Source organism: Mustelus asterias, chromosome 8 (assembly GCF_964213995.1).
Source record: "Mustelus asterias chromosome 8, sMusAst1.hap1.1, whole genome shotgun sequence".
Taxonomy (NCBI): Eukaryota; Metazoa; Chordata; class Chondrichthyes; order Carcharhiniformes; family Triakidae; genus Mustelus; species Mustelus asterias.
The window spans coordinates 66,750,521-66,822,609 of record NC_135808.1 but is presented as its reverse complement, the minus strand read 5'-3'; the positions used below and the strand labels follow the sequence as shown (position 1 = coordinate 66,822,609).

General features: G+C 42.2%; 1 protein-coding gene across 2 annotated transcripts; it reads left to right on the top strand.

Annotated features, from left to right (window-relative positions):
• Nucleotides 1–32,381: 32,381 nt before the first annotated feature.
• Nucleotides 32,382–71,609, top strand: uap1 (UDP-N-acetylglucosamine pyrophosphorylase 1). Of its 2 annotated transcripts, XM_078218110.1 has the most exons (10): nucleotides 32,450–33,168; nucleotides 49,306–49,510; nucleotides 51,101–51,276; nucleotides 53,554–53,726; nucleotides 59,185–59,378; nucleotides 59,489–59,629; nucleotides 61,317–61,505; nucleotides 64,432–64,479; nucleotides 66,117–66,183; nucleotides 70,338–71,608. In XM_078218110.1, the coding sequence occupies exons 1-10, from the start codon at nucleotides 32,895–32,897 to the stop codon at nucleotides 70,428–70,430; spliced, it is 1,560 nt and encodes a 519-aa protein (XP_078074236.1). In that variant the 5' UTR covers nucleotides 32,450–32,894; the 3' UTR covers nucleotides 70,431–71,608. The 2 variants fall into 2 exon arrangements, with proteins under 2 accessions (XP_078074237.1, XP_078074236.1); XM_078218111.1 differs by lacking the exon at nucleotides 64,432–64,479 and having other exon boundaries at nucleotides 32,382–33,168; nucleotides 70,338–71,609.
• The last annotated feature ends 480 nt before the right edge of the window (nucleotides 71,610–72,089 follow it).

The following is a 72,089-nucleotide window of genomic DNA, read 5'->3' as shown; positions in this document are numbered from 1 at the left end:
CAGGCAAGGGGACGTCTGATAAGTGGGAGGTTTTCAAAAGTGTGTTAACCAGGGTTCAGGGTAAGCACATTCCTTTTAGGGTGAAGGGTAAGGCTGGTAGAAGTAGGTAACACTGGATGACTCGTGATATTGAGGCCCTGGCGAAGAAGAAGAAGGTGGCATATGACATGCATAGGCAGCTGGGATCAAGTAGATCCCTTGAAGAGTATAGAGGGTGTCGGAGTAGAGTTAAGAGAGAAATCAGGAGGACAGAAAGGGGACACGAGATTGTTTTGGCAGATAAGGCAAAGGAGAATCCAAAGAGCTTCCACAAATACATAAAGGGGAAAAGAGTAGGGAGAGAATAAGGCCTCTTAAGGATCAACAAGGTCATGTATGTGCAGATCCACAAGAGATGGGTGAGATCCTAAATGAATATTTCTCATCAGTATTTACTGTTGAGAAAGGCATGGATGCTAGGGAATTTGGGGAAATAAATAGTGATGTCTTGAGAAGGATACAGAAAAGGAGGTGCTGAAAGTTAAAAGCACATCAAGGTAGATAAACCCCCGGGACCTGATGAAGTGTATCCCAGGATGTTGAGAGGCTAGGGAGGAAATTGTGGGTCCCCTAGCAGAGATATTTGAATCATCGACAGCTATAGGTGAGGTGCCTGAAGATTGGAGGGCGGCAAATATTGTGTCTTTGTTTAAGAAGGGCTGCAGCGAAAAACCTGAGAACTACAGGCCGGAGAGCCTAACGTCTATAGTGGGTATCTACAGGCATTTGGAGAGGCGAGGACTGATTAGGGACAGTCAGCATAGATTTGTGAGTAGGAAATCATGTCTCACAAATTTGATTGAGTTTTTTGAAGGAGTATCCAAGAAAGTAGATAAGGGCAATGCAGTCACGTTGTCCACATGGACTTTAGCAAGGCCTTTGACAGGGTACTGCGTGGTAGGTTGTTGCATAAGGTTAAATCTCACGGGATCCAGGGTGAGGTAGCCAATTGGATACAAAATTGGCTTGATGACTGAAGACAGAGGGTGGTTGTAGAGGATTGTTTTTCAAACTGGAGGCCTGTGCCTCAAGGATCGGTGCTGGGTCCACTGTTATTTGTCATTTATATTAATGATTTGGATGAGAATTTAGGAGGCATGGTTAGTAAGTTTGTAGCTGACACCAAGATTGGTGGCATAGTGGACAGTGAAGAAGGTTATCTAGGATAGCAATGGGATCTTGATCAATTAGGCTAGAGGGCTGATGAATGGCGGATAGAGTTTAATTTAGATAAATGCGAGGTGATGCATTTTGGTAGATTGAACTAGGACAGGACTTACTCAGTTAATGAGTCATTGGGGAGAGTTTTAGAGCAAAGAGATCTAAGGGTATAGGTTCATAGCTCCTTGAAAGTGGAGTCACAGGTGGACAGGGTGATTAAGAAGGCATTTGGCATGCTTGGTTTCATTGGTCAGAACATTGAATACAGGAGTTGGGAAGTCTTGTTGAAGTTGTACAAGACATTGGTAAGGCCACACTTGGAATACTGTGTACATTTTTGGTCACCCTATTATAGAAAGGATATTATTAAACTAGAAAGAGTGCAGAAAAGATTTACTAGAATGATACCAGGACTTGATGGTTTGAGTTATGAGAGTCTGGATAGACTGGAACTTTTTTCCCTGGAGCGTGGGAGGCTTAGGGGTGATCTTTTAGAGGTCTATAAAATAAAGAGGGGCATAGATAAGGTCGATAGTCATCATTTTTTCCCAAAGGTAGGGGAGTCTAAAACCAGAGGACATAGTTTTAAGGTGAGAGGGAAGAGATACAAAAGTGTCCAGAGGGTCATTTTTTTCACACAGAGGGTGGTGGGTGGTTGGAACGAGCTGCCCGAGATAGTTGTAGAGACGGGTACAATTTTGTCTTTTAAAAAGCATTTAGACATGATGCGCTATCAATAAGGTGAAAGACTACCGGTGTGCCAATACAAGTGTAGGCTTTTATTCACAACAGAATCAGGAGCAGATCCCAACAAATAACCAACCTGGACTGAACAAGGGGGAGGAGACAGCCATTGGTGACACCAAAGGGGACTCGGAGGAACTGGTAGAGGCGGCTATCCGCCTCAAAGGCAGTATATGGGCGATCCTCCGAGCGGATAGGGAGCTGGTGGTAAGCCAATTTCAAATCGATCATCGGGAAAACCCTATAGTGCGTGATGCGGTTGACTATGTCCGCGATACGGGGAAGAGGATACGCATCTAGTTGGGTATACCTGTTTATGGTCTGGCTGTAGTCAATCACCATGCGGTGTTTCTCCCCCGATTTAACTACGACCACTTGCGCCCTCCAGGGGCTGGTGCTGGCCTGGATAATCCCTTCCCGGAGCAAACGTTGTACCTCGGACCGAATGAAGGCCCGGTCATCCGCACAATAGTGCCTACTCTTGGTGGCTATAGGCCTACAATCCAGGGTGAGGTTATCAAATAAGGGGGGGGGTGATCTTGAGGGTCGAGAGACTGCAGGTGGTGCGCGAGGGGCGCTGCAGTGACGGCGCCTTGCAGACGGAGAGCGGGGGATAAGGGCCATCATACTGCAGGGTGACGCTCCTATGATGGCTGAGGAAATCTAACCCCAGCAGTACAGCTGCGCAGAGTCGCGGCAGCACAAGGAGCCGAAAACGCTCGTAGACTGTGCCCTGTACCATCAGCGTCACCAAACAGCACCCGAGGACCTCCACTGAGTGGGAATTCGAGGCCATGGAGATAGTCTGGCTCCAGGGTCGCACGGGAAGGGCATATTGACGCACTGTGCGAGGGTGTATAAAACTTTCTGTGTTCCCACAGTCGAACAGGCAGTTTTCTGCATGACCATTTACCTTGATCTCCATTATTGACTTGGAGAGTTGATGAGGCTGCGACTGGTCCAGGCAAATCGATGCCACCGTCGAATCCAAGAAGAATCCGTCTTTGTCCCCGTCTGATGACATCACGGATAAAGCTTCCTGCTCAGAGCGTCTTGATGCCAGTCTCAAAGATGGCGATTCCCACGCTTCCAGTGACTGCATTAAAGATGGCGATTCGCGCGCAGCCGCCGCCTGCCTTAAAGTTGGCTGCGCCCGCGGAACACACGTGGTGCCACGAGGCTTCGGAAGCGGCTTTGCCCGGCAGACTTTAGCGAAGTGGCCTCGCTTACCACATCCAGAGCAAATCGCGTCCTTCGCCGGGCAGCGACGCCGAGGGTGCTTGGATAGGCCGCAAAAGTAACATTTGGGCCCCGCCGGAACAGCCGTCGCGGTGGAGCCGTCGATAGAATGGGATGCAGGGTAAGACCCGAGATTGTGAGAGGCCGCCTCTAGCGTTTCAGCTATCGTGGCTGTTCTTCGGAGATCTAGGTCATCTTGTTCAAGCAGGCGCTGCTGGATGTATGTAGACTCAATGCCCGCAAAGTAGGCGTCGCGGATCAGGTCCTCCGTGTTCTGAGCTGCTGTAACAGCCTTACAGTCACAAGCTCGAGCTAGGACCCGCAGAGCGCGCAGAAATTGGGCGCACGATTCTCCTGGCTGCTGCTTGCGGGTAGTTAGGAGATGTCTTGCGTAAACCACATTAGGGCTCTTTCGGAACTGCCCTTTTAGGAGTTCGATAGCGTCCACGTATGTAGCAGCGTCCCAGAAGATACCATAGACAGCTTCGCTTACCCGCGCGCGGAGCACGTGGAGGTTAGCGTCGTCGATGTCGATGGCCGTAGCGGTGTCGACGAATGCTTCGAAGCATTCCAGCCAATGATCAAATTTATCAGAGGCTCCAACCTCTTGAGGGTCTAATACTAACTTGTCGGGTTTTAGAAACTGCTCCATGCTGGTCAACTGTTGTGAATAAAATTGATGCCCTATCAGTAAGGCGAAAGACTACCGGTGTGCCAATACAAGTGTAGGCTTTTATTCACAACAGAATCAGGAGCAGATCCCAACAAGTAACCGACCTGGACTGAACAAGGGGGAGGAGACAGCCACCTTTATACTAGGTGCCGAGGGGAGGAACCAAACCGGAAGGGGATGTGTCCAGGTATGATAAACACACACCACGGTGGTCCAAATAGGACAAAGGCACAACTGAGGTCCACCACAAGACAGTTACATGGGCATGATTGGTATCGAGGGATATGGGTCAATCGTGGGCAATTGGGTGGCATGGACAAGTTGTGCCAAAGGTCCTTTTTCCATGCTGCAAACCTCTATGACTCTAAGTATAACAAACTGTGAAGAGAAAAGTGGTAGATTTCAAAAGAATATGGTGGTGTTGGTGGGTCTCCTTTGTGCTGGGAGCTGAGGCTGTTGGTGCATAATGGGCTCAGTATTGGTTTGCCAATGGCTGCTTTGTCTTAGATTTACTAAACTGCAGCTGATTCAGGTTGTCACGGACATCCCTCGCAGCTGAGTGTACAGCTGTAGGAAATAGGAGGGCATGTAGCAGATGAAATTTAACACAGGAAACTGTGAAATGATGCATTTTGTAGGAAGAATGAGGAGAGATAATATAAATTAATGGATACAAATCTAAAGATGATACAGTAACAGAGACACCTAGGGGTGTATATGCACAAATAATTGAAGGGAGCAGTGTAGTTCTTTTGTTGGGGGGAGGGGTGGGTGGGTGTCTAACTTCTAAATCCACTCACTCAATATTAGTTTGCTATTTTGAGACTATAATCATTCAGACAATAGGAGACAATTCAGTGTTGTAACTCAAGAAAAATGTATTCAACAACAAAAGTTATAGTTAACAAGCTAAGCAGCGACTTTACTGGCTCAGTGTGTTTCTTGCTTCCAAATTCAGTCTGGGGCACAAGGTGACATGGTGTCTCTTTTCCGTCTCTCTCAGAAGGTTGACGGTGATCTATTGATATCATCTTCTGTTGTCTCCTGAATGGCCCTTATTCTTGGGACCTACCTTTTTATTATAGCTTTTTCTGTTATTTCATTAAGGCCGGGATTCTCCCAGCCCACTGTGCTGCTTGAACAGTGGAGTAAGCTGGGAAACAACAGCAGGGGGCCTTTCGCAAGGTTCACACTGGCATCCGGATGCTGATCGCGAGTCCCTAAGTGCTTTTTTTTTAGCACAATCAGCTCAGCACCAGAAGTCGGCACGGAGATGATTATCATATGCAAATTTAAATTTCCATATGATTAGCAAGCCTGGGACGGTATTCTCCAGGCCCGCTAACATCAACCCCCCCCCTCCCCCAACCTCTGAGCACGAGTGGTTCTCACCAGTTGGGTTTACAACCGTTCCCCACTATTGAGGAAACAGGCATCCTTATCCCACTGGTGGGGACAGAGGCCATTGAGCCCCCCCCCCCACCTCCCCAGGAGGTTGGCAGCAAAGGGGCTTTCCCTTGGGCAGTGCCAGCCTGGCACCTTGGCACTGCCCAAAGGGCACACCAGCACTGCCCACTGGGCATGGGGAAGTGCCAAGGGGTACGGTCAGAGGGGGCGGGGCATATTTGGGGCAGGGCCTATTAGGGGGAACCTGCTGCCACTTTGCAAGTGGGATCAGTGGGGGAGGGAGGGAGTGAGGGGAGGGCCTGGTCTCCAGGGCGGCTGGGGAGGGTTTGGGGGGGGAGATCAGGGCTGGCCCCGGGGGTGGGGAGAGCAGGGTCGGAAAGGCCTGCAATCGAGGGGTTCTGGGGGAGGCCAGTGATTGGCGGGGGGCGCATGCACAGTGGCCTGCTCAGCACTATGCTGCCGGCCTCTTGGGCTGGATGAGACCCGCCCCCCACTTGCGTGAATCAGTCTAAGGCACTCAGCATTGCACCGAGTGTTGGAGATTCATTCAGGTAAGTACGCCCAAAAAAAGGAGGGGACATTTTCCTGTTTTCCCACCTGTTGGGCATTTACTTTTGTTTTGGGAGAATCCCAGCTTAAATGTTTCGACTTTCTATCGAGATAACAGAGGCCTTAAGATAGTTTGAAATAAGACAGCATGTGATTTCTAGTTCTAATGATAAATATTGGACTCATCACTACAGGTTTAATTGATCTGTAGGTATCAGTAGCGCATTGCTTGTCGAGCTCTCATTAAGACAGGGCTTACCAGTGTGTTTGTTCAAGGCAACTGATTTGCAATTATATGTTTTATCTGCCAATGCTTGGTATAAATTCATTGAAAATACAGAAAGGTGTATAGCCTTGTAAAAATTACAAAGTTACAGAAATTATAGTCTATATAAAATACTGTTTAAAAGTGATTGGTGTGCCAAGTTAAGGCAACAAGATTCACTTAAAATATAACATGACAAATTCAACTAATACACATTCCTAAGTAACAAAGTCAAGAGAACTACATAGCTAATAACAGATCATAATTCTAAACTTACAAAATCAAAGATGGTTACTAACTTAGAAGGAAAGTGACTGCTTCTTCATTTAAAACATCACAAGTTAAACTACACTAATTTAAGGCACAGGCTGAAATGTTTTAACACCTATTTTTCTTTGCAAAATAGGGTTTTGAATCTTAAGGGAATACAGCTGATACACTTTAATGGCTAGGGCAGTTGATGGTCCACAGACCAGAATTTTCAACCATGGCATCTTGCATCACTGTTTGGGGCCATGTGGTTTTTCTCACTTTTTTAGTTAGTGAGATTGCTTACAAAAGACCAAGGCATATGATGTACTAGTGTTCTACAATTCAGCATAATACCATGTTGGCTTAATCTACTTCAGTTACTCGATTACTACACATGACAACTGCAAATAATTATTAAACCTAAACTTTTCTACAGCAGGAATGGTTGAGAAAGTGGTTAAAGAGGCATATGGGATCGTGGGGCATCATAAATTGATGCATAGGTCGGAATTTTACCGCCACGCAGAACGGGCAATGTCCATTGGTCTCGGGCGGGATCTTACGAGCCTTGGACAGCCGAGGCAGTAAAATCCGGGCAATAGTGAAAAGCAAGAAACCTGAGGAACCTTTGAAAAACACTGGTTCAGTCTCACCTGAAGTATTGTGCCTAATTCTCAACACTGCACCTTAGAAAAGATGTGAAGGCTTCAGAAAGTGTGCAGAAAAGATTTACAAGAATGGTTCCAAAAATAAGGGGCCGCAGTTATGTTGATAGATTGGAGAAGCTGGGATCTCCTTAGAGAAGAGAAGATTGATACAAGTGTGTACATTTTTGGCGGGGGGCTGAATTTTAAACTATAATTCTTCAAATCTGGACTCAGATTATTTTACTTGTTCATTGGAGGCAAGCAACAGGAGCCTGGTGAAGTAACTCAGTAGTTCTTAACAAAGCAGGGCGTAGGGCTCAAATCAACACTCAGACTTCCTCTCCATCACTTCTGTAAACTTGAGGCGTGCCTTGGTCACCAAAATCTACTACCCTTTCCAAATCACAGCCTGACCAACAGTATCTCTGAACTTTCATTGACCTCTAGCTGATGCAAGATTAGGTTGGCTCGGTGATGCATGTATGCTGCATGGTCACTTACTGAATACTCTGAACTCATTGTCTTGGATGGGGCTTAATTGGTGTGACTTCCTAGACACTTATTTTCAGTGTATTCTGATTAAATTAGTCTAATACCAATGACTGTGTATTGTTCATTACATCAGTCACTCATCAAGGGCTGTCTGCTATTAGAGGCTTCCTGCTAGGTGATGTGATTGTTGTGTTTGGAATGAGCTACCTTAAAAACAAATTGCTTTAAGCAAAGCAATAGAACAAATAGAGGAGATTGTCCAGTAGGTATTACTTAAAAATCTATAGCATGTATAAAATATGTGCATAGCAATGATCAGTGTTTTATAAATGGTGAGGTAGTGAAATATCCTTTATACATTCAAATAATGCAGTCATGAATAGCAATTATCAGTGTAGTGATAGGATGTTTCTCATTCAAACTTGAATGATTGCAAGTCTCGCATTGAAATAGCAGCATCCTACAATTAACACTGTCTGCTTATAAAATAACAAAGTCATGAAGGTTCTAAATTTTAATGAATTAATATATTTTGATTATGATTAATCTAATCATTAAACAATACTCTTCCTCAATAAATAATGTGCATTTGATGCCTCATATAATAATTTTGTCATGTCCCCTCTCCTAACTTGTCCCATGTCTCAATTCAAACCAGGGTGTTACGTTTCTACCTTTCTAGAAGCAATCGCATTTGGCTTTTAAACCTTCCCATTTCCAGACTCATAGTATTGTATCTACATCATCAAAGTGGGATGGATCCAATTTGCCATGCTCGCAGGAAAGGTTATTAGGGGTAGATGGGAATGAAGAACTAGAAACACAATCAGATCAGCCATAAATGGCCTACTTCTGCTCCTATTCCGTATGTCCATAAACATTCACATCACAATAGTCTATTGGAATGGAATGTTTATCTTCTGTGGTCTCATTTGCAGTGGCTATCCCATACACGACCTGATTCCTAAGCAGAAAGGTTTTCTTTTGGGATGGCATTGATGAGTACTAGTAACTGCATTAGTCCAAGCATCCTTCTGAATGATGTGAAACTGAAAGGAAAGAAAAAAATGTGGAGTACTTATTCTTGCGTAACTTTAACTGATTGATATCGTACCACTTCCTGGGTGGAATTTTACTGTCCCACCCACCATGGAAATTTTAGCGGGCGGAACCATGCAAAGGTCCGTTGAGCTCGGGCGGGATTTTCTGGTCTTGGGGTGAGCGCGGCCAGAAAATCCTGCCCCCTGTCTTTACCCTTTGGCTTCCTGTTTCCCTGGAATTGTATCAAATCCACTGGATTCAATTTGTCTATTGTCGAAAATTATCCTTTCCATTTGGGTTAGAACACGTTTTCTTCTTTAGCGTAATTGAGTACCATAACCATATCTGGAATTCAAAAGGTCTTACTTTCTTATCAAGTAATTTTTTGACCTGCTCCTTTGACTTTCCCAAGTTCATCACAACATAGTGGAATATATAGTCTAGGTAAACCACCATCTGTTCTAGCCACTTGGAACTGCAAGGTTCCTGTGTCATTAGACCAACTGGAGTCAGTGACAGGTGGCTTGAAGTTTTCAGGAGTCTCCCAGTCATGGCCTGAAATAGGGAGATCCCTGTCATTCTGTAAGGTGTTGATCTTATGATCATGAGGCACAAAGGCAGCATGTTAGCTCATTGAGTGGGGATGATATGTATATAACTTAACAATGTTTTTATTTCCTCTCGCAACAATACCAGAGGACTGAGGGTGATGGAAAATATGCAATTTGTGTGTGATTCCTGACAATTTCCGCAGGTCGGTAAAAAAAATTCCCTGTGAAATGTGGTCCTTGGGCACTGTCCACCAGTGAACATTTTTTTATTCGATCATGTGATGTGGGTGTTGTTGGCTGGGCCAACATTTGTTGCCCATTTCAAAAATCAACCACATTGCTGTGGATCCGGAGGTACATGTAGGCCACTCCAGATGAGGAGAGCAGATTTCCTCCCTAAAAGGCATTAGTTTTTTTATAACAATTGACAATGGTCTCATTAGACTTTACATTCCAGATTTTTTATTGGATTCAAATTTCACCATCTGCCATGGTGGGATTTGAACCCAGGGCTCGAGAGCATTTCCGTGGGTCTCTGGATTACTAGTCCAGTGACAATACCGTTAGGACTTCGCCTCTCCCGTGTAATGGCAGTCTCCACCTTATTCAATAAGGTTTTAGCTGCATTAAGGGTGGTATTAAACCTGTAAGGGAAGACTTCAATCCATTTTGTGAACTGGTCAATCACAACTAAGTTATAGGTGTAGTTACCTTGGATGGCTGGCAGGGGCTTTTGCACCATGGATTATGCGAAGACTCGTTGTTGCGAAATAACAGGCTTTTATTAACGAAAGAATTGGAGCACACCCGAACCAATAGCTAATCCGAACTGAGGCAAAAGGGGCGGAGAGCAGTCGCCTTTATACCCAGAGAAGGGCGGAGCCCCGGATTGAGGCGGCAGGGCGTGTCCAGGCATATCACATAAACAGACAATACTACAGTGGTTCACCACATTCACCCCCTGTTTAAAAAGAAAGTTCGGCGGGGGCGAGGTGGTGGAACGACAGTCACAGAGTTACAAGTTCAGCCTCTCCGGGGGCTTGATCTGCCGCTGCGACCGCCGCAGTGTCAACCGTGGTGCCGGTTCAGGAGGCCGCGGTGATGAGTCAGACGCCAGTCCATAATCGGTGAAGCCGTCTGTAGCGCCTTCAGACTGCCCAGGTGTGTGGAGGCTGCTCCTGGGGCTCAGGCGTGCCGTACACGGGGGCTAGATGAGCGTGCTGCGACCCTGGTGCATCATGGGCAATGTTGGGAGCTGGGCGTGAGGGGCCGTGGGATGTAGTACCTGCGGGTGCCAGGTTGCAAATGGAGACCGTGTCCTCCCGCCCGTCGTGATACGCCACATAGGCGTATTGGGGGTTGGCGTGGAGGAGTTGGACCATTTCGACCAATTTATGGGTCCGCACGTGCTTCCGGAGCAAGACAGGGCCTGGGGTCATCAGCCACGACGGTAGTGAGGTCCCCGAGGAGGACTTCCTGGGGAAAACAAACATGAGGGGTGGCGTTGGTAGCCATGCACAGTAGTGACCTAATTGAGTGTAGTGCATCAGAGAGGACCTCTTGCCAGCGGGAGACTGGAAGACCCTTAGACCGGAGAGCTAATAAAACGGCCTTCCAGACTGTCGCATTCTCCCTCTCCACCTGTCCGTTCCCCCTGGGGTTGGAGCTGGTGGTCCTACTTGAGGCTATACCTTTGGAGAGCAGGTACTGGCGCAGCTCGTCACTCATAAAAGAGGAACCCCGGTCGCTATGAATATAGCTGGGGAAACCAAACAGGGTGAAGAGGCTGTGCAAGGCCTTGACGACCGTGGCCGAGGTCATATCCGGGCAGGGAATAGCGAAGGGGAACCGCAAATACTCATCGATAACGTTGACGAAGTATATGTTGTGGTCAGAGGAGGGAAGGGGGCCTTTGAAGTCAACGCTTAGGCGTTCGAAAGGGCGGGTGGCTTTGATGAGGTGCGCTCTGTCTGGCCGATAGAAGTGCGGCTTGCACTCCGCGCAGACTTGGCAGTGCCTGGTTACAGACCTGACTTCCTCGATGGAATAGGGCAGGTTCCGGGCCTTGATGAAGTGGAAGAACCTGGTCACCCCCGGGTGGCAGAGGTCGTCGTGGAGAGTCTGTAACCGGTCCAGGTTCGCGCTGGCACAGGTCCCCTGGGACAGGGCGTCTGGGGGCTCATTGAGCTTCCCAGGCCAGTATAAAATGTCGTAATTGTAGGTGGAGAGCTCAATCCTCCACCTCAAAATCTTATCATTCTTGATTTTGCCCCGCTGCGCGTTACTGAACATAAAGGCAATGGACTGTTGGTCCGTGAGCAGAGTGAACCGTTTGCCAGCTAAGTGGTGGCACCAGTGCCGCACAGCCTCCACGATGGCTTGTGCCTCTTTTTCGACAGAGGAGTGTCGAATTTCAGGGCCCTGGAGGGTGCGCGAGAAGAAGGCCACGGGTCTGCCCGCCTGGTTAAGAGTGGCAGCTAGGGCAAAGTCAGACGCATCGCTCTCCACCTGGAATGGGGTGGATTCGTCTACAGCGTGCATCGTGGCCTTCGCAATATCCGCTTTGATGCGGTCAAAGGCCAGCCGAGCCTTTGCCGCTAGGGGAAAAGATGTGGATTTGAAGAGTGGACGGGCTTTGTCCGCATAATTGGGGACCCACTGGGCATAGTACGAGAAGAAGCCTAGGCATCTCCTCAGTGCTTTGAGGGTGGTGGGGAGGGGAAGTTCCAGGAGGGGACACATGCGGTCGGGATCGGGGCCGATGACCCCGTTCTCCACAACACAACCAAGGATGGTGAGGCGGCGCGTGCGGAATACGCACTTCTCCTTATTATAGGTCAGATTGAGGAGTGCAACAGTGTGGAGGAATTTTTGGAGGTTGGCGTCGTGGTCCTGCTGATCATGGCCGCAGATGGTGATGTTATCCAGGTACGGGAAGGTGGCCCGCAGCCCGTTCTGGTCCACCATACGGTCCATCTCACGCTGGAAAACCGTTGGTGACGCTGAAGGGAACTCGAAGGAAGTGATAGAGGTGGCCATCCGCCTCGAAGGCAGTATATTGGTGGTCTTCCGGGCGGATAGGGAGCTGGTGGTATGCAGACTTCAAGTCAACAGTGGAGAACACCCGCTATTGTGCAATCTGATTGGCCATGTCAGAGATGCGGGGAAGGGGATACGCGTCCAGCTGCGTGTATCGGTTAATGGTCTGACTGTAGTCGATAACCATGCGATGTTTCTCCCCAGTCTTAACAACCACCACTTGGGCTCTCCAGGGGCTGGTACTGGCCTCAATGATCTCCTCCCCCAGGAGGCATTGCACCTCGGACTTAATAAACGCTCTATCTCCAGCGCTGTACCGTCTGCTTTTGGTGGCAATGGGCTTGCAGTCGGGGGTGAGGTGTTCAAAGAGCGAGGGAGGGGCGACTTTAAGGGTCGAGAGACCACAGGTGGTGCGCGGTGGCTGGTCTAATAGCTGTGGATTGTGGACGGAGATTGGGGGAAAAGGCCCATTATACACCATGGTGACTCTCCCAAGGTGACACATGAAATCTAGCCCCAGTAGTGTGGCAGCGTAGAGCTGTGGCAGCACGAGGAGCCTGCACTTCTCGTACACCGTGCCCCGTACAGTCAGAGTTGCCACACAGTAGCCGAGGACATTCACCGACTGGGACGTCGAAGCCATGGAGATTGATTGCTGCATTGGCAGTACTGGTAGTGCGTAGCGACTTGCCGTGTTAGGGTGGATAAAATCTCCGTACTCCCACCGTCAAATAAGCAGTTAGTAGTGTGGCCGTTTACCTTGATGTCCATCATAGACCAGGTGAGTTGATGAAGCCTGGACTGGTCCAACGCGACCGAGGCCACAGTCGGATTAGGCGAGGAGCCGCACGCGGTGGACGGTTCCTAAAATGGCGGCCTGCGTGACTCGCACGCGGCTGACGTCATCCAAGATGGCGGGTCCCGTGGGTCGCACGTGGCTGATGGTGTCCAAGATGGCGGTCCCTGTGGGTTGCACGCGGCTGATGGTGTCCAAAATGGCGGCTCCCGCGGATCGCACGCGGCCGATGGCGTCGAAGACGGTGCCTCCCGCAGATCGCACGCAGCGTTGCTGGGCCTGGAGGCTGATTGTGCCCTGCAGACTTTCAAGTAATGGCCCTTCTTATCGCAGCCGGAGCAGATTGCGTCTTTCGCCGGGTAGCGTCGTCGTGGGTGCTTCTCCAGGCCGCAGAAGTAGCATCTCGGGCCTCCGGAGACTGCTGCAGTGGTCAGTTCGGCGTCGGGACGGGGCGTAGGTTTGCGGCCCTCCCGGGTACAGGGATGGCTGTGGTCGCGGTGTACCCTCATGGTCGGGGGTGTAGGCCTCGAGATTCCGGAAAGCCACCTCCAGTGAGCCGGCAAGCTCCACAGTTTTCTTCAGGTCCAGCCCACCTTGTTCCAGCAGACGCTGCCGGATATAGGTCGACCTGATGCCCGCGACAAAGGCATCTCTGATCAGGTCATCGGCGTTTTGGGTGGCTGAAACGGCCTTGCAGCTGCAGGCTCTGCCGAGTGCACGCAGTTTGCGCAAGAATTGTTCAGTCGATTCCCCCGGCTGCTGTCTGTGAGTGGCCAGCAGATGTCTGGCATAGACCTCATTCGGCTGCCGGTTGTACTGGCTCTTTAGGAGATCGATTGCCTCTTGGTAAGTTTCCGTGTCTCGGATTATCGCGAAGACGTGAGCGCTGACACGGGCGTGGAGCACGTGTAGTTTGTCGATGTCGGTTACGACGACAGCGGAGGAAGAGGCGATGAAGGTCTCGAAGTAGCGCAGCCAGTGATCAATAGAGTTTGAGGCCCCAACAGCCTGGGGATCCAAGTCCAATTTATCAGGTTTTAAGAGTTGCTCCATCCCAAAAACTTTTGTTAATAAAATTGATGCACCATTGATTACGCAAAGACTTGTTGTTGCGAAATAACAGGCTTTTATTAACAAAAGAACTGGAGCACACCCAAACCGATAGCTAATCCGAACTGAGACAAAAGGGGCGGAGAGCAGTCGCCTTTATACCCAGAGAAGGGTGGAGCACCGGATTGAGGTAGCAGGGGTGTGTCCAGGCATATCACATAAACAGACAATACTAGAGTGGTTCACCACAGGAGCCCAATAAAGTTCATCTGTAGATGTGTCCATAGCCCATCTGTCGGTGGAGCATTGTGTAAATGAACCTTATTATTGCTTGGCAAGGAATTCTGTTGGAGGCACAACAGACACTGTGCCACATACTGGTTTACTGCATTCTGCATATCAGACTGTATTTGTAATTTTCTGGTAAGCTCAGCAGAATAATGACCACCGATAAGGTGGGAGTGGAGCACCCACACAATCTGTCTGCTGATTGGTGCATCAGCAACTGAGTATCCGAATCGTGAGCCTTAGGCCCAAAACATGATTATTTATGTCTAAGGGTTTGGCTGGGGAAGAGTATTACCTTGATTATGCCATTCGGTAGAGATGGCATGTGATGTGTACTGCTGCTGGAGGGATCCCAGGTCTATGGGACCACATACATGATGTGTTGACTCAGGAAGGCAATGGTTGGTACACTCTGGTCCCCATTCTGACAAGCGGTCTCTTGAACTCTCTCTTCAAAGTTCTTTTCAACTTTCCCTTATCATACTTGTTGACTATTAGTCTTGTGCCAGTATTTAGCCTTAGATGGAGTTTACCACCCACTTTGGTCTGCATTCACAAACAACCCATCTCCGAGAAGACTCAATTCTAATGAGCCAAGGGCCGTTACCAGCCTCACACTGCCCACAGGCTAAACCTCAACCAGAAGGATTTAGGCCCCAGAAATTTGTCAGAGAAAGGTCTTCTATCATACTGCTGGCATCCACCAGGTGAGTGAACAGTCAGCGCTGGGCTCTTCCCTAGTATTTAATAGAGATGTTCATGATCATGAGGAGTCTAGACAGAGTAGTTAGAGAGAAACTATTGCCATTGATGGAATAGTCAAGAAGCAGAGGGCAGAGAACTAAAGTCATTGACAAAAGAATCAAAGGTGACATGAGGAACAACATTTTACACACTGAATGGTCGGGATCTCGAACGCACTGCCCGAGACTCAATCATGGCTTTCAAAAGGGAATTGACTAAGCTTCCAAAGAGAGAAAGGGGAAAGGTGAGGAAATGGGTCATGCTAAATTGCTCTTGCAAAGTCAGCATGAACTCATTAGGCCAAATGGCCACCTTCTATGTCATAACTATTCCATGTTTAAGAAGTTGAAGCTTATCCCAAGAACAGCCACCTGGAGGATTAAGCAGCTTAATTTGCCACTTAAGTTTCCTGCTTAACTTCATTAAGAAGGCTGTACTCCATTTTGGTGCTAACACTTCACCTGATGTATTCTACCAGCAACTAGCTGATTCGGAGTAAACTAGTCATTAGAGAGGATTTTGAGCAATACTGCAGGACCTTTCACCTTTTAATGTGGAGTTTGCACATTCTCCTCGTGTCTGCGTGGGTTTCCTCCGGGTGCTCCAGTTTCCTCCCACAGTCCAAAGATGTGCGGGTTAGGTTGATTGGCCATGCTAAAATTGCCCCTTAGTGTCCTGAGATGCATAGATTAGCAGGTAAAATATGTAGGGATATGGGGGTAGGGTCTGGGTGGGATTGTGGTCGGTGCAGACTCGATGGGCCAATGGCCTCTTTCTGCACTGTAGGGTTTCTATGATTCTAATGTTAACTTACAGCTAGAGAGTTGAAGAGTACTTTTGAAACACTATAGGAAGGTTTTCTAGAGCACTTTGTCAAGATTTTACGACCCGATCATCATTTAATCTGGAAATTTTCACTTAAAATGAGCGGGTGCTGTGCTATTCCACCCTAAAGGAGTCACCAAGGGAAAGGAAATGCTTGGTTATTGGCATCATGCTTGGGTCCCTCCTTGGTCTGCAAGAGGGATGAGAAAATGAGATAAAGCTAGGCAGAGCCATGCCAGTTGCTACAGGATAGAGGAACATGAGAGTTTGGGAGTGAGGAGAGCTCCAGAATCATGGTGACTTGCATGCTCCAAAATTGGGCAATTATAAGAGAACAGCCATTAGCACCAGTAATTGTGCCATAGGGTGCAACTCAGGAGCCATGAGAGGAAGAGGAGGAGAAGGGGGATGAAGAGAGAGGAAGAGGAAGGCAAGGTAATCTGCTTCCACACTGCAAGTGCAGGACATCTATCCTCCAGACCTCTTCCACCAAGACTTCTACTGTGCATCCTCTTAGTCAGTCTCTGAGCCATCCGGAAAAGTCAGCCTATTTCACACATTTCAGCAGACATGGGTGAGTGGACCCCATGCATGCTGTTCCATGGAAATTACATCTAATCCTTTCAAGCAGGCTAAACCTGCAAATGTTTATTACCTCCAGGTAAATTCAGCAATTAGCATCAAAATTGCATGCAAAAACCAGACTTTGAGAGAGGAATGCTTATTCACTCGACAAAAGCAAATTACTGTGGATGCAGGAATCTGAAACCAAAAGAAAAAATGCTGGAAAATCACAGCAGGTCTGGCAGCATCTGTAAAGAGAGAAAAAAGCTGGTGTTTCGAGTCCAGCTGACCATTTGTCAAAGCTAAAAGGTATAGAAAGTGGGAGATACTGTAAGGTGAGGGAATGAAAGATGAGTCATAGCCACAAAAACAAGGGGAAAGGCTAAGAGATGCTAATGGAAGTCTATAGAGAGAATAGGTGTGAATGGCCAAACAGCAGAGAAGCTGAAATCAGAGGGTAAACTGTTACAGATGAAGATGTGGGGGAAGGGGGGAGATGAGTGGGAGAGAGGTAAAATTGAGGAAAAGGGAAGCAAAAGGGGAGAAAAATAAAGAAAGACAATAAAGAAATAAAAATAAAAACAGTTAAAGATTAAATAAAATGAAAACAAAGGGGTCGAGGAGGGTAGAGCTAATCATCTGAAGTTGTTGAATTTGATGTTGAGACCGGAAGGCTGTAACGTGCCTAGCTGAAAGATGAGATACTGTTCCTGGAGGAACTGGAGGAATCAGCCATGATGGTGATGAATGACGGAGCAGGCTCAAAGAGCCGAATGGCCTCCTCCTGCTTCTATGAAAAGTCAGCTCTTTTCTCTCCTTAGAGGCTTCCAGACCCGTTGAAATTTTCCAGCATTTTCTTTTTTGGTATGCCTTTTCACTCACCCATTTAGCACCTGTTCCATCCTTTAATCAAAATAACTCCCAGTTTCTCTTAACAAGGAGACCTACTTAACCAGTATCACTATTGTTGAGAGATTCCTAACCATATTTGAATATGCATCTACAGCATTCCTTGAAATTACACAGGTATTTGAGTACATTAAATTTACTTAGTGGAATCAATTGATTAAAATGTTACTATCTATACCCCCTATTGTATTTTAATGAACTTAATTATCAAATCACCCTCAGTGATCTTGATTACGAATACATAGCAATGTAAAAGCCATAATCAGAAACAATCCCAACAAAAGCAATCACTTTACTCAATAGTTCATACATATGTATCACCCTTTATTATGCAGATTACTTATTTTTAGAAGACAATGGGTTGTGGCAGCATGTGGATTTGCATAACATTCAATAGAAATTACAAATATTTTAACAACTTCCCATCCAGCAACTTCAGCAAACTTCATTCTTTCAAATGCTGTATCTCCAAACTTCAATGTTTTGGCTTCCAGGCCTTTTCTGTTTGAATTTACCATGAGGTTTTACGCATTTATCTCCTGTTCAGTATCACATATGAGTGAATTTTACATTTGGAAATCATATCTCCAGCCCGCGCGTATTTATGTAAAATCTGGCATGTTAATGTCCGTTCACTCACCCAATGTCATCATGTTGGTCTCCAATTATAGAGGTCAGGTGGGCATGAAAATTGGCAAGCCGCCTGCTATTTAAATAAAAACTACTTAACAAGCTATTAAGCTTATTAACAGACAATTTAACAGCATTTTACATTGCCCATGCCATTTTCTAGTGAGTGCATGTGAAAATGTTCAGAAGGAGTTAGAACAGGTATGAGGATTCATTGTAAAGGTGAATAAAAAGGCTGCAAGCAGGATTATGGTTGACTTTAATAGAAGAATCGGCTGGAGAAGGTGGGAGAGTTTGCTAGTGTTGCAAGTTACTTTAATAATTATTTTGAGCATTCAGTGGGAAATATTGTCAGAGGTGATCTAGACATAGATGTAAAATGAACGTTCTGTAGCCCAGTATTGGATACTGAAATCAGTACCTCTATCAGCATTGTACATTCTAGAGGATGATCCCGCTCCAGTGAGGAGAAGGGGGAGGGAAGCTGGCCAAGGAGAAGATGCCTTGTGGTCCAGCAAGTTGTGGAACCTGTTGCTGAGCAAGAGCCTACAGAGGAGAGACAACAGCAGCAGGTAGTCAGAGATACTAGCCTGCCAATGGGTATACCCTCAAAAGATGACACACTTCCAAGTGTCGGGGTGCCAGTGTCTGAGAATCTCTGCATCTCTTCAGGGAGAAGTTTAACAACACCAGGTTAAAGTCCAACAGGTTTATTTTTTGCTACCAAATAAACCTGTTGGACTTTAACCTGGTGTTGTTAAACTTCTTACTGTGTTTACCCCAGTCCAACGCTGGCATCTCCACATCATCTCTTCAGGGAGACAGATACGTTATTGTGTGACAGGTTGGCTGGGGAGATTGCCTCAATTTGTGTTGGAGAACACATTATGCCTGTGGCAATGAAGGTCACAATGGCCCTGGATTTATTTGCCTCAGTGTCCTTCCAGGCAAAATCTGGGGATCTTTGTGAGATCTCACAGCCAGCAGCCCATCATTGCATATAGGTTTTCACAGATGCAATATTCAGGTGTGCCCATGAGTTCATTTCATTTGAGTAAGAAGTTTAACAACACCAGGTTAAAGTCCAACAGGTTTATTTGGTAGCAAAAGCCACACAAGCTTTCGGAGCTCCAAGCCCCTTCTTCAGGTGAGTGGGAATTCTGTTCGCAAACAGGGCATATAAAGACACAGACTCAATTTACATGAATAATGGTTGGAATGCGAATACTTACAGCTAATCAAGTCTTTAAGATACAAACAACGTGAGTGGAGAGAGCATCAAGACAGGCTAAAAAGATGTGTATTGTCTCCAGACAAGATGCCATCATCTCATGTGAGAACACCATCCACCAGGTACACGGTATATACTCTTACAACTCGGCCAACGTTGTCTACCTGATACGCTGCAGGAAAGGATGTCCCGAGGCATGGTACATTGGGGAAACTATGCAGACGCTGCGACAACGGATGAATGAACACCGCTCGACAATCACCAGGCAAGACTGTTCTCTTCCTGTTGGGGAGCACTTCTGCGGTCACGGGCATTTGGCCTCTGATATTCATAGAACATAGAACATAGAACATTACAGCGCAGAACAGGCCCTTCGGCCCACGATGTTGCACCGACCAGTTAAAAAAAAAACTGTGACCCTCCAACCTAAACCAATTTCTTTTCGTCCATGAACCTATCTACGGATCTCTTAAACGCCCCCAAACTAGGCGCATTTACTACTGATGCTGGCAGGGCATTCCAATCCCTCACCACCCTCTGGGTAAAGAACCTACCCCTGACATCGGTTCTATAACTACCCCCCCTCAATTTAAAGCCATGCCCCCTCGTGCTGGATTTCTCCATCAGAGGAAAAAGGCTATCACTATCCACCCTATCTAAACCTCTAATCATCTTATATGTTTCAATAAGATCCCCTCTTAGCCGCCGCCTTTCCAGCGAAAACAATCCCAAATCCCTCAGCCTCTCCTCATAGGATCTCCCCTCCATACCAGGCAACATCCTGGTAAACCTCCTCTGCACCCTCTCCAAAGCCTCCACATCCTTCCTGTAATGTGGGGACCAGAACTGCACACAGTACTCCAAGTGCGGCCGCACCAGAGTTGTGTACAGTTGCAACATAACGCTACGACTCCTAAATTCAATCCCCCTACCAATAAACGCCAAGACACCATATGCCTTCTTAACAACCTTATCTACTTGATTCCCAACTTTCAGGGATCTATGCACACATACACCTAGATCCCTCTGCTCCTCCACACTATTCAAAGTCCTCCCGTTAGCCCTATACTCAACACATCTGTTATTCCTACCAAAGTGAATTACCTCACACTTCTCCGCATTAAACTCCATCCGCCACCTCTCGGCCCAACTTTGCAACCTGTCTAAGTCTTCCTGCAAACTACGACACCCTTCCTCACTGTCTACCACACCACCGACTTTGGTGTCATCAGCAAATTTGCTAATCCACCCAACTATACCCTCATCCAGATCATTAATAAATATTACAAACAGCAGTGGCCCCAAAACAGATCCCTGAGGTACACCACTTGTAACCGCACTCCATGATGAATATTTACTATCAACCACCACCCTCTGTTTCCTATCCGCTAGCCAATTCCTGATCCAATTTTCTAGATCACCCCCAATCCCATACATCTGCATTTTCTGCAGAAGCCTACCATGGTGAACCTTATCAAACGCCTTACTAAAATCCATATATACCATGTCCACTGCCTTGCCCCCATCCACCTCCTTGGTCACTTTCTCAAAAAACTCAATAAGGTTAGTAAGGCACGACCTACCTGCCACAAAACCATGCTGACTATCACCTATCAATTCATTACTCTCCAAATAACTATAAATTCTATCCCTTATAATTTTTTCCAACATCTTGCCGACAACAGAAGTGAGACTCACCGGTCTATAATTCCCGGGGAAGTCTCTGTTCCCCTTCTTAAACAATGGGACAACATTCGCTAACCTCCAATCTTCTGGTACTATACCAGAGGCCAACGACGACCTGAAGATCAGAGCCAGAGGCTCTGCAATCACTTCTCTTGCCTCCCAGAGAATCCTTGGATAAATCCCATCCGGACCAGGGGATTTATCTATTTTCAGACCCTCCAGAATATCCTGCACATCCTCCTTATCAACTGTAATACTGTCTATTCTACTCCCTTGCAACCCAGTGTCCTCCTCAGCTATATTCATGTCCCCTTGCGTGAACACCGAAGAGAAATATTGGTTCAATGCTTCACCAATCTCCTCCGGTTCCACACATAACTTCCCTCTGCCATCTATAACTGGCCCTAAACTTGCCCTAACCAACCTTCTGTTCTTGACATACCTATAGAACGCCTTAGGATTCTCTTTAACCCTATCCGCCAAAGTCTTCTCATGTCCCCTTTTAGCCCTTCTAAGCTCGCTCTTCAACTCCCTCTTAGCCAATCTAAAGCTTTCTAGTGCACTACCCGAGTGCTCACGTCTCATCCGAACATAAGCCTCCTTTTTCTTTTTAACCAACAAAGAAACTTTTTTGGTGCACCACGGTTCCCTAGCCCTACCAATTCCTCCTTGCCTGACAGGGACATACCTATCACAGACTCGCAGTAGCTGCTCCTTGAAAAAACTCCACATGTCGGACGTTCCCAGTCCCTGTAATCTCCTAGTCCAACCTATGTTTCCTAATTCTCTCCTAATAGCCTCATAATTACCCTTCCCCCAGCTAAAACCACTGGCCCGAGGTTCATGCCTATCCCTTTCCATCACTAAGGTGAACGTAACCGAATTGTGGTCACTATCACCAAAATGCACACCAACTTCCAAGTCTAGCACCTGGTCTGGCTCATTTCCCAGCACCAGATCCAATATAGCCTCACCTCTAGTTGGCCTGTCTACATACTGAGTCAAAAAACCTTCCTGCACGCTTTGAACAAAAACTGACCCCTCTAACGAGCTAGAGCTATAACAATTCCAGTCAATATTAGTCAAGTTAAAATCCCCCATAACAATTGCCCTATTACTTTCACTCCTAAGCAGGATTGACTCCGCAATCCTTTCCTCAACCTCTCTAGAACTTTTAGGAGGTCTATAAAAGACTCCCAACAGGGTGACCTCTCCTCTCCTATTTCTAATCTCCGCCCATACTACCTCAACAGATAAGTCCTCATCAAACCTCCTCTCTGACACTGTGATACAATCTCTGACCAATAATGCTACCCCTCCCCCTCTTCTACCTCCTTCCCTACTTCGACTAAAACATTTGAACCCCGGGACCTGCAGCATCCATTCCTGCCCCTGCTCTATCCATGTCTCTGAAATAGCCACAACATCGAAGTCCCAGGTACTGATCCACGCTGCAAGTTCACCCACTTTATTGCGAATACTCCTGGCATTGAAGTATACACATTTCAAACCCTGCTCCACCCCACCTCTGCAATGCCGTGCATTGCAGTCCCCATCCATGCATCCCTCACTTTCAGCCCCACTACTCAGGATCCCTCCCCCCCCCCGAATCAGTTTAAACCTCCCTGCATGGCCTTAGCAAATTTACCCCCCAGGATATTGGTCCCCTTCTGATTAAGGTGTAGACCATCCTTCTCATAGAGGTCACACCTTCCCCAGTACGAGCCCCAATTGCTTAAGTACCTGAACCCCTCCCTCCTGCACCATCCCCTCAGCCATGAATTCAAACCTTCCCTCTCCCTATTCCTCTCTAAACTATCCCGTGGTACAGGCAAGAGTCCAGAGATAACCACTCTGTCAGTCTTGGCCTTTAGTTTCCACCCCAACTCCATAAATCCCTGCCTAATATCCCCTTCCCCTATCCTCCCTATGTCGTGTGTCCCCACATGTACAATAACTTGTGGTTTATCTCCCTCCCCCCTAAGAGTCCTGAATACCCTGTCAGACACATCCCGGACCCCAGCCCCTGGTAGGCAACACACCAACCCTGAGTCCCTACCTTTAGTTCCGACCCTCCTATCTGTCCCCTTAATTGTGGAGTCCCCAATCACAAGGCCCAGTCTTTTACAGCCCCTAACCACCTGAGCTTTCTCACTCGGCTCACCCCCAGAGATCTGCTCTCTATGCTCAGTTGATTCCTCCTCAACTGTAGCCTCCAGCACCGAAAACCTATTATGGAGGGGAACCGCCCCAGGGGATTGTCTTCCCGATTGCTTCTTACCCCTCCTCCTGGCATTGACCCAAGCCTCATTTCTAGGAGTTACTATTTCTCTATAACTCCTATCAACTTCCACCTCCGCCTCCCGAATTATGCGGAGTTCCTCTACCTCCCCCTCCAGCTCCTTTACACGCTCCTCCAGAAGCTGCAATCTAATGCACTTCTTACAACTAAAATCTCCTGAAACACTACTGGATTTCCTCACCACATACATCCCACAGGAGATGCAGCATACTGCCTGAACTGCCATCCCTGAAGCCATTACCAGCAAGAAAAAAAAAGAAAACAAAAAACTTCCCCACACTTATAATTAGGTTAGAGGAGGATGGAAGGGTGGGATCCTCTACCAGTGTAGAGGATCGGGTATCTCCTCTGCACCAATTTATAGGGCTAGGGGCCCGAGAGAAAAAAAAACTACTACTGAGGGGGAACCACCCAGGTAACTGACTTTTAAAGTTAAAATAAAAACCCTTCCCAGACTCCTTTGCTGCCCACTTCTAGTTTTCACTTTAAACTTGAAAAACTGCTGTTAAAGTAAAGGCCAAAAAAATACACACACTAGCTGACTAATTAAATAAATAAACAATTCAATTAATCCAATTAATCTCTTACCAGCACTGCTGCTTTTCAATCACCCCTCTCAGCTTGCTCCAGTGGATCAATGAGGGGGAACCACCCAGGTAACTGACTTTTAAAGTTAAAATAAAAACCCTTCCCAGACTCCTTTGCTGCCCACTTCTAGTTTTCACTTTAAACTTGAAAAACTGCTGTTAAAGTAAAGGCCAAAAAAATACACACACTAGCTGACTAATTAAATAAATAAACAATTCAATTAATCTCTTACCAGCACTGCTGCTTTTCAATCACCCCTCTCAGCTTGCTCCAGTGGATCAATGAGGGGGAACCACCCAGGTAACTGACTTTTAAAGTTAAAATAAAAACCCTTCCCAGACTCCTTTGCTGCCCACTTCTAGTTTTCACTTTAAACTTGAAAAACTGCTGTTAAAGTAAAGGCCAAAAAAATACACACACTAGCTGACTAATTAAATAAATAAACAATTCAATTAATCCAATTAATCTCTTACCAGCACTGCTGCTTTTCAATCACCCCTCTCAGCTTGCTCCAGTGGATCAATGAGGGGGAACCACCCAGGTAACTGACTTTTAAAGTTAAAATAAAAACCCTTCCCAGACTCCTTTGCTGCCCACTTCTAGTTTTCACTTTAAACTTGAAAAACTGCTGTTAAAGTAAAGGCCAAAAAAATACACACACTAGCTGACTAATTAAATAAATAAACAATTCAATTAATCCAATTAATCTCTTACCAGCACTGCTGCTTTTCAATCACCCCTCTCAGCTTGCTCCAGTGGATCAATGAGGGGGAACCACCCAGGTAACTGACTTTTAAAGTTAAAATAAAAACCCTTCCCAGACTCCTTTGCTGCCCACTTCTAGTTTTCACTTTAAACTTGAAAAACTGCTGTTAAAGTAAAGGCCAAAAAAATACACACACTAGCTGACTAATTAAATAAATAAACAATTCAATTAATCCAATTAATCTCTTACCAGCACTGCTGCTTTTCAATCACCCCTCTCAGCTTGCTCCAGTGGATCAATGAGGGGGAACCACCCAGGTAACTGACTTTTAAAGTTAAAATAAAAACCCTTCCCAGACTCCTTTGCTGCCCACTTCTAGTTTTCACTTTAAACTTGAAAAACTGCTGTTAAAGTAAAGGCCAAAAAAATACACACACTAGCTGACTAATTAAATAAATAAACAATTCAATTAATCCAATTAATCTCTTACCAGCACTGCTGCTTTTCAATCACCCCTCTCAGCTTGCTCCAGTGGATCAATGAGGGGGAACCACCCAGGTAACTGACTTTTAAAGTTAAAATAAAAACCCTTCCCAGACTCCTTTGCTGCCCACTTCTAGTTTTCACTTTAAACTTGAAAAACTGCTGTTAAAGTAAAGGCCAAAAAAATACACACACTAGCTGACTAATTAAATAAATAAACAATTCAATTAATCCAATTAATCTCTTACCAGCACTGCTGCTTTTCAATCACCCCTCTCAGCTTGCTCCAGTGGATCAATGAGGGGGAACCACCCAGGTAACTGACTTTTAAAGTTAAAATAAAAACCCTTCCCAGACTCCTTTGCTGCCCACTTCTAGTTTTCACTTTAAACTTGAAAAACTGCTGTTAAAGTAAAGGCCAAAAAAATACACACACTAGCTGACTAATTAAATAAATAAACAATTCAATTAATCCAATTAATCTCTTACCAGCACTGCTGCTTTTCAATCACCCCTCTCAGCTTGCTCCAGTGGATCAATGAGGGGGAACCACCCAGGTAACTGACTTTTAAAGTTAAAATAAAAACCCTTCCCAGACTCCTTTGCTGCCCACTTCTAGTTTTCACTTTAAACTTGAAAAACTGCTGTTAAAGTAAAGGCCAAAAAAATACACACACTAGCTGACTAATTAAATAAATAAACAATTCAATTAATCCAATTAATCTCTTACCAGCACTGCTGCTTTTCAATCACCCCTCTCAGCTTGCTCCAGTGGATCAATGAGGGGGAACCACCCAGGTAACTGACTTTTAAAGTTAAAATAAAAACCCTTCCCAGACTCCTTTGCTGCCCACTTCTAGTTTTCACTTTAAACTTGAAAAACTGCTGTTAAAGTAAAGGCCAAAAAAATACACACACTAGCTGACTAATTAAATAAATAAACAATTCAATTAATCCAATTAATCTCTTACCAGCACTGCTGCTTTTCAATCACCCCTCTCAGCTTGCTCCAGTGGATCAATGAGGGGGAACCACCCAGGTAACTGACTTTTAAAGTTAAAATAAAAACCCTTCCCAGACTCCTTTGCTGCCCACTTCTAGTTTTCACTTTAAACTTGAAAAACTGCTGTTAAAGTAAAGGCCAAAAAAATACACACACTAGCTGACTAATTAAATAAATAAACAATTCAATTAATCCAATTAATCTCTTACCAGCACTGCTGCTTTTCAATCACCCCTCTCAGCTTGCTCCAGTGGATCAATGAGGGGGAACCACCCAGGTAACTGACTTTTAAAGTTAAAATAAAAACCCTTCCCAGACTCCTTTGCTGCCCACTTCTAGTTTTCACTTTAAACTTGAAAAACTGCTGTTAAAGTAAAGGCCAAAAAAATACACACACTAGCTGACTAATTAAATAAATAAACAATTCAATTAATCCAATTAATCTCTTACCAGCACTGCTGCTTTTCAATCACCCCTCTCAGCTTGCTCCAGTGGATCAATGAGGGGGAACCACCCAGGTAACTGACTTTTAAAGTTAAAATAAAAACCCTTCCCAGACTCCTTTGCTGCCCACTTCTAGTTTTCACTTTAAACTTGAAAAACTGCTGTTAAAGTAAAGGCCAAAAAAATACACACACTAGCTGACTAATTAAATAAATAAACAATTCAATTAATCCAATTAATCTCTTACCAGCACTGCTGCTTTTCAATCACCCCTCTCAGCTTGCTCCAGTGGATCAATGAGGGGGAACCACCCAGGTAACTGACTTTTAAAGTTAAAATAAAAACCCTTCCCAGACTCCTTTGCTGCCCACTTCTAGTTTTCACTTTAAACTTGAAAAACTGCTGTTAAAGTAAAGGCCAAAAAAATACACACACTAGCTGACTAATTAAATAAATAAACAATTCAATTAATCCAATTAATCTCTTACCAGCACTGCTGCTTTTCAATCACCCCTCTCAGCTTGCTCCAGTGGATCAATGAGGGGGAACCACCCAGGTAACTGACTTTTAAAGTTAAAATAAAAACCCTTCCCAGACTCCTTTGCTGCCCACTTCTAGTTTTCACTTTAAACTTGAAAAACTGCTGTTAAAGTAAAGGCCAAAAAAATACACACACTAGCTGACTAATTAAATAAATAAACAATTCAATTAATCCAATTAATCTCTTACCAGCACTGCTGCTTTTCAATCACCCCTCTCAGCTTGCTCCAGTGGATCAATGAGGGGGAACCACCCAGGTAACTGACTTTTAAAGTTAAAATAAAAACCCTTCCCAGACTCCTTTGCTGCCCACTTCTAGTTTTCACTTTAAACTTGAAAAACTGCTGTTAAAGTAAAGGCCAAAAAAATACACACACTAGCTGACTAATTAAATAAATAAACAATTCAATTAATCCAATTAATCTCTTACCAGCACTGCTGCTTTTCAATCACCCCTCTCAGCTTGCTCCAGTGGATCAATGAGGGGGAACCACCCAGGTAACTGACTTTTAAAGTTAAAATAAAAACCCTTCCCAGACTCCTTTGCTGCCCACTTCTAGTTTTCACTTTAAACTTGAAAAACTGCTGTTAAAGTAAAGGCCAAAAAAATACACACACTAGCTGACTAATTAAATAAATAAACAATTCAATTAATCCAATTAATCTCTTACCAGCACTGCTGCTTTTCAATCACCCCTCTCAGCTTGCTCCAGTGGATCAATGAGGGGGAACCACCCAGGTAACTGACTTTTAAAGTTAAAATAAAAACCCTTCCCAGACTCCTTTGCTGCCCACTTCTAGTTTTCACTTTAAACTTGAAAAACTGCTGTTAAAGTAAAGGCCAAAAAAATACACACACTAGCTGACTAATTAAATAAATAAACAATTCAATTAATCCAATTAATCTCTTACCAGCACTGCTGCTTTTCAATCACCCCTCTCAGCTTGCTCCAGTGGATCAATGAGGGGGAACCACCCAGGTAACTGACTTTTAAAGTTAAAATAAAAACCCTTCCCAGACTCCTTTGCTGCCCACTTCTAGTTTTCACTTTAAACTTGAAAAACTGCTGTTAAAGTAAAGGCCAAAAAAATACACACACTAGCTGACTATTTAAATAAATAAACAATTCAATTAATCCAATTAATCTCTTACCAGCACTGCTGCTTTTCAATCACCCCTCTCAGCTTGCTCCAGTGGATCAGGTAAGCGTTCTCCACGGCGGCCTTCACGACACACGATGGCGCAGAGTGGCTGAGCAGAAACTGATCGCCAAGTTCCGCACACACGAGGATGGCCTCAACCGGGATATTGGGTTCATGTCACACTATTTGTAACCCCCACAGCCTGCCTGGACCTGCAGAGTTTCACTGGCTGTCTTGTCTGGAGACAATACACATCTTTTTAGTCTGGATTGATGCTCTCGCCACTCACGTTGTTTGTATCTTAAAGACTTGATTAGCTGTAAGTATTCGCATTCCAACCATTATTCATGTAAATTGAGTCTGTGTCTTTATATGCCCTGTTTGTGAACAGAATTCCCACTCACCTGAAGAAGGGGCTTGGAACTCCGAAAGCTTGTGTGGCTTTTGCTACCAAATAAACCTGTTGGACTTTAACCTGGTGTTGTTAAACTTCTTACTGTGTTTACCCCAGTCCAACGCCGGCATCTCCACTTCATTTCATTGAGCCATGACAATGCCCATCAGGCAGACCCAGCCAGAGACTTTTTAAACATTGCAGATTTCCAAAGGTGCAAGACATAATAGATTGCACACATGTAGCAATAAATATGTCACTGGGGCAGCCAGAGTATTCCTTAACAGAAAAGGCTATCATTCCATCATGTGCAGTTTGCACATGACCACAGGCAAAAGATAATGCAGGTGTGGCACACTATTCTGACAGCAGGCATGAAGCCTATAATCCTTAGACCCTCTCGGGTATCTGAGATGCTATGTGGACCAGAATACTTTGATGGTTGCCTTCTGGGTGACAAAGGATACTCCCAGAGAGATGTATTTTTAAAATATATATATTTTTATTGAAGAATTTTTCATTTTATACAAATAATTCAACAAACTCTCAAAGATTGGTACAGTACAGCAAGATCATTTTCAAACAAGAACATGGAAGAAGAGAGAAAAAATATTACCAACCCAGTTAGTTTGGATTATTCATTGTATCCAGCACCTTCCACCTTAAAAGTAATAAAAATATATATCGATGGGGGAAACATCAGGATAACAGGATACAGCCACAGTTGGCTCAGCGGTGCACTACCAAGCTCACCGGATAACAGAAACAGAGCCACAGTACTTAGAAAGGTTTTCTCTGAGCTCAGAACTATTAAGGTAAGGATCCTATACTTTATAGAATGTATCCGATAGCTCAAAGTAAACAAATCAAGAATACCATTGGTATACATTCCAGAAAGATTTTATGCCAATTCCGAATTGAAGGGGACTTATCACTTATCCACAAGCAAACTATATTCTTCCATGCTGCAAATGTTAGGATTTGATTTGATTTGATTTATTATTGTCACATGTATTAGGATACAGTGAAAGGTATGTGTTGTCTATATACTCCGTCTCCTCATTGTTTGAGATCCGACCCACTACGGTGGTCATCAGCAAACTTGAAAACAGAGTTGGAGTGGAATTTGGCCACACAATCATAGGTATATAAGGAATATAGTAAAGAGCTGAGGACACAGCCTTGCGGGGCACTAGTGTTGAGGATAATCGTGGAGGAGGTGTTGTTGCTAAGGATTATGGTCTGTGGGTTAGGAAGTCTAGAATTCAGTCACAGAAGGAGGAGCCGAGCCCTAGGCCACAGAGTTTGGAGATGAGTTTTATAGGAATAATGGTGTTGAAGGCTGAGCTGTAGTCAATAAATGGGAGTCTTTGTTATCCAAGTGTTCCAGGATTGAGCGTACGGCCAGGGAGATGGCGTCTGCTGAGGACCTGTTGCAGCAATAGGCGGACTGTAGTAGATCCAGGCAATCTGGGAGGCTTGAATTGATCTGTGCCAGGACCAACCTTTTGAAGAAGAGTTGTCTTTTTAAGGAAGTGCCTAAGTTGCAAGGTTCTAAAAGAGGAATGTTTCGGAATATCAAACTGTTAACACAACTGTTCAAAAGATAATGGGGGTAACACTGTCAAACACGGTCCCTAGTCTACAGATACCTGATCCCTCCAGATATTGAAATCATGGACAATAAGACCTGCGGGAAATCCGATAACCCTAAATCGGAGAAAGAGCAAGTAAAATTAGATCTCCCCTCCAACTCATAGACCATCCTCAAAGCCTTGAATGTTAATAATAGGATTGTCGCACTTATCGAAGGACAATCAAGAACCCCACACACCCCGGACATGCTCTCTTCCATTGGGAAAATGATACAAGCATCTGAAAACACAAACCAACAGTTTCTTCCCTGCTGTCATTAGGTCCTATCCTAAATTAAGCTGATCTTTCTCTTCACCCTACCTCTGGCAGCATGGGCAATGGTTAACATTGCTGCCTCATCGCGCCAAGGACCCGGGTTCAATTCCCGGTTTGGGCACTGTCTGTGAAGTCTGCACATTCACCCCGTGTTTGCATGGGTTTCCTCTGGGTGCTCCAGTTTCCTTCCACAGTCCGAAAGATGCGCTAGTTAGGTGCATTGGCCATGCCAAATTCTCACTCCGTGTACCCGAACAGGCACCGGAGTGTGACGACTAGGGGATTTTCACAGCAACTTCACTGTATTGTTAATATAAACCTACTTACCCTATCCTTTCCTTCTCCTCTATGTACACTATGAACGGTATGTTTCGACTGTATAGCACGCATGAAATAATACTTTTTCACTCTATCCCATAAGACCATAAGATATAGGAGCAGAATTAGATCATTCCGCCCATCGAGTATGCTTCGCTATTCAATCATGGCTGATAGGTTCCTCAACCAAATTAATGGTATGTTTAGACTCCACAGCCTTCCGTGGCAATGAATTCCATAGATTCACCACTCTCTGGCTAAAGAAATTCCTATACATCTCTGTTCTGAAGGGTCACCCTTTACTCTGAGGCTGTGCCCTCAGATCCTAGTCTTTCCTACTAATGGAAACATCTTCCCCATGTCCACTCTATCCAGGGCTTTCAACATTTTGTAAGATTCAATGAGATCCCACCCCCCCCCCCCCCCCCCATTCTTTTAAACTCCATCAAGTACAGACCCAGAGCCCTCAAACGCTCCTCATACGTCAAACTTTTCATTCCTGGGATTATTCTCGTGAACCTCCTCTGGACCCTCTCCAAGGCCAGTACATCCTTCCTTAGATATGGGGCTTAAAATTGCTCACAATATTCCAAATGTGGTCTGACCAGGGTCTTATAATGCCTCAGCAGTACATCCCTGCTTTTGTATTCTAGTCCTCTCAATTAATGCTAACATTGCATTTGCCTACCAACTCAACCTGCAAGTTAATCTTAAGAGAATCCTGAACTAGGACTCCCAAGTCCCTTTGTGCTTCCATTTTCTGAATTCTCTTCCCATTTAGAAAATAACCTACGCCTCTATTCTTCCTACCAAAGTGCATAACCTCACACTTTTCTATGTTGTATTCCATCTGCCACTTCTTTGCCCATTCTCCTAACCCGCCCAAGACCTTCTGCAGCCTCCCCAGTTCCTCAATACTACCACCTAACTTTGTATCATCTACAAACTTAGCCACAATGTCCTCAGCTCCTTCATCTAGACCATTGATGTATAAAAGTGAAAAGTTGTGGTGCCAACACTGACCCCTGCAGAACTCCACTCGTCCTCTATCCCAATACATGTGACAATAAGAAATCAAATAATTCCACCTTAAAAGTTTAAAGTTTATTTACTGGTGTCACAAGTAGGCTTACATTAACACTGCAATGAAGTTACTGTGAAAATCCTCGAGTCTCCACACTCTGGCGCCTGCTCGGGTACACTGAGGGAGAATTTAGCATGGCCAATGTACCTACCAGCACGTTTTTCAACCTGTGGGAGGAAACTGGAGCACCCGGAGAAAACCCACGCAGATACGGGGAGAACGTACAGACTGCACTGAGTGTGACCCAAGCCAATCGAGGACCTGTGAGGCAGCTGTACCACCATTGTGCCACCCATGACACCCACACATGCAAGAAACAATACTTTTCACTGTATCCCAATACACTAATAAATCAAATAATTCCGCCTTAGGATCCTTAAGATATTAATTTCAAGTGGAAATGATTAGATCCGTTGGGTGTTTCGCACATAAATGTGTCACCAGGAATGTGGGTGTGGAGTTTGAGCCTGGGGTTTGTGTGTGCCGCTGGCAAAGAGCAGGCAACTCCCTGAAGCCGTCCTTGTTCACTGCCGCCCTGTTGACAGGCGGAACCGACTTCGTGCGTTTGCTCCGTGAGGCAGGCAGGCGGGCGGGGCGGGACTTGGCCTCGCGCACACACAGCCTGCGGTACCGCCACGTCAGTGAGACTGGTGGGGAGGAATGAGGGAGGGCTGGGCTTTTGCTGTGTCTATTGAGCCGGGTGGAAGGAATGAGCTCAGGCAGCGGCGGAGAGAAGCGGACATGAGAGAGGGGCGTGGTGGTACAGCCCCGTCCGTGTCCATCAACTCCGCGTGGCTTGCCGGCACCTTTGATGCTGACTTTAAATATAATTGTACCCGGACACGGAAAGGCGCGGATATGACCAGCGGGGCGAGAGTTTTACCTCAGCCTGCTGGAAAAAATAGATATTCGCTTATTTATAAAAATAAAACCGGGCCTACTCACCGTATTGACGGTGCGAACCGAAAAATAAATTCCATGCGGTGTTCAGGAAATCGAATTCAATTTTGAAATTTCAAAATATTATAGGTTTTTGAAAAATTGATCATAGCTCTATTGACTGATCGGAGTTAGTCCGCTGAGCTCGCGCTCGGTTTGAAGGGGGTTTGGAACGCGGGGCGGTTGGTGCGGGCGGCTCGCGCGGGGGAGGGGGGGAATGGAGCTGGCAGCCCAGCGCCAGCAGCTGGAGCTGGCCGACCAGGCTCACTTGCTCCGCTTCTGGGATGAGCTGAACGAGGCCGAGCGAGCCGAGCTGTTGGGCGACCTGAGCGGCTGCAACTTCTCCGAGATCATGCATTTCTTCCACCGGGCCGTGCAGATGCCGGCGCCGCTCCAGCAGCAGATGGACGAGCAGATGGAGCCGGTGCCTAGGGAAGTGCAGGGCAGCGTGACCAGAGACTGGGAGCGGCTGCCCGAATGGGAGGCGGAGGGTAAGTCAGAGCTCGACTAAATCTGTTTTTATTTTGTGTGTGCGTGTATATAAATCCGATTTAACACTTCATTTGGGGAGATGCTCTTACATTAAGCTGTGCCCATAGACCTCAAATTGCCGGCACACCGTCCCTGGTGACGCCCCCACAGTTGATTAGCCACCTCACTGCACTGGGACATTTCGGATCCTCAAGTTGAGAGTGACAGCTGTAAACCCTTAACACCAACAAAACTGAGTTTCCATGGGAGAGAAAGGCAAATAAAATCTTCTGTGTCCCACCGAACATGGGACGCACATGGCTTCATATCACTTCTTCAATGGGGTCCAGATGCCACAGTAAACTGAGATTTCTTTTTGTTGTTCATTGGTCTTCCAAGCCCTTAATTGTCGATAAGCTCAGTATTTCTGTTTTTGTTGAACTGGTCCATGCTTTCTCCTTCTGTCTTTTATAAAATAATCACTTTTTTTTGCATGTCCATTCTGTTTTAATTGATCAGTTTTAAAGGGTGAGCCAGCTGGGGTGGGTTTATTTGGCGATCGGTGCCTCGCAGAAACAGGCACATGAAGAACTGAAACACACAATGTATGTGTGGTTCCCAATGGTTAGGGGAAATGATGGGTAAGAGGGGTACTGGAGAACAAAAACAACGAATGGTAAGGGGAGTCCAACAACAAGGTTACCCATGGAGAAGAGCTAACATTTTGAGTCTGGATGACCCTTTGTCAGAGCTCTGACGAAAGGTTATCCAGTCTCGAAACATTAGCTCTGTTCTCTCTCTCCACAGAAGTTATCAGACCTGAGATTTTTCAGCATTTTCTGTTTTTGTTTCAGATTCCAGCATCCAGTATTTTGATTTTAACAAAGTTACGCTGGCTGGCAAGATTATTATGTGGAGATGCCGACGTTGGACTGGGGTAAACACAGTAAGAAGTTTAACAACACCAGGTTAAAGTCCAACAGGTTTATTGGGTAGCAAATGCCATTTGCTACCCAATAAACCTGTTGGACTTTAACCTGGTGTTGTTAAACTTCTTACTGGCAAGATTATTACCATGAGCAAGGTGGAAGGAGAGAGAGATGGAAGCAATGGGATGGGTTTACCACAAGAGGGAATTATATGGGAGGGGTAGATGTGATGATGGAAGTGCTTAAGTGTAGTAAAATGGCAGAGACAATTATTTGATGCAACTTATTTGGAAACTATTTGTGCTAACAGTGAAGATTCACTGGATTTGAATGAAAAAGTTTTAGAAATGCTGTCAAGTAAATTAAAAGAATACATCAATGTTGATCCTTTAGGTGAAGAAGGTGGTTACAGTCTTTAGAATCATACTGCATAAAACAGTAGATGGTAATGTGCATGCCACCGCACAAACCTTTAAAACAATACTGTTGCAATAAATAGAATAATTTGACTGCAGATGTTTTGGAGGGCTGTGCTAATCTTTCAGATACAAGACAACTTAATGACATCCATTTTAAAATAGAATGATTCTTGGTTTCAGGTTAACACGTTGCTTAATTGCCTATCCCAAATATTTATTCTAAGGTGTGGAGACTTTAATAAAATTTAGGCGTAGTTGTTTCTTTTTTTTTCCTTTCGGTACTTTATTTCTCATCAAAAAAAGCCAGTTCAAATTAAATTTCTAATCAAAAGCCAGTTCAAATTAAGTCCAATCGTGGTCCCTATATGAGGAACAAACCAGATCCAAGCTGACAAGACTTTGCATCCCATCTTGGGCTCAATCAAACAAGATGCAAGCTGACAGGATGAGGCATTGCACCCCCTCCCGGGCTTGATTTAACGCTTCCATCTTAGCCAAAAGGCTGAGATGGCTTTGAAAGATTGCATAAGGTAAGGCTTTGGTTTAACCTCTTTGGCTACCCTCGTCTGATCACAGGCGTCAGCATGCCCCAAGTGCAATGGTTTCACCGGTGTCAGAATTGAGACCAGTGTATATGCTGAAAGGCAAAGTAATTAATGTAGAGAGTATTGAGGTTATTTGGAATTAATTGTATGGCAGGAAACAAATCATTCAGATGATTAAGATGTGTTTGGAAGTCGTTAATGATCCAGACTAAACACACGGAATCATTGATATTGTGGTAGGTGTCAATGACCATGATGTCCTGTAGTTTTTTTTTAAATTCCACGCTAAAAGATTGGTTGTATTGAGGATGCACTAAAATATTTGTAGAATGATTTAGAATTGGATTGATAAAACAGCAAATTAAATTTTTAATATTGAACAATTTTTGAATTTTACATTCGCATTAATACAACAAATGAGATTGAATTATAAGACTGCAGTGATCTTCAAGTGATGGTTAACTCACCACTTTGAATGCTGGAACAAAGTGGGAAAGTAATTACAAAAACAAACACATGACAAGATGTAGGGTAGAATAGTTAAGTGGCAGTTTTCAGCAATTCTGGGGTCAAGTAATTAATAGCGTCAGACAACATTTGAAACACTGTTCATTATGGCTACTGAAACATCTGTGTGCTTTGGAGAGAATGCAATGAATTGCACCACATTGGAGAGAGAAGAGCAAAATACCATAGACATTGGAAATATAAAAGAAAAACAAAATGCTGTATATAGATACAGGTTAGTTAGGATTTATGGAAGGAGCACACAAGTTAATGTTTTGGTTAAAGTACAAATGAACATTAAGAAAGATTGAGACAAAGGGTGTGTAAATAGCCAAGGAAGTATGCGTGGGGAAATGAGAGAAATGGAAAATTTAATTAATACCAGTTTGAAAATGATGTAACTAACACTGAAGTTATTGACGTCAGTGCTTGGGCCTGATGGTTGCAGAATGCCCAGAAGAAAAATGAAATATTGTTCTTGAAGCTGGTGTTGGAAGCAACTCTATTCAAGGACAGGCATCAGAAAAGGTGGGGGTTATAAAATGAGGAGCCATAGAGCCACACCTACGACTCTGTTTATCTGCACTTGTGTTATCTCCTCGATAACACAATCTTTGACAGCAGGATGGCACAGAGGTTAGTACTGCTGCACCACAGCCAGGGACTCTGGTTCAATTCCAGCCTTAGGTAATTGTCTACGAGAAGTTTGCACATTCACCCTGTGGCTGCGTGGGTTTCCTCCTGGGTGCTCTGGTTTCCTCCCACAGTCCAAGCAGGGATTGGCCATTGTGAATGCATGGGATTTCAGGGATAGGGCGGAGGGGAGGGCCTGGGTAGAATGCTAAAGCTGTGGCCTCTCGCTATAGAATGTCTAACAAGGGGAAACATCCGCTCTACATCTACCCTGTCAGTCCCCTTTATTATCTTGTATACCTCAATTTGATTTGGTTTATTGTCACATGTATTAGTATACAGTGAAAAGCATTGTTTCTTGTGTGCTATAAGACAAAGCATACTGTACATAGGGAGAAAATGCAGAATATAGCGTTACAGTCATAGCTAGGGTATTGAGAAAGATTAACTTAATGCGAGGTAGCTCCATTCAAAAGTCTAATGGCAGCAAGGAAGAAGCTGTTTTTGAGTCGGTTGGTACGTGATCTCAAATTTTTGTATCTTTATCCCAACGGAAGAAGGTGGAAGAGATTATGTCTGGGGTGCATGGGGTCCTTGATTATGCTGGCTGCTTTTCCAAGGCAGCGGGAAGCGTAGACAGTGTCAATGGATGGGAGGTTGGTTTGAGTGATGCACTGGGCTTCATTGATGTCCTTTTGTAGTTTCTTGTGGTCTTGGGCAGAGCAGGAGTCGTACCAAGCTGTGATACAACCAGAAAGAATGCTTTCTATGGTGCTTCTGTAGAAGTTGGTGAGAATTGTAGCAGACATGTGAAATTTCCTTAGTCGTCTGAGAAAGTAGAGGCGTTGGTGGGCTTTCTTAACTATAGCGTCCACATGAAGGGACCAGGACAGGTTGTTGGTGATCTGGACACCAAAAACTTGAAGCTCTCGACCATTTCTACTTCATCCCCATTGTAGACAGGGACATGTCCTCCACTGTTTTCTAGATATCCTCTCACTCTTCTAAACTCCAGTGAGTATAGGCTTAAACTGTTCCATCTCTTTTCATAAGACAAGTCCATCATTCCTGGAAACAAGATGATAAACTTTCTCTGAACTGCCTCTAATGCATTTACATCTTCCTCAAGTAAGGGGACAAAAACTCTGCGCAGTATACCAGATGCAGTCTCCCCAGTGCTCTATACAGTTGCAACGGTACTTCTCAACTCTTGTACTTTATTCCATTAGCAATGAATGCCAAAATTCCATTTACCTTCCTTATTACCTGCTGCACCTTTCTGCGATTCATGCATGAGGACAACCAGATCCCACTGCATCGAAGAATTTTGAAGTTTCTCTCTCTTTGTATAATAAGTTGCCTTTTTATTTCTCCAACCAAAATGGACAGCCTCACACTTTTCCATTTTAAATTCCATCCACCAGATTCTGGCCCACTCACCTAATCTATCCATATCCATTTGTAAATTTCTTATTTCCTCATCACAACTTGCTTTCCCACCTATTTTAATGTTGTCTTCAAATTTGGTTATAGTACGTTCTATCCCTGCATCCAAATCATTAATATTGATCGCAAATAGTTGGTGCCCGAGAACCAAATGCTGTGGCGCACCGTTAGTTACAGCTTTCCAACAAGAAAAAGACCCATTTATCCTCATTCTTCGCTTTCTATTGGTCAGCCAATCTTCTGTCCAAGCTAATGTATAATCCTCAACCTGTGGGATTTTTCCTTGTGTATTAATCCTTTATGTGGTGCCTTCTCAAATGCCTTCTGGAACTCCAGATACACTAGATCGACAGGACCCCATTATCCACTTGCTTGTTACACCTTTGAAGAACTCCAGCAAATTAGTCAAACACAATTTACCTTAAATAACACAATGCTAGCTCTAATGGATTGCATTTTGACTTTCCAAATGTCCAGTTACTACTTGCTTAATAATGGATTCCAACAATTTCCAAATGATGATAGACATTAAACTAATTGGTCTATATTTTCCTACACTCTGCTTTTCTCCCTTTTTGAACAGGGGTTTTACATCAGCCTTTTTCCTATCCATTGGAACCGTTCCAGAATCCAGGAAATTTGGAATATTATAACCAATACTCCCACTATCTCTGATGCCACTTCCTTTAAGAGTCAAGGATGTAGGCCATCAGGCCCTGAGGACTTGTCTGCCTTTAATCCCAATAGCTTGTTCAGTACTTTTTCCCTAGCGATGGTGATTGTTTTCTTTTAAGTTCCTCCTTTTCAACAACCAAGGCAAAATATTGATTTAGTGTCTTTGCCATTTTTGTGTTCCCCATTAACTCAGTTTCATCCTCTAAGGGGCCAACATTGACTTTAGCAACTCTCTTCCTTTTTAAATACTTATAGAATCTTTTGCTATCTGTTTTTAGCACTAGGTTTCTTTCTTAATTTACCATTGCTCTTATTTTTTTAGTAACCCTTTGTTGGTCTTTAAAAGTTTCCCAATCCTCCAGCCTGCCACTGATCTTCGCAGTATGATATGCCTTAGTTTTTGCCTTTGTCATTTTTAATTAGACTGAAATTTAATTGTAAAGTTCCTACACTATTTGCTTATCCAAGATTACTTAGTGACCCTGAGTAAGATCACAACACAGTGCATGAATATAGACAAATATACAAGCTGAAAGTACAATGGTTTTGCTGGAAATTGACAATAAGCACTGTTACTTTTTATACAAATTAGTTGTAGAAAGGTCTCTATGTTTAAAGATAACTTGAATTTGGATATGGCCCAAACTTTGCATAAAATCACGTCCTTTACTAATACCTGTTAACCAGTGTAAAAACAAAATATAAACGTCCTTGCATGTAAATTTTTTAAAAATTGAATGTGTTTCAAAAATCAGTAGCTTTTATCAATCTAGGCATTTATCTCAGTCGCAGTAGGATAACTGTACCATTGCAAAAAAATGCTTGTGTAAAATAACTACTTTATAAGTTTGAACCCGGTTCACTATGACTAGCTATGACTTTTTTCACTGAATCATTGAATTTTGCATGTATGCAGCTATTGTCCACTAAGTTTGAGGTAGCAAAGCCAGGAAATGCTGGAAACATTTAGCAACATCTGTGGAAAGAATGGCTGATTTAATATTACACATTTGGCTTGAACTAAATTTGACGCAAGTGTTCCAGCTGTGTGTGGAAGTGCTGCCATGAATGTCACAAATCCAGTTGATCAGTTAGATGTATATTTTCTGAAGATAATCATTTAAATAAGTCTTTCTTGTAACACTTCATGGAAATGGTGGTCAATCAACATCTTGTACAGTAATGCCAGTCATGTTGAATCAATTGTCTCACCATTGCTCTGCAATAGAACTTTAAATGTTCATTAATCTCTATCTCAATCAATATCATCAGAACAGATTTAGTCATTATATCACTTTGCCATTTGTAGGAGCTTGCTGTGCACAAATTGACTCTTTTCCACATTACCACAGTAACTGTACTTCATTGGCTGTAAAGTGTTTTGGAACAACTTGAGTTTGTGAAATGCATTATACAGTGGTTAGCACTGCTACCTCACAGCACCAGGGACCCAGGTTCAATTTCGGCCTTGGGTCACTATCTATGTGGAGTCTGCATGGGTTTCCCCAGGGTGCTCTGGTTTTCTCCCACAGTCCAAAGATGTGCAGGTTAAGTGGATTGGCCATACTAAATTGCCCTTTAGTGTCAGGGGGACTAGCAGGGTAAATATGTGGGGTTACGGGAATAGGCCTGGGTGGTATTGTGGTCGGTGCAGACTCGATGGGCCAAATGGCCTCCTTCTGCACATTAGGGATTCTATTCTATGATTTTTTTAAAATAAACTTGGTTAGTTGAGCAATATTAATTTTTCTCATGTTTTGTGCAGTCACGAGAATGTTGCAATCCAAAATGAAGTGAAATACATAATTGATCTGCCTAATAATCCTAGATTTAATCACTTTGTGCAAAAAATATTGTTTGATTTATTGAACAAAATCATGCTTCCCACTTTGTTATTGATCAGCATAAGATGATCACTAAATGGTAGATTTTGCTTTCCGAATCAAGTAATTGATGAGTTATTGAAGTTGCTTCAGACAATAAGCTGAAAGTAACATCTGTTTAAGTCAATGTTTACGCAACTCATGAAACAACAGCATTGTGCTGCAAAAATGTACCATGCAGTGTTCCACTGATTCTATTCCAACTAAAATTGTCATACAACAGTGAGCTTGTTTCTCGCTATCACCTACGTTCCCACCAAACACCCACCTGCAGATGAGCATGGTTATCTTTGTTTGAAAGGACAGATCAGGAAGAATTATTGACTAGCCTTTCGTGTTGTTTGTTCCAGATTTAAAGTGTTGAAATTAGATTAGATGTATCTGGTTTCTACCACAACAAATCAAGTTTAATCATTTTAATTACATTTCAGAACCATTCTATATGAAAAAGCAAACTGATGACCTAAATTGAAGCATGTCACAAGCAATATTTCCAGTTTAAAATATTCCCACGTGCTTTTAATTTTTGTGAGTAAAATTATGAGAGCAAGTGAAGCCCACTGATCCCTAATCCCTGTACTGTTAAGTGAAACTGGCCAGAGCAACATTGCTGTGAATCTTTTTGTGGTCCTGTTCCAGACGCGAGTGTGAAATTGTCTGACTCAATATGCAAAATAAATAGCTGTAGCCTGCATGGGGTAAATAAGCTGTTGACAGTACCTCTTGTCGGTGTAATGCTGATTCATTTCTTTACAAAATGTGTGTTTTCCCCAAGGTGCTTCAATAGAACATTATCAAACAAATTGAGTCGCATCCAGAGGTATTAAGACCATTGTTCCCTCTGAATTTCTGCGTGGCTTGTTTATTTCAATGCGTGATACTTTAAAAATTTTTGCATGGCCTTGCACACATTGTTTCTTATTGGGTGCGAATGACCTAAACAGTCATGCAGGTACACAGCTGAGCAGGAACATTGATCGCATAGGTGACCAAAAATTTGTCAAATAAGTTAAACAGAGGAAGTGAAGGGATACATACGATTTACTAATTTTGAAGAAACTGCTAATCCTGATGAATGTCCTACAGGGGAGAGAAATTAGTCTATATATCTTAAGGCATAGTTAATAAGTTCCATTGCAATAATTTATTGTTCAGAGAAATGGTATTTGACTTCAGAATGTGCAACTACTCCTTTGTACAAGTTCTATTAACTTCATTAGCCAGATTGGTCACGCTGTATTTGCTACATTTTAGAATTTTAAGCATTAACATTGCTGGAAGAACTTGTTCCAGGTAGTGATGATGTTGTGGTTATCTTGTTAAAAGCTGCCATATTTCAGAAAATTATGATCACTATTGTTTCAATAATCTGTTCAACATAATGCTCTTGCATAAGTACAGAATATATCCAATTTTAGTTGCCTTTTCAATATAAAACTGGTTTTCAGTTGCTATTACATAATTTATTTTCAAATGTAGCATTACATATTTCTGGGTTTTTGTGCTATCTTTCCCCTTGTGCTTAGTGTAACAGGTCACTTGCAAAGGTAGATCCTGTTTCTGTCATGAACTCAGATGTGCCTTTTCTTCCCAATACCCTGGTAGTTGACAGCTAAGTTACTGGATCTATCACACAATGGCACTTTCCGAATACAATAAAACATCAAGTGATATGGGGATAGAGCAGGACAGTGGAGTTGTAGAAGATCAACTAAAATCTTGTTAAATGGAGGAGAACTTAAGGCACCATAAGGCCCACTACTCCTCCTTTATGTTGTCAAACAAAGCTAGACAAAGAGCAGTTTTCATTATGTATTTTCAATTAAAACATTTTTGTCAATCACCTTGATCAAAAGCAATAAAGATTGTTCTCCTGTGCTAACTTCCAATTTCCAATAATGTACAAGTCTGACTCAATCACATTGAAATTTAAAATTCTTAAAGGACTTGACGTGATAGATGCTGGGAGGTACATGCTGGGAGGATGTTGACCCTGGCTGGGGAGTCTAGAGTTAGGGTTTCAGATTAAGGAGTCAAGACATTCAAGACTGAGTTGAAGAGAAATTTTGTCATTCAGAGTTGTGAACGAGACCTGTGGAAGCTCAGTTGTTGAGCATATTCAATCGGAGATCAATCAAAGTTAAAGTTTATTTATTAGTCACAAGTAGGCTTACATTAACACTGCAATGTGAAAATCCCATAGTTGCTGCACTCCGGCGCCTGTTCAGGTACACTGAGAGAATTTAGCATGGCCAATCCACCTAACCTCCACATTTTTGAACTGTGGGAGGAAACCAGGGCACCGGGAGGAAACCCACGCAGACGTGGGGAGAATGTGCAAACTACACACACACACACACACACACACACACACACACACACACACACACACACGGTGACCCAGGTGGGGAATTGAACCCGGGTCACTGATGCTGTGAGGCAGCACTGCTAATCACTGTGCCACCATGCCGCTCCAAAGAATTTCGAGCCAGCCAGGAGTCGAACCCAGAATCTTCTGATCCGTAGTCAGACGCGTTATCCATTGCGTCATTAGCCCGGCGCATGGATGTGTGGATACAAAGGGAAAATGGAAATAGTGTAAGATATAGCTGATGTAGGAGATCAACCATGATTTTATTGAATGGTAGACCAGGCTCAACAGGCCAAATTGTCTCTTAATTTATTATAATCTTATGCATGGCTGGTCTCTAGCTTTGCCACAGAATCTTCTGAGTAGGTTGTGTCCCTGACAGCTTTAGATTGCTTGGTTGAGCTGAGGAATTTGGGGACCCTAGCTGCAAAGCTCTCCATCAAAGGACAACAAAGAATAATAACCACAAACCTGACTAGGCTGAAGGCTGTCAGTCAAATCTATTCTATCAAAAAGATTCTAAAGATGTCAATTATATTCGAGTTTTAAACTGAATAATTTAATTCCATGTTAATCTTTTGTTATATTTCAATCAACTGGTGGTTGTGAGAAATTATCACTTTTCATTCATCACACCTTTTTATAAAGCACCAACAATTTTCAGGGAAAAGTATACAAAAAGAGAAACTTGTCATCAAACCTAATCCCTAAGTTTTCTACTAAACGGGTTAAAATAAAATTGCCTCAATTTACTTTTATTTTGAGAATCGCTAAATAGCTAACAACAAAAAAAGCTTACTGCATAGGCAATCCCTAAATAGAATTGGAAGGGCATAGCTTGCAAGAAGTCACCTCCCTCTGGCGCCATCTCCTATTTAGGATGCATTGCACAGGAAGTCCTTGAGCAGTGCCCAGAAAGGGACAGATGAAATGCCATGTTAGCACCTAAATATTATAATGGTGCAAAGACTTTGAAAGAATACCATAGAAGATTAGAGCAGGGTTGATTTGGTATTCTTCAAATGAGAACTTTTTTTCCCTACAAAGATATTTGTATATTGATAATGTTTTTCCAACATGAGTCAACTATTTGTGGACATCTTCACAATATATCTTTCTAAATCAATTGCTAATAATTTGTTTCATAGGCAGAGGATTCCAGTTTGCCATATAGTATTGCATGTTAAAGTTAACAAAATGCTTCTGAAAAGGCAGGCATTTGTAAAGCAAGTTGGTATGCTGAAATGAGTTATTCATTCATCAAAAAAGTTCTTGGTCAAAGTCCAAGCCAGACATAATGTTGAAATTCTCCTCTGCCTGTTGGGTAAAGTATTTTTCAGTAAACGTTCATTCCCAGTGGATACAGGCTTACAGAGCACAATTGTAAATTCAGTTCATGTTTAGTTTAAAAATGTATTCGATATTTGGTTTCATACTCCATAACTATAGTTCTTTGTCAACTTTTGGAAGCTTCCAAATTTCATTTATCAAGAGGAAATAGTGACATTATATGGAGCCCCTATGGATTCTGTGCTGTACTTCAGGCCGAAATCTTAGAATAAGATCATCTTTGGAACATTTGGCTGTTGTAGATGTTTGTGCTTTATATTTGTCAGAGGCATATTAGATTCAAGGAGTTGATGGATGTCATTAAAACTTGACTGGTGGTAGGGTATATTTCAGAGGGAGAAAGGAACTCTGGGGTAATTCAGCAAGTCTGTCTGGATTTTCAACTGACTCATGGTTAATTTTAAGGCTATATCAGCCAGAATTGGCTGCCAATACTGCTGTTAAAATGGCCTAGAAATACTGGAGCAGCATAGTGTGGTTTGCCCTGTTAGATTTTTCCCCCTTGAAAATTGCTGGAAATGCAATCTGGCATGATGAGGGTAACAGCATTTGGGACCTTGGTAAATGATGGAAGCTCTTGAACCAATGAGATGTAAGGATTGAGAAAGAAATAGGGTGACTTAGAATCATGCTGGGTACAGAAAGAAATTGGATTAATAAAAAGGGACAAGGGTGTGTAAGAAAATATTTACTTGGGTCTTCAGTTTAAATTACTTCCTCTTCTTTGGAGTAGTGCTTTTGCAGGAACTTAAATCTTATTTAAAAACAAAGTGCTTGCACTGATAAAAACATACAAACATATGCATTAAGAGCAGGAGTAAGCCACACAGCTCCTCTACTCATCTCCACCATTCAATAAGATTATGGCTAATCTGATTGTAACTTCAGCTCCACATTCCTGCCTACCACTGATAACCTTTCACCCTCTTGTTAATCAAGGATCTATCTAGCTCTGCCTTAAAAATAGTCAAAGATTTGCTTCCACCGCCATTTAAGGAAGAAAGTTCGAAAGACTGATTACTCTCTGAGAAATGTATCCTCATCTCTAAATGGGTGGCTCCTGCAATTTAGGAACCAAAAATTGAAACACAAAATACTGGAAATACTCCGGTATGGTAGCATGTAGAGAAGGAAACAATGCTGATATTACCAGTCAAAGATTCTTTGTATACTTCAGTCACCAAAACAAAGAGAGATTAATGAGCATTAAAGCTGGCTGGATTGTTCTGTGGAATGTATGGTGCATTCTCCTGTCAGGCAAGTCACCAATGCCTTTTGTGAGGGCACTTCAATTTATATAATTTGACAGGTACAAAAAATAATTGCAGCAGTGGAATGTTGGCCTTTATCTTAAAAGGGCTGATGGATAAAGGGTTGGATGTTCTGTAAAGCTCCACTTGCAGTACTGTGTTCTGTTCTGGCACTGCACCTTATGACCTTGGAGAAGGCCAAGTGCAGAATCACCAGAATTAGAGTAAGCGTGAAAGGTTTCAATGACAAAGGCGGGTTGAATAAAAAAGGTTTGTGATCCCTTAATTGTAGAAGATCAGATGGTGTGATCTAATTCAGGTGTTTATGTATTGCAAAGATTAGCACTTATTTCATCTTGCCTAACTGGATCACCTTGCATTTCCTTTGTGAACAAAGAACAAATAAAATTACAGCAGAGGAACAGACCCTTTGGCCCTCCAAGCCTGCACCGACCATGCTGTCCGACTGAACTAAAACCCCCTACCCTTCCAGGGACTATATCCTACTATTCCCATCCTATTCATGTATTTGTCAAGACGCCCCTTGAAAGTCATTATCGTACCTGCTTCCACTACCTCCCCCGGCAACGAGTTCCAGGCACCCACCATCCTCTGTGTAAAAAAAAAACTTGCCTCGTACATCTCCTTTAAAGCTTGTCTCTCGCACCTTAAACCTATGCTCCCTAGTAATTGACTCTTCCACCCTGGGAAAAAGCTTCTGACTATCCACTCTGTCCATGCCTCTCACAATCGTGCAAACTTCTATCAGGTCACCCCTCAACCTCCTTCGTTCCAGTGAAAACAAACCAAGTTTCTGCAACCTCTCCTCATAGTTAATGCCCTCCATACCAGGCAACATCCTGGTAAATCTTTTCTGTACCCTCTCCAAAACCTCCACACCTTTCTGGTAGTGTGGCGACCAGAATTGAACACTATATTCCAAGTGCGGCCTAACTAAGGTTCTATAAAGCTGCAACATGACTTGCCAATTTTTAAACTCAATGCCCCGGCCGATGAAGGCAAGCATGCCATATGCCTTTTTTACTGCCTTCTCCACCTGCGTTGCCACTTTCAGTGACCTGTGTACCTGTACACCCAGATCCCTCTGCCTATCAATACTCTTAATGGCTTTGCCATTTACTGTACATTTTCTATCTGTATTAGACCTTCCAAAATGCATTACGTCACATTTGGGTTTGAGCTTCTATCTCTTTGCTGATGTGAATGCTTTCCAAATTGAATCAGTGTACTTGATCTCTTTTACAATTAAGACCATAAAATGTAGCAGCATAAGTAGGCCATTTGGCCCATCGAGTCTGCACCACTATTCAATGAGATCATGACTAATCTGATATGATAATCCCCAACTCCCACTTTAATCCCATAACCCTTGATTCCCTTACTGATAAATTTATCTATCTCAACCTTGAACATACTTAATGAACTAGCCCGCTGCAGTAAAGAATTCCACAGATTCACTACTCTCTGAGATAAAATTCCTCCTCATCTCTAAAATGGATGACCCCGTTCTCTGAGATTATGTCCTCTGAACTCTCCTGCAAGAGGAAACAATCTCACAGCATCTACCCTGCCAAGCCCCTTGAAAATCCTATGTCTCAATAAAGTCCCCCCTCATTTTTCTAAATGCCAATGAGTACATGCTGAACTTACACAGAACAACTTCTTTGTGATTCTGTTCATATTGGTACAAACATGGGACACGGCAGACAGAGTACTCTTCGTCGTCCAGTACTTCCCCGGAGCGGAGAAGCTACAACATCTTCTCCGGTGCCTTCAACGTGTCATTGATGAAGACGAACATCTCGCCAAGGCCATCCCCACACCCCCACTTCTTGCCTTCAAACAACCGCACAACCTCAAACAGATCATTGTCCGCAGCAAACTACCCAGCCTTCAGGAGAACAGTGACCACGACACCACACAACCCTGCCACAGCAACCTCTGCAAGACATGCCGGATCATCGACACGGATGCCATCATCTCACGTGAGAACACCATCCACCAGGTACACTTACAACTCGGCCAACGTTGTCTACCTGATAAGCTGCAGAAAAGAATGTCCCGAAGCATGGTACACTGGGGAGACCATGCAGACGCTATGACAACGGATGAATGAACACCGCTCGACAATCTCCAGGCAAGAGTGTTCTCTTCCTGTTGGGGAACACTTCAGCGGTCACGGGCATTCAGCCTCTGATCTTCGGGTAAGTGTTCTCCAAGGCGGCCTTCATGACACACGACAACGCAGAGTTACTGAGCAGAGACTGATAGCCAAGTTCCGCACACATGAGGACAGCCTCAACCGGGATCTTGGGTTCATTGTTACACTATCTGTAACCCCCACGACTTGCCTGGGTTGCAAAATCTCACGAACTGTCCTGGCTGGAGACAATACACAGCTCTTTAACCTGTGCTTAACCCTCTCTCCATTCACATTGCCTGTACCTTTAAGACTTGATTACCTGTAAAGACTTGCATTCCAACCATTATTTTGTAAATTGAGTTTGTGTCTTTATGTGCCCTATTTGTGAACTGAAATCCCACTCACCTAATGAAGGAGCAGCGCTCCGAAAGCTAGTGGCTTTTGCTATCAAATAAACCTGTCGGACTTTAACCTGGTGTTGTGAGACCTCTTACTGTGTTTACCCCAGTCCAACACCGGCATCTCCACAAATTGGTCCTAGCAGAGTCACTGCAACCTTTTCAAAGATTTCTTCCTTAGTGCCATGCAGAGAAGCACAATCTTCTCTGTGCTTCAGAATGCATTCCAATTACCTGTCTGGCATCGTTCGTAAATATGATAACATGGATGTTGCAGTCAGCTGCGATTGAACAGTGCTCGCATTCATTGCACATGCAACTACCCATGAAATAGTGTGGCTGAAAAATATTAGAGGGGATTTTAACTACCCCCACACACTGGGATTAGGGCTAGTTGAAATTGAGTGGTGATTTGCCCCAGCTTCCCATCCTAACCTGCAAACTGCAGCTTTCAATTGCAGGCGTGAAGGATATCTGCCAAAAGATCGTTTTCTGATTAAATCATTTGGACCCAACTACCATTTTAATGTTGACCCTCAGTAAGGATGTGGTTGCATCTTTTCTGACAGACTGAAGCTTGGGAAAATAGGAGAAATGGCCATTTTCCCACTTCGGGTTAAAATTTCCAATCCTTCCACAGCCTTTACTGTACCTAGCCAAATAATGTCCTTATTCTCTGACACTTGATTACTCATAGAGTCATAGAGGTTTACAGCATGGAAACAGGCCCTTCGGCCCAACTTCTCCATGCCGCCTTTTTTTAAAACCCCAAAGCTAATCGCAATTGCCTGCATTTGGCCCATATCCCTCTAGACTCATCTTACCCATGTAACTGTCTAAATGCCTTTTAAAGGACAAAATTGTACCGCCTCTACTACTACTAGCTTGTTCCAGACACTCACCACTCTCTGTGAAAAAATTTCCCCTCTGGACACTTTTGTATCTCTCCCCTCTCACCTTAAACCTATCCTACCTTTGGGAAAATATATTGACTATCTAGCTGATCTATGCGCCTCATTATTTTATAGACCTCTACAAGATCACCCCTCAGCCTTCTCCGCTCCAGAGGAAAATAGTCCCAGTCTATCCTGCCTCTCCTTATAACTCAAACCATCAAGCCCCGGTAGCATCCTAGTAAATCTTTTCTACACTCTTTCTAATTTAATAATATCCTTTCTATAATAGGGTGACCAGAACTGTACTTAGTATTCCAAGCAAGGCCTTACCACTGTCTTGTACAACTTCAACAAGACGTCCCAACTCCTGTATACTGTTTGTTCTTTAATGCTTTCGTTTGTTTCAGTCACTATATTGCTGCATTTGTAATTTTTTCACAAAACTACTTTTGGTTTGCAATACCAAAAGCCTTACTTTTTAAAACAAACTCTGGTTTCCCCTTGCTTTGTTACACCATCAATTTTCTTTTTGTTGATTTGATACTGGTTTCATGATCTGAGTTATTTTTATTAAGTACCTTTTTATCGGCACTTATTTCTGAAGACATTGTTTAAAGTTCATAGTAGGAACCACAGTGTGTATAGAGAAAAGATCAAATGATAACTGAATCTGATCTTTGTTTTTCCTCAGGTCTTCTTCAAATCTCTGAAAACAAAGTAGCTGTATTGCTTTTAGCTGGTGGACAGGGAACACGCCTTAGAGTAGCCTATCCTAAAGGAATGTACAATGTTGGTTTACTATCAAGAAAAACTCTCTTCCAAATTCAAGCCGAACGTATTCTGAAACTTCAGCAGTTGGCTTCAGAGCAATTTGGTCACAAATGCACTATACCATGGTCAGTATGGCTATCAGATTTAGTATTTTTACCCTTTGTATGTGTTCAAATATATAGATGAGACTTCGAATGAAGAGTGTTCCTTTAAGCTACACAATTAAAATTATCTCCAGTGGTTGTAGATTAAATTCAGTTTATCATAATTGACTCAATCACAGCTGTTTTTGCTGCTTACAGTGTTGCTTCAGCTGAATGAAATTGGCTTCCATGCCAGATATAGAAACAACAATTGTATGTCTCCAAGTTTAGGGAGGGGGAAAAAAGAATATGTAGATCCCTTGCAGAACTTTTGGGTAAACTTGGGTAAAAATTGGTCTTAGCCTATTCTTTGTTTGACATGGGATTAATTAAGAATGGTGGTTGGTCATTTTTTTTAATGAACGCACTGCTTTAAGTCAGGGTCCCTTGATAGAATTACTGTAGATCTTATGGGCACCATGGCATCTTAGTGTACGAGTGATTCTGGATGAGAAAATGTATCTTCCATTTTGAGGATTTATTTTATTTATGCTAGATATTTATTGACTTCCATTTTGTTACTAATGCAAGTGAGCACTAGCTCCCAATGTCTGAATGTTTTTATTTTCCCTGTAAGTAGCTTACTCGAAGATCAAATAGAGAACTGCTTCAGTTTATTTCAGCTACTGGTTTTATCATTCACTGTCATATGATCTCCTTGCCTTTGAAAGATACAAAAGGAACATGAGACTAAATTCTAAACTTTGTGACTTGGGGTAGAGCTTGTAGATGATGTTTCCAAATACTGTTTGTCCTTGTTCTGGTTGGTTGAAGTCATGGTTTAGAAGGTGCTATTGAATTTGATTTGATTTATTATTGTCACGTGTTAGTATACAGTGAAAAGTTTTGTTTCTTGCGCACTTGGTGTATTGCTGAGGAGTTAATTGGTTTTATTCTGAATCTAAAAATATGATCTAGACCTTTTCTACAGAGATCTCACTTCTATACAACAGCCTTTTTATAGAATCATTAGTTGTACAGTGTGGAAAAAATCCTTCGGCCCATTGCCTTCTTAATTATCATTTCACCTGCTCTACTGCCTTCAGGGATCTGTGAATAAGTACCCCAAGATCCATCTGTTCCTCTGAACTTCCTAATGTCCTGCCATTCATTAAATACTCCCTTGTTTTGTTATTTCTTCCAGAGTGCATTTCCTTGCACTTATCAGAGTTAAATACCATCTGCCATTGCTCTGTCCATCTGACCAACCCATCTACATCTTCCTGTAACCTACAACCACCTTCACTATTAACCCCTATTGTATTGGATTTAAATCAAGTTTAAAAACAAAGCTGCTTTTTGCAATCTTTAATTCCCTGTGAAAGTACTTTGGAATGCGCCATTTAATTGAACTTGATTAGACATAATTAATGGACGTGACATTCTACATTGTTGATTGAATAGTCAAATATTGCTCTTTAATGCATGTTGTTTTCAGATCAGTTTTATAGTATACTGATTCTCCTGGTATACAATGTAGTATGCTGATGCTCCTCGCATTCCTAAAAGTTTTTTTTAATTGAACCAACAGATTAGAGTTTGATTTTTTTTGCCTTTTCATACATTTCTTAGGTATATCATGACAAGTGGTCGGACAATGGAATCTACAGAAGAATTTTTTGCTAAAAATAGCTACTTCGGCTTACAGGAAGGAAATGTCATCTTTTTCCAACAGGGAATGTTGCCAGCTATGACTTTTAATGGGAAAGCTATCCTTGAAGGAAAAAGCAAAATATCAATGGCACCAGGTTGGTTAAGAACTTTGGAAGTACTGCATGCAAAGAGTTGGTTCAATATTACAACTAGCACTCTGGGTTTAGATCAAGGATGCATGCTTGCCCATAACTGTCCACAATAAATCCAGGTGTTCCCTTTCTAATGTGTTTCATCTTTCACGAGATCATATTTAAATGTTGAGCAATTTTCACAAAGATATAACTAATAACAGCTTTCATTTGCTTTTTAATAGAGAAACAAACATCATTGAACATTATCAGAATTTATGATGGGAATTAAAACTGTCCCAGTAAGTAAATCGGAAGGCAGGGATAAACTATTCAGCCTTTGAGTCTGTTTGCCATTTGGTGTGATCAGGGTTGAGGTATTTATCTGCCTTACTTCAGTCCCTTAATAATCTTGCCTAATGAAAATCTCCATATTAAACAGTGCGATTCACTTAGAGTTCCAGATTTCCATTTTTTTTGTGTGCAAGAAGTACTCTCTCATTTTAAAATAAAACCAAAAATAAATGCTGGTAACACTCGGCAGGTCTGTGGAGAGAAATGTTTCAGGCCTGTGATCTTTCATCAGAACTTAAAAAGTTAGAGCTAGGTTTTGAGTAAGGTAAGGGTGGGAACAAGAGCAAAGGGAAGGTCTGTGATAAGATTTAGATTCCTAATTTGGTTCAGTTTTGCCCTCGTACTCGTTCCAGATTTCCTCACCTGAAAAACTTCTCACCAACTTCTAACTTATTTAATCCCTTTATCGTTTTAAATACCTCAATTTGATCATCCACCTTCTAAACGCAAAGAAATATGAGCCAATTTTTTTGTGAGCTGCTGTCAATTTAACCCTTTACCTGGTGAATCTATGCTGTGTTCTTTTATGGCCAATAAATCTTCCCTTAGACTTATTACCCTAATTGCCACTGTGCTGGACATGAGATTTAACCCTGACTCCACACAGCTGAAGCAGCACTTCTTCAAAAGGCCAATTTCCATTAGCCTCTTTGACTATGTTTTCAACCATCACACAAACTTTAAATGATTTGTGTACAGGGGCACCTAACTGAATCTGCTGCTTCTAATCTCTTACATTACGAAATTATTTCCATTTGTCTGTCTTGGTTGTGAAGAAAATGACCTCACTTCCCCACTCTGAACACCATCTGCATTAGCTTTGTCTACTCATAACTCTTGCAAGACAAGTAATGGAAATATTCTCCTTTTAAAAATGCCAGATCACTTGATTGCATTCTCAAGTTAGTTCAATATAAGAGTTTTACTGGCACTGTGATCCCTTTGTGGCTATGATATTTTGTTATAGTATGAATTTGTTTCCTTGGATTGTTTTGAAGTGTTTGCCATAACCTTTTGAGAAAGAACTATTACTTTGCAATAATATGAGGATGAGAATTTTGTTGAGATTGGTATCATTACCTCTAATGCTTAGCAAACGCTTATTTCTTTTTCATTCTTTTCGATATCATGGGTCTTGCTGGCTAGGCCGGCATGCTTTAGTGCCCATCCCTAATTGCCCTTGAGAAGGTAATGGTGAGCTATCTTAAACCGCTGCAGGCCATGTGATGTAGGTGCACACACACTCCTGTTTGGGAGGGAATTCCAATATTCTGATGCAGCGATACAGTTCCAAGTCAGGATAGTGTATGACTTGGAGGGTACTTGCAGATGATGATGGTCACGTGCATCGGCTCCCCTTGTCCTTTTAGATAGTAGAAGGAGTCTTGGGGACTTGCTGCAGTGCACCTTGTAGATGCTGCCACTATATCACTGTGGGCGGAGTGAATGTTGAAGGTGGTGGAAATGGTACATCTCTTATCGTTATCTGAGCTGAGCTTACAGAAGTGCATGTTCTAGCAAAACCACCAATAGTCACCGGGTGGCACTGTAGCCTTGCTTACCAGCCATTTTGCAACAGCTTTGCTGTTTATGGTGCTGGTTTTTATGCTCTATATTTTGAAATTTAACCAAATTTCACATTCAAAATATACAGAATTTAAAGCTGGCTGTTGTACTACATGATGTGGAGATGCCGGCGTTGGACTGGGGTAAACACAGTAAGAAGTTTAACAACACCAGGTTAAAGTCCAACAGGTTTATTTGGTAGCAAAAGCCACACAAGCTTTCGGAGCTCCAAGCCCCTTCTAGGAACTCCGAAAGCTTGTGTGGCTTTTGCTACCAAATAAACCTGTTGGACTTTAACCTGGTGTTGTTAAACTTCCTACTGTGTTGTACTACAGACATTCCAAGAGTTGTTGATGTTATATGAAGTACTCTGTTTCACAGATGGGAACGGGGGTCTTTATCGAGCACTTCGAAATCAGAAGATTGTGGAGGATATGGAAAAGCGAGGCATTGGTTTTATTCATGTGTACTGTGTGGACAATATTCTTGTTAAAGTTGCAGATCCAACATTCATTGGCTTCTGTGTGAAGCAGCAAGCTGACTGTGGAGCCAAGGTATGTGTATATTTTAAAACTGTGTTCAACTTCTTTTGACACCGTAAACTTGCCGTAAAATCCAGTTTATAACTTTGACAAGATGTCTACCCCCATGGGTAGACCTCAGCACAAAGAGCAGGGGATTTGTCCTATTAATATGGTCAAGATTTACCCCTTAAGGAACACCTGAAAATATTAATCGGATCATTCTTTTATTGCTATTTGTGGGACCTTGCTGTGAGAAAAATTGGCTGGTGTATTTCTTATTTAAAATAGTGACTGCTCTTCATAGGTACTTAATTAGTTGTAGAGCACTTTAAGTTGATCTGGGAATCATGAAATGCGCTATATAAATGCAAGCACTTTTTCCTATCTATCTTAGTTTGGTGGTTTTTCTCTCCAATAAAGTCATTGGGTGGAATTCGCTGTCTGTTCACACCAGCAGGACACACTCATCCCTCTGCAGTGAATGGAGATTTGGCTGAATGCCAAATTCTCTGTCCTCTCGCAGCAGCGGTGGGGTGTGAGTAGAGAATTCCATCTATAGTTACAAACATAAATGCGGATGAATGTTAAAGCTTACAGATCCATGGTTTAAAGGCATGATGCTGAATTTTAACTGTGTAAATAAACCTATGTTAACTGCTGGTTAGGCCTCAGCTGCAATATTGCATTCTATTTTGGGCGTCACTTCATGGAGGAAGTCGAGGCCTTCAGCAGGGGAGCGTAGCCAGAATCGCATCAGGAATGTGGGCGTCAGTTATAGCAGAGAGCTGGAGTTGTGTCCTTGAAACAGAGATGGTTAAGGAAAAAAATGTTTCTGCTGACGTGAGGGCCTGTAATCCAAGGACACAATTTAAGATAATTAATAAAGGAACCCAAGGGGAGGTGAAGAAGATTTTTTTAAAGAACAAATTATTATCTGGGATGAACAGGCTGAAGTTGTGGTGAAAACAGATGTAGTAGCAGCTTTCAAAAGTATGAACAATGTTTAATTTTTGAATTGAAGTTTTATATCTGTGTATTTTTGTGTTAAGGAAGATAGAGGGGTTTCAGTTTCATGCAGATAGTTTATGACAATGAGTGCCTAGAAATCTGGGTGGAACTGTGGCTGAAAAGTCAGTCTTTTGGGCTTATTTGTATGTATATACATTTTAATGAGTTATTACAACACCCTGAAGTTAGAAATAGGTTAAAAAGGGATTCAAAATTAGTAATTTTGGGGGGGAAAACCGGGTAGGAAAAACTGTCAAGTGACAAACAGGAGCTGAGAGGCTGTTCAGTTGGTGTGTGTCAGAGAGGAAAGATGGTGTTTCTCAGTTCTGAAAATAAAAATGACGAGTGGGACAACAGTTAGCTCAATAGTCAATTATGGGACTCAGTAATGTGATCAGTTTAGAGGTGTTGCTACTGAAAGTGAGTTCAAACTCACTTTCATGGTTATTTTTATGCATCTTGAGGAGAGATCAGAGTTGCATGAGAAGCTTCAAGTCTATGCTTAAGAATTCACCCGAAGAAAACTGCTTCCATGTGTCCCAGTCTCAAGCAAGGGGCCTTTGTGTCAAGTGATTAACTCTTCATCGGTTAATGTGTCTGTAAGATATTGCTAGGTTAAGAAATATTGGGAAATTGAATCATCATCTTGTATTAAGTTCTTTTCAACCTTTTTGTCCTGTGTATAGTCATTTATTTCTTGTTTTAATAAATATGTTGTTCTGTGTTAAAAGTGCATCAGCAAAGGTGGCAGGCTAATGGGGCTACTTTATAGTTCTTTCAGAGAACTGGAACAGTACTGATGGGCTTCATGGCTTCCTTTTGTGCTGCATGATTCACGAACCTGTCTTAAATATTAGACACATGAATAAAATTAGTTGCCAAATGGGCTGTGAATGGAAAGGACCTTGAATATGTATTTTTTAAAAATGCACAGCATTGTTCTTGGTCTCATAAGACAGCTTAGCAGCAGCTGGTTGGTATCTGACAACAGCTGTCAGTGTTAAGAGATGCATTCTCTAGTTGGAAAAGATGCAGGCTTGAGAACACTCTTTTGGTTCCCTGAAGAAGAAAAAAATAAAGGTCAGATATTTCTGATGATGAATTCACAAAGGTTCACTCCATGCAAAAGCAGTTTCAGTTGTCCAGTCAAAATGGTTGAACTCCTGTATCAAAAAATGTAATCTCACAGGTAAAACAATTTAGCTCCAAATCAGTAGCTGTGGTGGATTTTCTAGGCAGGGCCCTTCCTATTGCTGGGTGAGATGGCTTCTCTCTGATCTTTAAATCAGGAACCAGTTGTCATATGACAACAGTATCCCTGTTTCCATTGTGCACACAATGGGCTGATGGCTAAGCAATTTTTCTCACAATAGAGAATGTTTGAAATCCCATTAACATTCCGGTTGTGGGTAGCCTCCAGATGTCTTCTATTTATAATTGCATCATCACCCGGCTGGCAAAGTCTAACATCCTGAAGTCTCTGAGGAGCAGTCATCAACACCTGGGGAGGTATTTACATTTTTAAGTAACTTTCCAGAGATGTGTCCAGACATAGGGTGGCAGAGTGTTTAGCACTTCTGCTGCCCCACAGTACCAGGGACCTAGGTTCAATTCCAGCCTTGGTCACTGTCTGTGTTGAGTTTGCACTTTCTCCCTATGTCGGCATGGGTTTCCTCCCATTGTGCAAAGATGTGTGGGTTAGGTTGATTGGCCATGCTAAATTGACCCTAGTGTCAGGGAGATTAGCAGGGTAAATGTGTGGGGTTATAGGAATAGGGCCTGGATGGGATTGTGGTCAGGACATACTCGATAGGCCGAATGGCCTATCCTGTAGGGATTCTATGTCTGTCCAAAGCACACAAATCACCTGACCACTTTCATTCTGTTCTTTCAAAAATTAGTGTCTATCTTTTATAAATATAAAGACATATTATGCAGTTGTTTGAAGTGTTGAGAACCAGAGGACATAAAGTGATGGGCAAAATAACCTTTTTTGGCAGTGAATGGTTACAAACTGAAGTGCACTGCCTGAGAAGGAAGTGGAGGAGAATGCAATTGAGGCTTTCAAAAGGGAATTCAATACACGTTAAGTGGAAAAAATTGCAAGATAATGGGGCAGGGGTGGGACATTAGGTGACTAAGCTGTTCTTGCAGAGAGCCAGCAGGGGCTGTAACCATTCTTTCTACTCTATTCCCTCAAGCAATGAATGCAACTAAAATATATGCAACTGTTTTGATATTTGAATATAATCTTGCACTGTGATTCATGATGTCCATTCATTCGTAAGCTAGGTTGTAGGTTGCTTGATAAATGGTAAATATTTTCTTTGCTTTCTTTTCAGTCTTTCCTTTCTGCACTGTAACTGGTCTGATTTTGACATGTGGTGCATCTTTTAGAAGTCAAAAACTATTAGTTGTGCAGTTCTGGCTCTGCCATTAAGGCTGAATTTAAATGCCTGAGGAAATAGGGAGATAGTGGTATTGTTGCTAGGCTAGTAATCCAGAGATGCAGGATAATGCTCTAGAGACCTGAGTTTGAATCTCACCACAGCAGATGGGGAAATTTGAATTCAATAAAAATCTGGAATTAAAAGTCTTAACGATGACCATGAAATCATTGTCTATTGTTGTAAAAACCCATCTAGTTCACCAATGCCCCTTTAGGGGAGGAAATTTGTCATCCTTACCTGGTCTGGCTTACATGTGACTCCAGATCCACAGTAATGTGGTTGACATTTAACTGCCCCCCTCAGGGATGGGTAATAAATGCTGGCTCAGCCAGCGATGCCCACATCCCATGACCGAATAGAGAATGGGTAGAGTACACCTGCTCATTTTTGACTAGTTCCTCGAATCATTAGCTGGCAAGAATACCCCTTCTGCATCGTGATGGATAATTGGCTGGCTCCTATACTGAGCTGACCAACAGATGATGAATGGTAAGGGAGGAGAAACGAGTCAATCGTTGGAGGAGGGGAGGGGAGGGGAGGGGAGGGGGGGGGGGGTGGACAAACAAGCAGGGCATAGTGAATCTTTTGGGCATCTGCACTTCTGATTCTCCTGGCCCCAGTAAAAAAAAAATAGCTTGGACCATTTTGTGCACCAGCTCCAGCAGTTTCTTTAAAGGCTGCTGGTAGCACTGCTCAGCAGCTGGTCCAAATGCGTGGAGTGTGCCCAGCACCTGCTTTTCCTATTTGTACCTCAAAAAATGGAATTAGTGTTTGGATAAAAGCAAATTACTGCAGATGCTGGAATCTGAAACCAAAAGAGAAAATGCTGGAAAATCTCTGCAGGTCTGGCAGCATCTGTAAGGAGAGAAAAGAGCTGACGTTTCGAGTCCAGATGGCCCTTTGTCAAAGCTAAAAGACAAAAAGTGGGAGATATTTAAGTGGATGAGGGAATGAAAGATGAGTCATAGCCACAAAACAAGGGGAAAGGCTGCTAATTGCAGTCCATAGAGAGAATAAAAGGTGTGAATGGCCAAACCGCAGAGAAGCTCAAATCAGAGGGTAAACTGTGACAGATGAAGATTGGGGGGGGAGGGTGGGGGTGGATGGGTAGGAGAGAGATAAAATTGAGAAGGGGGAAGCAAAGGGGGATAAAATAGGGCGAAAGAGGGGGGGAAATAAAGACAAAGAAATGAAAGATAGAGAATAGTTAAAAATGAAATGAAAACAAAGGGGTTGAGGTAGGGTAGAGCTAATCATCTGAAGTTGTGGAATTCGATGTTGAGACCGGAAGGTTGTAAAGTGCCTAGCCGGAAGATGAGATGCTGTTCCTCCAGTTTGTGTTGAGCTTCACTGGAACATTGTAGCAGGTCAAGGACCGACATGTGGGCATGGGAGCAGGATTGGGTGTTAAAATGGCAAGCAACGGGAAGGTCAGGGTCCTGATTGCGGACAGACCAAAGATGCTCAGCAAAGCAATCCGTGTTGGGATCCTTATTTACGTCACTTATCTTTGGGTTGGAGTGGGGGGGGTGAAAGAGCAGGATGTGGGATGGGTCAGGAGACAGGATAATACATGCAGCACTCCTGTTTTAGGCCCTGCACTGTGTTTTCAGTAGGCGATTCAAGCCTTAGCATCTCGAGGCTTTGAGAAGGAAATCATCTCAAAAAAATGTCACTCACGGAAATGTATTTTTAAAAAGATATACTCAAAACATTTTGACCATTGTACAGATGGCTATTTTAATGCAGGCAAAGTGTATGTTGGGTCCCAGTCGTTTTGTATGCTTTCTCCAAGATTTTCAACGGTTCATTGGTGTTACCAAAATAAATACAAACTTTAAATATTATGTAAATTGAGAGTAATCAGGATGCTTAAAGGGGGAATTTTGTGGTTTCCAACATTGACTAAATTTCTAGAGTTTATTGACCTTGGTTCCTGTAGCTACGAAATATTCTAGCTGCCTATTGCTGAGTGAGTAAAGTAACACTAAATACTCGATTCTTGTGATATTTTGTGTGTTTAAATTCAGGTAGTAGAAAAGACAAATCCAACTGAGGCTGTTGGTGTTGTTTGTAAAGTAAATGGCCTATATCAAGTTGTGGAATACAGTGAGATCACCCTAGCTACAGCACAGAAAAGGAACGCTGACGGACGTCTAACATTCAATGCAGGGAACATATGCAACCACTTCTTTACACTGAAGTTCTTAAAGAACATTGTTAAGTAAGTTATTGCGTTTGGGTTTATTCTACAAGAAATGATTGCTTTCAGAATCCATTATGTAAATGTTTCAATGCTGCTGAATGAGTTGAAGTTTTCTTTTTCTCTGTCAGAGATTATGAACCCAAATTGCGACACCATGTTGCACAGAAGAAAATTCCTTATATTGATGATCATGGGCAACAAATTAAACCAGACAGTCCTAATGGAATCAAATTGGAAAAATTTGTATTTGACATCTTTCAGTTTTCCAAGTAAGTTTTCTTGTGAATACAATTCTCTTTATAAATTTTCCTTTTCTCCTTCCCTCCCCCCCCCCCCCCTTAAGTGATGTCTCGTGCTTTGGGATGCTCCATACAATACCCTGATCATGTTGCCTTTCTTTTGCAAATTGAGTCTAGTTGACCCAATTGTGTGTTTTGTAATCTCGCGTTACTTGCACTCCCATTTATTTAGAGTAAACTATTCTTCTGCATGCGTTAAACATAATTCATAAGACTGCTATAGATAGGAAAAGCATCAATACCATCCAGAGTCCCTTGTTATTGAGTTTCTCTTTCAGGTTCTTTGGCCATGTATGTCTTGTTCCTACTTACGTTAAACTCCCATTCTTTCTTTGTGCTGAATGGAGAATCACTTTGCGCTATACTAATTTACCATTTGCAACACTAGGTGGCAGTTGGTACCAAGTTTGGAAAAACAGTTCCTCCGTTATTTAGTTCATGTTTCCTTAACTTATAATTAGGCTGTTTTGGTTTTGAAAATAGCCTTGCATCATTCTGACTTCATTTTTTTTAAATGAGCCTTTTTTCTTTGCAACCAGAAGATGCTATTTGCACTATTGGCTTCATAGCAACTGTGTTATTCTACTCCATCAGCTTTATTGTTTTAATGTCAAGGAGCAGTGAACTCTTTCTTAAAACTAACTAGTATAGAAATAAACCTGATTTCAAATCAGTTCTATTTGAAGTAAACTTGATTTCAAATTGGAGTTTTATTATATCAAGCATGAAGGCAGTGTGTTGATCTTGGCTTCAGCATCCTTCATGATCTTGGCTTCAGTATCCTTCAGCGTCAGCTCCACAAACTCCTGAGATACAGCATTGTTTTTGTGCACATAAGCTAAAACCAGATCTTTAAATTGATGGGGTAAAGGATTAATCTTTTGGCAAATACTAGTTTTTTTTTGTCAGTAGAAATTTTACAATTTTTACACCCAAAAGGGACAAAATAGTGGAAAACTTCTAGATCTGAGTGGGAATAGAATAGCGTCCTCTTCCTGGATTCCACCTTTGACAATTTAAAGCACAACATTGAAAGGATTTTACTTTTGGGGCCTACATTACTATTCCCATCTCATAAGTACCTCTTATAAAGGGCACCTTGCCACCAGGGGGAGGGGGGAGGGGGAATACCTAATCATCCAGCAGTTTGAATTTCCAGGGTTATGAGGGAAGTAAGGTAATCTTTCACTACCCTATAATTTTGGACTATTGTAAGCTTTCCCACGTAACTATAATAATTTTCAAGCAGTCTATATTGTGTTTCCTTTGGGTGTGGTATTTGGAATCATTTTCACATTCTGCACAAGGGTTCGGAGCAGGAATTGGTATTTGGTTCCTCGAGACTGCTCTGCCATTTGATAAGACCTTCGTCTACGACTCTTTCCTGTCTGCCCCCCATTACCTGAGTTCCTTGTCAATCAACAATCTACCTAGTTCAGTCTTGAATATATTCAATGACTCAGCCTCCCCTGTTCTTTGGGAAAGAGAATTCCACAGACTAACGATTGTCTTGAGAGAGAAAAAAAATTCATCTGTCTTAAATGGGAGACACCTAAGTTTTAAATTGTCCCTAGTTCTAGACTCCTCCACAAGTCACTTGTATGTGGAAGGGTAATCTTAACCGTTTCTTAAATGTAATTAAAATATATTTTCATAGGAAATTTGTAGTCTTTGAAGTCTTACGAGAAGATGAATTTTCTCCACTGAAGAATGCAGATAGTCAGAATGGGAAGGACACACCTACAACAGCACGCCATGCTCTGATGTCCCTGCACCATCGTTGGGTACTAAATGCAGGTGGAAACTTTGTTGATGAAAATAGAACAAGGATTCCTGCAATTCCCAGGTATATAATGTACTATAGAATGTAATTGTTTTTGGCAGCGCCTCCCAAACCTGTGACTTTTACCAATTGGAATGTCAAGGGCGACAGGTGCATGGAATGACCATCACCTCTGTTTTTAAGTTTGGTTTAAATGCAATAAAAAGGCATCGTGTAGAAACCAAAGTCTCTGCAGAAAGTTCTAGAACAAACTTTTAGATTCTGAATAAAACCAGGTATCTCACAGGAACTCGCCTTTGACAATACCCTCAAACCTGCAACCTCTACCATCTGGAAGAACAAGGGCAGCAGATTTATGTGGAGACTATCACCTCTAATCTTCCCTTCAAGTCACATCCAGACTTGAACGTGTCGCTGTTCCTTCTTGGTCAAATTCCTGGAGCACTTAACTGCATTAGGAGAATACCTTGAGTACACTGCCTGCAGTGGTTCAAGAACAAAGTTTACTACCATCTTCTCGAGGGCATCTAGGAGTGGGCAATAAATATGGTCCTTGCCAAGTGATGCCTACATTGAGCGGGCAAATGAATTCCTATCAAAATATACCCCATGGCATTTTCCAACTGTAAAATTCATTGTTCAAACTGCTAAGATGTTTCTATCTTCTGAGTTGTTTTTACACCACTAAGCATCTGATGATAAATTGAAAGTAATCAAATAAAATCTTGGGGGTGATCAAATTGGCTCAGCAGAAACCCTGTTTGCACCTGTATCAGGAGCTACCTATTGTTTCCACCTATATGCTGTATTTGTTCTGAAATCTTGTAAACATGCATCACTAGATTGCTTCAGAACAGCATTAATTCATTGCATTAGCACCTGGAATAGAATCTGTTGCAGAATATGAAGAAAGGCAGAGATTTCAAGATAGTAATCTGTTTGAAAAGTTTATAACTATTTGAACACAGATGGGATTACAACCTTCCAATTAATGTGATCCGTGGTAGGTACATCTTTGTAGCAACAGTATTTATTATTATGGATGCCAAAGCTAAGATTTACCAGTTGATGTTGTCTTTTAATAGCCACGGTAACCATTGAACATAAATGGATTATCACCAGTCAGAATATCAATGATCAGAAAATCTAGGTGCAACTGTATGTGTTTTACTGTACATGTATGCTTTTGCATTCACACAAAAGTGGCTATCATTGATAGTATAGCTGTAAACAATGACATTTAGTTAATTTTGAGGCAGCGTCCCAAATAGGTGTTGATATGTGAAATGTTTCCCATGTCCTCTGTGGCTTACTTCCTACCTCAATTTAACAATCCCTATACATATTGGAGGAAGGTAACTAGTGGCGTGCCGCAGGGATCGGTACTCGGGCCGCAACTATTTACCATTTATATAGATGATCTGGAGGAGGGGACGGAGTGTAGGGTAACGAAGTTTGCAGACGACACAAAGATAAGTGGAAAAGTGAATCGTGTGGAGGACGGAGAAGACCTGCAGAGAGATTTGGACAGGCTGAGTGAGTGGGCGAGGATATGGCAAATGGAGTATAACGTTGAGAAATGCGAGGTTATACACTTTGGAGGAAATAATAACAAATGGGATTACTATCTCAATGGAAACAAATTAAAACATGCTACCGTGCAAAGGGACCTGGGGGTCCTTGTGCATGAGACGCAAAAGCCCAGTCTGCAGGTACAACAGGTGATCAAGAAGGCAAATGGGATGTTAGCCTATATTGCGAGGGGGATAGAATATAAAAGCAGGGATGTCTTGATGCACCTGTACAGGGCATTGGTGAGGCCGCAGCTGGAATACTGTGTGCAGTATTGGTCCCCTTATATGAGGAAGGATATATTGGCATTGGAGGGAGTGCAGAGAAGGTTCACCAGGTTGATACCGGAGATGAGGGGTTTGGATTATGAGGAGAGGCTGAGGAGATTGGGTTTGTACTCGTTGGAGTTTAGAAGGATGAGGGGGGATCTTATGGAGACTTATAAGATAATGCGGGGGCTGGATAGGGTGGAGGTGGAGAGATTCTTTCCACTTAGTAAGGAAGTTAAAACTAGAGGACACAGCCTCAAAATAAAGGGGGGTCGGTTTAAGACAGAGTTGAGGAGGAACTTCTTCTCCCAGAGGGTGGTGAATCTCTGGAATTCTCTGCCCACTGAGGTGGTGGAGGCTACCTCGCTGAATATGTTTAAAGCGCGGATGGATGGATTCCTGATCGGTAAGGGAATTAAGGGTTATGGGGATCAGGCGGGTAAGTGGTACTGATCCACGTCAGATCAGCCATGATCTTATTGAATGGCGGGGCAGGCTCGAGGGGCTAGATGGCCTACTCCTGCTCCTATTTCTTATGTTCTTATGTTCTTATATGTTGTGGTAATAGCAATTTCCCTGACTTTTCAAACTAACTGTAGGGTGCATCATAATTAATTTGCATTTTTCTTTTGAAGTTTCTTTTTATCATGTTCTGTAGAAATTTGAACTTCACATTCCCATGTTTGTAAATTAATTCCAGTGGATAAAAATATTGAATATCTCAAATGATATGGATCTGCATTGAAAGGTCTTCATTTGACTGCTGATAAATCTGTATAATATCCTCAAATGTTTCTTTCACAGAAGTTTAATACACAATGAATACTTATTTGTAACTCTATGACATTTTCATTCGGGTGCCTAGTATTTGAAATGTCTATTTTCTAACTCGTCATTTGAACAGTAGAATGGCCAATCTAGTTTATTACATTATGCAGAGAACATGGAGAAATTTGAAGCGAGGAACCCTTTGTTATCCATCCTTTAATGTTATCTTTCACATTTATTAAAATTTACTTTCAGCCAATATCATTTTATAGGAGATGGTTTTTATAAATTCAGTTTTATCTTAATCTCAAATTTATTTGTAACATTGTGGTTTTGCATTTTATTTTCCCATTAATTCACTTTTTCTTCCCATGTGGCAGTTCGACAACTGGAAAGTCAGAAGCAGTTACTGCTGTTGTCAATGACAAGTAAATATCTTGGATTTGGTTTAATGCATGGTGATGGGTCGTGGCTGCTTTGCTGACTTTTTTTTTAAAAACATTGTAGAGAAGGACTTGCCTTTTTGTACTGCCAGTGTGTAAGTGCTCAAAGCAAAGCAAGATTCTATAACATGTTATGTACGTTTAATTGTGATTCTTACTGTGAACAGTAATATTTCCCTCTGAATTTTTTACAACAGCAGTGTTAAAAGGGCATGTACAGATTGTGTAAGATCCAATTTGTAATGCAGTTCCAAATTTAATACCTTTGCATCAGAAATCTGGAGAAGATGCCTTAAATGCAGAACAACATCTGTATACTTATGGCTACACATTAAATGAGTCACGTGAGGGATAGCTACCCACAGATCTGATCAAGTTCACAATATTTTTCTATACTTTGCAGATCATCCAGTCTGATATTCAAGATATCAGGAAACCAAATTAGACCTTTTTTAAGTTTGTTCTTTATTTGACAGTCCTTAGCACTTTATTTTTATTTTACTTGGTGATTCCTTGTTTGCTATCATTCCATTCATTGGTGTACACCACCTCAAACTACTGAAATATTGGATTTGACCCTTTTTTAATGGTATATTCATTTATCAGTTTTTGATTTTTAAAAAAAAATATGGTGCATTAATAGAACATAGATAATGCCAGAAAATAAGAGAATAGTCCATGCCTATGTTTTCATAATACAGTTCTTTAACACATCAACTGGGTTTAGACATTGGCAGTTGCAGGTAAATGCTGGTCTTGATAGATTGGCGGTGAAAAGACATACTAACACAAAACAAGGGTTGCATGCCTGAACACTTCTTAGCATGTTAACTTTGGAGTATTCATGGTTGGTTTGGGCTTTTATTTCAGCAGTGCTGTGTCTTCTAAAGAATCTATCCACAAGTATGTCAGTTGAAATTCCCATTTAAAATTACAGGTCATTCATTTGATTCCTTTACTGTTGAAGTTGGAGTGCACTCACATCACCAAGTTAACTGAAAGCAAAATTGCATTTCACTTTTTTAATAGTGGCTCAAACCTAGCCTTTACTTCCTGATACTGAAACAAACTTAAATTCCATTGATGTACTAACATTATATCATATTCCTTTCAATTGAATATCTAAGAGAAAGGAAACAGTTCTGTTATTGAAATCAGAGTTTTTATTTGCTATTACTCCATCTTGCAACCTGATTTGACATTTTTAACATGTTCAATGTAACATGTTCCCTCCATTTATAATTCTGAAGTTTTGATCCAATTGCATCAGATCATGGGAGGTTTCACAGCGATAGTGCCAAGCTGTTGGTGCTTTTGCAATGACTGTGATTCATTGTGAATGGGTCCATTTCATTTTAGCATCACAGAGAGAAGTAGAAAGCACTGCTGTGTGACATCAAATTTTTTTATACACACATTTCCAATCACCTCCAAATGGGGTATGTAGCTATTTACAATTCTAATCCAATTATCTTCTAGTTTAACATGAACCTTTCAAAGTCTATTAAAATTATATGTTAAAAGGTGACTATGCAACAATTGTGGTGATAGATTCTAAGGAGACTTGGTATTTGCTGGGTGAGTTTTTAATAAACTGTTAAAAATCATATTTTACTTTTCAGTCTGAAGGAGTTAACAGATGTTCCAATCAAATGTGAAATTTCTGCACTTGTATCTTATGCTGGAGAGGTGAGTCTGATTATTTAACACCAGTAAGAAGTGATTTACTTGGTGTATAGTGAAACCTATAATTTTAAATAATTAGTGAGAGTTAGTCCGTTATTCAAAATCATATAAACTACAAGGCTAAATGTGGTATATGGTCTGACATGTCTTCTGTAAAATGAATCTAACAAACTTTGTACGAAATAGTCAATTTAGCCAAAAATCCATCCCTTGGACAGTATCACCTGAGCTTGCTTCTACACGTTGGGGTTAATTTTCATCAGACCAGATTGATACAACTTGGCAGTAACAGCCTATAACTAGCTCTATTAATGCCAAGCCAGGTGCTGCAATTTTTAATCATCCCTTTTCATTGTAAAATTAAATTGCAAGCCTCTTTCAAACTGCTTTTGAGTACCTGCCATTTCCATTACCTCGAAATTGTGAACATGGACAATCCTTGAGACTCCAGCCAGAATATATCAGTGTGCCCCAAATACTGTTTTAAGATTTCTAGTTGTATTCTCTATCATGGCTGTTGTCAAAATGGGCCTTGTTAGAACCATATTTAAAGTGTCCTCATTAATTGCACAAGTATTGGCATTTACTGTAGATCTACCAGTTACGTTCCTTGCTGAGTCAAAAGTGTGGGCAAGTTGCCTTAAAATTAAGATACCTTGTCAGCTGCCAACAAATGAGTATCTATTTGCATAATTCCGTGTTGCTAGACAATGTAGGTTATGGGATTGCCCAAGTGAGAACCTTTAGCTGTATTGTCACTAATCTATAGGTTGTTAAACTTTGGAGAATCCTGCTACTTTTAAAATTGCAGTACCCTCTTATGCTGTTGCTTGTGATCCATGGAGAAGTGGTGATGGGCCGTTGGTCAGGTTGCAGCTTGTGTCATTAATGGGGGGTTTAATTTGTGAATGCAACCCCTGCAAAGCAATGCACCTGAGTCAGCTGGAGGTAGCAGCACATAACTTTCTATATTCCAAAGTAGAATATCAGCAGGTGGGTGGCATATCCATTTTGAAGAGCAAATTTGATATATTTAAGTTAATTGAAGTTGAATTAATTCTACTTACAATATCTCAAATATTACCATTTTATTTTAAATTCAGAAATCACTGTCCTAATCTAATACTACCTACAATTCATCATGAATATAAAATAATTTTGGCTTGAACAGAGAAAGACCTACAGTTCATTCAAGAATCTTCTGTTTACTAAATCTGGCACAAGATTATGAAATTCAAACTACGTAAAAGTGAGGAAGTTAAGAGTTTGAATATTTTTCTTTGTGTTTGAGACGCATGGAATTTATTGCAAATCATTTCCACTTGTCTAAAAGCCATTATTGTCACAAATTTGTTCCGACTAATTAGTGGCTTTGAACATTGAGTTCTGAGAACAGATTGTTACAAAAAACTGCTCCTCCCATCTCTAAACTTCACAACAAAAAAACAGTTCCCATGAACAGAACAGATCTTATATGAGCCAAAACCTGAATTGAGTACTATGAATAAAATAGCATATCCAGACTATATGCATGAAGCCAGATGAGAGAACCCCCACATTTTCCTGTAAGTCCAATTATGTGAGCCCCAGGATAGCGCTGCAAGAATTGCTCAGTGATGACTGCTTCATCAATCATCTCTTCTTCATAATGTTTGAAACAAAAACACGTGCTTATCCCAGGCTTAGGCTGATCAGTCGTAAGTGGCATTGGTACTACATCTTACAATTACCATGCAATAACCATTTCCAACATGATAGAGCATAGCTACCTTCCCTTGGATTACAGTGGCATCAGAGGCTGGGTATTCTACAGCAAGTAGCACACCCTGATTTTTCAAAGTGGTCTCTTCCGCCACCAGGGCACAAGTCAGGAATGTCATGAAATGCTGTTGCTTGTCTGGAGCTTCAGCAGCACTTGCAGCATGACACTATACAGAATAAAGCAATCTGCTTGATTGGTACCCAAGGCATTGGTTTAAACAACCTCTCCCTCCACCATCGGTGTACCATGGCTGCAGAGTATCGCATCTACAAGATGCACTGCAGCAACTCACCATGGCTACTTTGGCAACAATTCCAAAACTCATGATTTCTAATGTCCAGAAGAACAAGGGCAACTGATGCAGAGGAACACCAGCACTCCCAAGGTTCCCTCTGAGCACAGACCACCCTGACTTAAATATATATCACCATTACTTCATTACCACTGGTCGGGAACTCCCTACCTTAACAGCATTGTGGGAGTGGAGTACCATGATTCATAGGGATGGGTAAGAAATGCTGGACTGACCACTTACGGACATACCTTTAGAAGAGTTCTTTTGGACTTGAAACTCTTGTTTCTCTCCCCACAGATGCTGCCTGTACTACTGAGTTCTTCCAACACTCTTTTTGTTATAACTTTAGAATTTTTTAAAAAGTCAGATTTATTGCAAGTGAAATAATACAGCAACCCAAAAACATAAACTGGACAAGTATTTAGATTCAGTTATTGCAGACATACTACTAATGATACTGTCCATCCTTTATCCCAGTTAATTGATTACTGTAACCATTGCTACTGCAAACATAATGGTTTTGAGTGAGACAAAGTTGAGAGTTCTGGCTGGGAATTTTCTAAAGAGGCACAAGTTAGCTGCCAATTCATTGAAGCAACCTTTCTCTTCCCACAGGGTGTGGAGAGAATGTTCAAAATAAGACAGTATTGTTCATGTGCCATCAAATCAGCTTTGACAAAGGGTCATCTGGACTCAACGGCAGCTCTTTTCTCTCCTTACAGATGCTGCCAGACCTGCTGAGATTTTCCAGCATTTTCTCTTTTGCCATCAAATCACATGATGGTTTTCAAATGTTATTGCATTTTCCCTATAAACACCGGACCCTAGTTTCACAGTAGCAGCTGTATAAAAGCTTCTAACGGTAGTAGCTGTCTCCTCGAGAGCCGTAGCTGTGGTACCCCGCCGTTTTGGCATCATCACTTTTGAAAACCTGGAGGATGCCAGCAATGGTGGTGAACGGAAAATCCTTCAATGGGCAGCAGATCTTGTGGTCCATGCCGAGAGAAGTTGGGAGGTGGTGGTTAGGATGTGGGTGAAAAGGCAGCAGTTATGCTTCTCAGCAGTACGACTCTCGGGGAGATGGCTACTACCAGGGCCAGGGAGGCAGCAGCTATAAGGACACAACTCCTATAACTAGTGACATTAATTCTTGGTCTTGTTCTGAGACCCAACCTTCTCCCTTTCAGTTACAGGGACTTTTTTTTTCTTTAGAGGAAAGATAGAGATCCATTAATTTCTCAGCCTCTTTCCCCATCTAGATTATAATTGGTCAATTTGCCCATGTCTTTGTCTTTAATCACACTCACCTCAGAGATCTGCCCGTACTTGGAGAAAACCTCTTGTAGTTCGACATGAAGGTGCTCATTAAAAATCTGCTCTGTCTGCATTCTTCCACAACTTTACTGAACAGGGAAGTGTGTTTAAGTGATTCCAAATTGTTGAGGGGAGCAGCCAATGCCAACTGTCAGTTTTACAACCCAGTCACTTTCATTCTGTAAAACCGGCATTTCTGGTAAAATGGTATGACACAAAAATGGGATTTGGCTCTAAATTTTTTTTCCATTTGGTGTTTGACAAAGAATGAAGTATTTTGTTCCCCTTGTATCTGTAAGAGCATTCCAAGACCACACACACTATCTTGGGTCATGTGTGGAATTAAGTTCATGTTTGCTTAAAAAACGTCTCCCTTTAGCGCAGCAAAATTATAAACCCTTTGTACTTAAACCAGTTCTAATACATAAAAGAAATCATCCCATTATGTCCCTGTAACACCAGTATCAGAAGGACACTCCCTCCAGTACAATTATTTACACTTTCCAACCCAGCTTCCCTTTTGACTTATCGGCATGAGATTGGCAAGTGTAGGCTCACCCCTTTGCTCGGATCTCAATTAAGACTCAAAACAACTCTCTACGTGTGGGATTTCCTAAATGGCAGATAGGGAGGAACACTTGAAGCCAGCAGCGGCAGGACACAGTTATAACCCACAACACCATCCTGAAAATGTTTTTAATTTCATATGAATGGCACTATTCTCTTACTAATCTTACAATTACATAGTCCCATAGGCTGGAATTAAAACTGAAATTTGTGTTTCAGGGTCTGGATAAATATGTTTCAGGACGGGATTTCCAACCTCCGCTGATTATAGACGAGAAAGGAGTCCGAGAATTGACCGCAAATGGGCTCTAAAATGCGACATGCAGCAGAATATGAAGATTCTTTTGAACACATCTTTTTACGGCAATTAAACTGCACACCAAAATGTAACTGGGAACATTTGTACATTGTTCAGCAACAGTTCTAGCCAAACAGGTCTTAAATTATAATTTAAATATTTTCTTTGAAAGAAAATTTTAGTAAACTATTTTACAGTTTTAGTATTTAAATCATTACTTGCTTTATTAGATAAACTGGTTTATTTTTTCAGTAGAATGGGTTTTGCTCTGGGCACAGCTGAATTTTTCACATTAGTGGGAAAAAAAATTATTTTAATGTGATATCCAATGTGACAATAATTGATTTGATATTTTTAAAAACTCAACCCATACAATAATTACAATATCATGTTGGTTCAACTTGGTTGGTTCAACTTAACTGTGCGGAAGACCTTCATAACTCTGTTGCAGCACTTATGAGTTATGGACTAAGTCACCGCATTATTGTACATATACATATTTTCTCGTCTGTGTTCTATATGAAGGGTTTCAATTGGTACTAAGATATTTATATTTTGAAACTGAGCCTTTAAAGCGTAATTTCCACACATTCAGTCTTTTACAGTCACTATATCAGCCACCTCCCCCACCCTCCCCAAACCAATAAAATCTGAATTTGTGGTGCAGTTTGCGGTCCACTTTTATTAATGTCCGTTCCAAATCACCCATACTCTGGTTTGGATACATCCTGGGCCAATACCCTGGCTTGTAACACAGATTAAACTTTACTATAATGGTTTCATGCAGTAAGGAAGCGAGGAAGAACAACTTCCATTAGAAAAAACTAGGATCTTTTGAAGCCTGGCTTGACCAAATTTAATTTTTTTGAAATAAATCTATCTTGAACTGCTTAGCCTGTTGTAGGATTCTAAAGTCATGCTCTAAAGGTGCTGCACCTTCCCATTTATCTTGCTGCGCCAATTTATGAAAACTATTTCTAATGTTTTCTTTCTGTAATGGTATTAATGGTACTTTTTACTCTTAAATTACATCTACAGAATGTTCAATAATAGGAAGAGATGTATTGTCACAGAAATTCAAAATATGTGGCTTTTGCAGCATTAGCAAATTGATCTATGTGACTGATTCTTTGTCAAACACTTTTTTATAGTGATTGATTATTTTGACAGTCAAATAAAATCATCTAATTTTATTGTTTGCCTATTAATCCTATAGCCGTTAAGTTGGTGACTCCCTTCCAAATGATTAGAAATAATTCTACCTTTTAAGGCAAGTTCCAGTTGAAATGTTGGCATTGATAAGGTGGGAGCTGGGATCTGTCTTGGAAGGGGGGGACAATGGGTGAAAAACACAAGATTGTGAAAATGCTTCCATTGCATATGGGTGGGCGTGATGCAATTTCACCTTTATTTAAAGGCCCAAGTTCATATGCAATGTGGAGTTGGGTGCATTCTGTGAAGCCAAGTGGAAATAGGAAGAAGAGCCATGATCATTTCCCTAATGAATGAGACTTTCCTTTTAAATATTATTGGGTGAAGTATTGAATGGAGCTGCGGTTAAAAAGATTGATGGACTTGTATCTCCAGAGCAGGTTTCTTGAAAACCACGATATTCACTATGGGTTCAAAATGGAAACATACCCCAGCACAGAAACAGGCCATTTGGCTCAACC

Coding starts and splice junctions, on each gene's coding strand:
- uap1 (XM_078218110.1), top strand. CDS start 32,895: ATGGAGCTGGCAGCCCAGCGCCAGCAGCTGGAGCTGGCCGACCAGGCT. Junction 53,727..59,184: donor AAGCTGACTGTGGAGCCAAG/GTATGTGTATAT, acceptor GTTTAAATTCAG/GTAGTAGAAAAGACAAATCC. Junction 64,480..66,116: donor ACTGCTGTTGTCAATGACAA/GTAAATATCTTG, acceptor TTTACTTTTCAG/TCTGAAGGAGTTAACAGATG.